Consider the following 72,089-nt stretch of genomic DNA (forward strand, 5'->3'; position numbering starts at 1 on the left):
TATTTCATCAAAATGACATGAGATTTGTCCTGTGGGTAGTCCTTGGTCTATGGAACATGGTTATACTCTTGGATTTGGATTTGGATTTGGACAAGGATTGATGCTTGTAAGAGCCTGTGTGGTGTTTTTGGGCTCCAAAAGTGTATTTGGAAGGTGTTGGGGGTCAAAAATGATTAGAATGGCTTCAAAATTGATATATGAGCTCTTGATGATGAGGTGATTGGATCTAGAATGAACAAACATCCTCTGCAGGCCAAAAAAGTCAAATAGACATCCTACGCATAGGATGTCTACTTCACCAATTTTTGCTTCTGACCACACAGATTGGTTGGTGATGTGTTGGTGAATGTGTTGTGCAAGTTTCATGTGATTTGGACAAGATTTGGTAGGTCTATGGCCCATTATTGCCTCTATGCCCTAACTTTGCGTTTTTTCATGCATATGAGGTCAATTTTGGTCCAAATGTGATGAGACTTGGTGGATAGCATGTAAAGGTCATTCAGAAAATGTGTATGATGGAAAATGTTGGAGTCTGTGCCCAGAAGTTCCCTTGAGACATCCTACACGTAAGATGTCTCATGATGATTTTTTCATGGATTGTGCTCCTAGTGCCTGCCCTTGGTCCCCCTGAGTCCCTTTTAAGCAAAAAAGTCAAATGGATAGAGAATAACTCCCTGTGTGGACTTCAGAGCCTCCGAGCCGTTTTTTGACTTTTGGAGTGCTTTTTGGCAATGAAATTTCTTGATGTTGGTCTCCATAGCTTCCCGATCCCTAGGGGATCCTTGCCGTATGGTTTTTGTCGACTTTGGCTTCACCGGAGCTTCATTTGGCAATTTGTCGCTCTAAAAGCACCCGTGGTTGCGTTTACATACCTTCCATGATTTGTGGTGGTCTGCCACCATAGGACTTGGTTGTTGATGGTCTAGGAAAGCCGCTCGTGAAGTTTGGTGGCAAACGGGCATGCGGTTTGGCCGCAAGAGCAATTTGACGCTTTGTGTGTCTGATGCCGTTTCTGAAGTTTAGTGCCGCCTCGGGTCACTTTTTGGTCATGTGGGTCACATAGACTTGTCGAGCATGTCGAGATGCTCCTACCCATGAATTTTGGTAGCATTTGGTCACCGTTTCGCCGATTTCCCATTTGGTGGCCTCTTGCGGGTTTCTGGGAATTAGGGTTTTCTCCGATGGTTTTCTACTGCCTTTGGACATCCAGGACTGGTCTCCCTAGGGTAAGCTGCCGATGAAGTCTTGTTGCTTTTGGGTTAGCCATTAGGTCGCCATCTCTACTTGTAGGTCTCTACCGCCCGCTTTGTGTGTGAACCCTATGCTAGCTTTCGCGACAAAACGACAAACATGCGCGAAAAGCTCAAGGTGGTGAGCCTACCTCTCATGTCTAGAGCTCGTCGAGCAATCGTGCGCGTCGTAGAAGCTACTGGAAGGTCCGTCCGCTCTAGGTGGCAGAAGATCTCTCCACAAAGTCAATAATGAGAATGAGCTAAAAAATGAGGTGAAAATTTGTTAGAATGGAGGTCCCCGAACCACTTTTCATGAAATTTGACATGTGCTCCTATCTTCTTGCGAGATGTGGTTTAGGCTCAAAAATTTCTTGATTTGGACTCCATTTGCTCTGTTTACCAGAAATTTGGCATTTCGGTCAAAACCTGGCCAAAACACACTTTCCGTTCCAGTCTCATAATTGCACCCCCACTGTACCATAGGTTGTCCTATACTCACTAATCATCCCCATATTTTTTGTTTTTCAGTACGACCGTTTTTCACCTGCTTTTTGTATTTTTGAAGTTTTTCTGCCATAAATTAGCAAAATTAAAAGGAAAATAGCAAATCAAACCCAAAAAATCTCCAAAAATCATAATAAATCACAAACATCACTGCAAAACATTATATACACTCACATGAATTTTTTATCACCGGATTTCTCCGTTTTACCAATATTTTGCTCGAAAAATGGCTATTTCTACTTATATACACACACCTAGGGGCTTGATTTGGCGTTTGGCCCCATATACCTATAGATACATGCTGTATAAGGGCATCTATACTTGGGTTACTCCAGAAAATTTCGCAATCAAACAACAACCCTTAAAATAGTCAAAAATCATGCCCTTTTTTGCTCTTTCTGCTATTGGTTCCGCATTTGAGAATGCCTCCCCCCCTCCTAACCGGAGTCCTCCCGGACGACAAGGTATCGCCTCAGAGTATGTACCATGCATAGGTTGAAAAATTTGTGCTAATGCTTGGCCGATTAATGTGGCCCTATTTTATGCATACTCGGTCAATGCATGGAAAAATTAATGTTGTGCAAGAGAAGGGAATAAGCAAGATGCTTATTGGCATTCACCGTCGAGGTTTCCTGTTTTCTTTGCAAGTAACAGCTGTAACTCTACTGCTCTCTGTTTAATTGTCTTTTGTGCAAAAGGCAATCGCTTTGCCGCTTCTGTTGATATAGCCGTAGCTGTTTCTATGGAGAGGATTGGCTTGGCCGGAATGGCTATGGGTCGTATTGCCTTTGCTTTCCATTGGTATTTTGATTTTGCCGGTTTTTGTAGATGTTTGGCTACTTCCATTGTTGCCACTGTTTTGTTGCTGATTGGCATCCACATAAGTCGGTTGCCTTTTTTCAAATGCAGTTGTTTGCCTTTTGTTGTTGCTTGTACTGAAGGGAGTTCCTTTTGCTTTGGTTTTGGTATCCAAATGCGAGTGACACTTGGGTTATTGCTGAGCATTTTCTTTGGGATCCATATCTGTTTTATGCTCTTGGTTTTTGGTTGAACAGAATTCTTTTGTTGCATTGTTGTTTGTCTGCCATGTCATTTCTATCCTTCCGCATCCATACTTGTTTCCCTTGTTTTGGTAACGTAGATCTTTGCATTGCGGCCGGTGACTTCGTATGTCTGTAATTAGCATGGTTGGCTTTTACCTGTCTGTTGGTCTCGGGTATCATGTTGTTCTTTGGTGGCATTCTTGCTTTTGGCTCTTTTTCCAGTGATTGCATGGCTTGCAGCTGATGATTCCGGTATTGCTGAGCAAAGGCTATCACCTGTTGTTCATGTGCATGCTGAATTTTGACTGCCTTTGCATTCCAATCTATATGCACATTGTACTCTTTTTGCCACGGTTGTCCCAACATCATTGGGTGTTGTGTGCTTTCATCCTCCACCACATAGAATTTGTGTGGGTAAATATATTGATGTATTTGTACATGCAATATAGTCCATCCCAATGTTTTCAACGGGTGTGATGTACTATCTCAGCATATGAGGAGAGTCGGATAAAGTTGAGCTGTTGGTACTGTAAGAGAATCAATTTGCTTGAGTGAGAAGACTCGCAGAATGCCGTGATTCAACTGATGGTACTCACTTTCCTTAATTCTTGGTCCACATGTATTGGCTCCACTGTGTAATTATCCAACTTCGTCAGTCGAATGGCAATGATTCGCAATGGTGCTCCACTTTGTTGTTGTTGTCGCAGAAGTCTTCTTCTTGCTATGCGTTCTTGTGCTTTTGCTTGAGCTTCCTCTCGTACTCACTGTTTTTCCTTCATTCGTTGTTTTCCTTCATGAATTTGTTGGAGCATCTCCTGAGTGAGTGGTAGATGATATTTTTTCAGTCGACATCCACTAATCCAGTTCGGCATTTCTTCACCTGCTAATGTAGCAATCTTGACAGCTCCACTTTGTGATAGATCACTAATCACAAAGGGTCCCATCCCTTGCTTTTTAATTTTCTTGGCATGTTGCTTCAAAGTATAAAAAAGTACATAATCACCTGTTTTGAACTCTTTAGTGCGCACATGTTGGTCAAAAAATTCTTTTTGTCTTCTCTTTTTAGCATAGATTGAAGCTACAGCTCTCAAGCGGAGTTCATCTAGCTTTTCAAGATCATCTATTCTTGAAGAGAGCTCATGCCCTGTCCATTCTAAGCATTTTGCTACTCGTAGAGTTGGAATTAAAAACTCTATGGGTAGTAAAGCATTTAGGCCAAACACCATGTTGCACGGTGTTGTTCCTATTGATGTTTTGTAAGCTACCCTGTATGCCCATAGTGTTGAGTGTAGCTGCTGATCCCAATCTGTTCTTGATTCTGACACTATTTTAGTGAGAACCGTGCATAGTGTTTTATTTGTGGCCTCAGCTTGTCCATTTTCCTGTGGATGGTATGGAGCAGATTTCCTATGTATGACCATGAATTCCTCTAGCAGATATTCAATGACTTCATTGAGAAAATGTGTCCCACGGTCACTGACAATTTCTATTGGTAACCCGTAATGTACAAAAACATTCTCATACAAAAATTGTGCAGTGGTGCGTGCATCTGCTTTTTGTGTTGCCTTTACCATATACCTGCGGTTAAGACTATTTTTGCTGTCTTACCGCCCGAAAAATGGCCTCCACTTATTCCGCTATGTGCATGTTCTAGAATCAGCAGGTATTCACTTTCACTTGCACAGATTCTAAGTTGCTTGTCCTTTCCTCGCTTATAGAGTTGGTTTCCAATTAACTTCCAGCTCTATAGCTTTTTTCCGTGCTCTTGTGATGTTCTCAGGGAACGTCCTGGTGGTTAAGAAATCAATGATAAGCACATGGTTAAGCATTCGAGTGGTTAACCTGGTGGTTAACCTGAAACAATGTCGCGTGATCCATTGGTCGTTTGGCACTACATATAGTACAATTGGTAACATAAGAATGTGTGTCCGCATACATAGTAGGCCAATGAACCCCTAACTGTTTCAGTCTCTGGTATGTTTTCACTGTTGAACAATGAAATGCACAATCCTAGACATGTGCTTCTTCAAGGTAGCACTCGAATTCTTTCGGATTTATACATAATCGTAGGATTTGGTCCGAACCTAATTGATACAGCCATCCTGCTATCAACTGAAAGTTTTTTGTTTGTCGAATTGTTTGTTGTTTGGATCTGTATTCCGTATTATCAAACCCACTTCCAAAGGAAAAATGTAACAATTTCCTGAGACCATTTGTGTATCATTTCAATATTGAAAAGATAAGCATCTGGTATGTCATCATCGACTCCTTCAGGCTTCCCCGTGGTGGGTATCCTTGAAAGATGATCCGCTCGTAGATGGGTTTTACCCTTTTTGACCACCACTGTGAAGTCAAACTCTACAATAAGTAAACCAACGTACAATTCTCTCTGTATTGCATGGTTTATTTACTAATACAACAGAGCTTGTGATCTATGAAGAACACAAATTTTTTGTGAGCAAATAATGCTGAAATATCTTTACAGCATAAATCATCCTAACCCTTCCCGTTCGGTGGTTGTGTAATTCTTTTTCCGCACTGTTTAACTGTCGGCTCGCATATCAAAACTGAAAATCCATTGTTTCGTCTCTAGGTTGAGCCAGAATACTTCTAATTGCCATATGCAGCAAGCATCAATGTGAACCATGGAATATCTTTTCCCAATCTGGTGCCTTCAGTACAGGTGCTGATATAAGTTTTTCCTTCAGCTTTTGAATGAAGTTTCACACTCCTCGTCAATCCAAACTGACTAGAAAATGATACAGAGGTTGTCGATAACCGCATACATGTATATGAATCTTCGATATATTCGCAGTGTCCATGAAGGATTGCACTTGTTTCGCATAGTAGGCCTGGGTAGTCTACAATGACTTTTACTTTGTCTAGGTCAGTGGTTATGCCATTTCTTGAGACAATGTGTCCTAAGATGCGGCTTTGCTTAACCATGAATATACACTTTTCGGGTTAAGACAGATTCGATATGTCCTGCATTTTTCAAAGACCTTTTGCAAATGGTCAATATGTTCCTCTCGTAGAAGAGAATGTACACAAAGATCATCCATGTAAATTTCTAAGAATATTCTTAGGTATTCCTTGAATGCGTGCGTCATTAACCTTTGGAAGGTAGCTAGGGCATTAGTTAAGCCAAAAGGCATAACTCGATACGCATAAATTTCCCATTCTGTGGCAAACGTTGTTTTGTGTTGGTCCTCCCTTGCTATTGCCAGTTGGTTGTATCCTGAAAACCCATCCAGAAATGAATAAGCCCGTTTCCTGGCCACTCGCTCAAGTACATGTTCTGTGATTGGCAAGGGATAATTATCCCTTAAGGTGGCTGCATTTACCTTTTTGAGGTTTACACGCACTCACAGTTTTCCATTCTTTTTGGGAACTACCACAATGGGTGACACCCAATCTGTATGTTCGATTTCATAGATGAATTCAACTTCCATCAGTTTATCAATCTCTTCTTTGATTCGTTTAGCAAATGTGTCATTATATGTATAAGGACGCTGTTTGCTAGGTTTTGCATCTGATTTCAAAGGAATTGTATGTTGGCATATCGATGGATCAACTCCTTTGAGGTCTTTATAGGACCATGCAAACACATCTTTATACTTCTTGAAAGTTGTGTTAGCCGTTCTTCTTCTTCAGGCTCTAAATCGTTTGCTATATAGACCGCTGAGGCTTTTCACCTGGTTCTGCAAGGTCTATATCCTTTTTTGCATTTCTGGCCCATCGTAAGATTCTTGGTTGGTCTTTCCCTGACTGGTGGTGTCATGATGATTTTCTATCCTGGATGGTAAATTTACGATAGTGTGATGAATTATTCATGTTTCCCTATTCTGACTCCCCTTACCATCACTATCTTCTTCAGTAGTCCATATCTCACGTAAAGACCGTTTCAGTTCTTTATTTCTGTTTACACTCCAGTTTGGTCACTCTTGGTCTTTTTGTGTCCTTTTTTTGAATTTTGAGATTTTTGTGATTTTGTTTCTGTTTTAGCTTTTCGTACCTGTTTTATTTCCTCTCACGTTCTTTCCGTTTGATCTTTTGAGAATCTTCCTGATATGTGATCCTTTACACAATCCTCTGCTTTTACAAGCATCAAATAGTGAGTTTTACCTTTTATCTTGGGCATCAGGTTCTCTCTCACTTTGTTTCCTGCTCGTTTTCTCCTATAGCATTCCTGGCGTCTAGGGTGTTGATTAGCAAAATCATAAAACTTGATATTCTCGGCTTCATTTACACGCTCACTTGAGGTGTCTGAACACTCATTATCTGCATCATCATTTTCTTCCAGATGTTCAGAGGAGTTATAAAAATCTTCTTGTTCTGGTGGTTCTATCGTCTCATCTTCTCCTGGTATAATGCTTACCATGTAGTAGGGTAGCACATCATAGCCATCCTTATCGCAAAATTTTGTTGTTGGACTATCCGTAATGGTACAGACATCCAATGTTGTTAGTATGTGTTCCCATTCTAGAGTTTCCAAGGCATCTTCAGGGAAAGGTTCCGGACTATACTCCTTGTCTTCTATTGCTCTTTCTAAGACGAATTCCTCTCTTCTTAAGCTTCCACAATGTGAAGCTCCGCACATCCATAGCTCTTTTTGTTGCCCTAACCACGCTGGGAGTTCCGATCCTGCTATTGTAGCTGAATCAAACTCTCCCAGGGTTTTGGTTCACATCTTTGTAAACTATGGTCTTTCAGTGTATTTTAGTTGTTGTCTCGCCATGTCTGAGGTATATGTGGTCGTAACCCCAATCTTGGACCATCTTTAATTGTCGCATGAATGGTCTTCCCAATATGATCTCATAATTGTTCTTTTTGTCCAAATCGACTATTGCAAATGTATGCTCATACTCGATCCCGCACGAAGTGACAATCACTTTTTCTAAGAGTCCTTGAGGCTTCTCCATGAACCCGTCTGCCAATTGCAATTTCATTCTGGTAGCTCTCAAAGCTGGGTTTTCCCATTTTTTCCAGATTTCCTTGGTGGCGATAACAACTCCCGCTGCTATTAGCCTCGTTGGCCTCACGGATTTGCTTCCACAGATCGTCTAGACCGTTACAGTCCTTACCCATTTCTGCCAATGTTTTAGGTTGGAACCCGTCACTTGCCTCATCTGTGGTATTTGGCACTATGATAGGCTCTCCTCTGGACTCATAGGCATTAGTGAGTCTTTCCTTTGTTTCTACAGGTTTCTCTAAAGTTGGTTGGATAGGGGTTGGAGCTGGTGCCTCATGCCAATTTGCAGGTTTACCCAGAGGGTCTTCCATCAATGATTGAGCTGTTTTGATCATCTTTTTACACATTTCCAACCTCTGTTTTTCTATTTCCGCATATGGATAAGTCATCCACCTTTGCTCCTAGGTTTGGTTATTTTTAAGTCTAGCTTCATAAGCCTTTAGAAGCGCATCCAACTGCTCATTTAAGTTGGTTGGATAGGGGTTGGAGCTGGTGCCTCATGCCAATTTGCAGGTTTACCCAGAGGGTCTTCCATCAATGATTGAGCTGTTTTGATCATCTTTTTACACATTTCCAACCTCTGTTTTTCTATTTCCGCATATGGATAAGTCATCCACCTTTGCTCCTAGGTTTGGTTATTTTTAAGTCTAGCTTCATAAGCCTTTAGAAGCGCATCCAACTGCTCATTTACCTTGTCTTCCAGTACAGATCCTCCTGATCCTGCACTTTTGGGCTCTGCTATTTCCTTGGGTGCTATGGTTGCCGTGGTGTGTGAACTTAAGATAGCTAGATCCTCTAACCGCTCTAATCTATCCTTTGTATGTTTCAACTCCTCGGATAGAGCTGTTTGCTCTCGTTCCTTCCTGGCTTTTATACGCGCCTTTCTAGCTTTCCAAGTGCTTCTCTGATCTTTCGTTTCTGAACATTGGGCATCGGTTTTTGGCTCTTCAAGTATGGGTTTGTTCATCATTCTTTGAGCTTGGGCTCGTGTTACTGCCTGAATAAGTATGATTGTTTCATTTTCTGACCCTCCACTGGAAGGTACTGTTTCTAGCATGTTCAAGGTGGTTTTTGCTCCCTTGCTCGGGTTTTTAGGGCAATCCGGAATCAAATGAGTAATTCCACACTCAGTGCAATATGCGTTGACTCTAATGATTCCATAATGAGGACAGTCTCTTAGCCAATGGTCTCCACCACACTTGTAGCAGGGTCCCTTGGGTTGTTGAGGTGCTCCTTGAGCTCCTCTTTGTTGGTATGCATGTCTCTGTCCACCCATGCCTCCATTGGCTGTGAACAACAATGTTCGTTCATCTAAACTATATCTTCCTTCTCCTGCTGCCTGTGCAGCTGTTGTGGGTCCTGTACTTCCTATCATGCTCCATGGTTCTGGTGTCGAGGGCTCTTTCGGTGGATAATAGACAGAGTTTGTCGCATATCCATTGGGATCTTCATAATATGCATGCATAGGCACCAAAGCCTTATCCTCTGATTTGGTTACGGTTGGTGTATATCTTATACCGAATGGTCGTAATCCTGGTAGGGGTGGTTGTTGCCCCAACACCAGTTGTGGTCTTTCTACACCTACAAGTATTGGTAGGTTGCCTGATTGATATCTAGGAATCGGTGGAACTTGAGGAGAAGCTACCTGAGCTTGGGGAGCATAAGGTCTCTCTCTCTCACATACCCCTTGTTATAATAACATTCCTCTGTCCCATGGTTTGTCCATTTTTGTTCAATAGCACACCACTTGGGTTGTTTAGCTTGGGGTTTGGCGTACAAGTTAATCTTTTTTAGCACTTCATCTACAAGCTGCTCTTGGTTTACAGCTACTTTTGCTTTCGGTGTTGTCTTAGAAGACTTGCTTCCACTTTGTTGTGAAGATGAATCGTCGTCAAGGTCCTTGAACTCCCCCTCTTTGTAGACCGCACAATTGTCCACAAGGTAAAGAGACTCCTTGGTCAACTCATTCAACGTCGTGCTCCTCTTCATAGTTAAGTATTTATGGAGATCCGCATTCCTTAGTCCTTGGATGAATATCAGCATAATTCTGGACTGAGTTGGCAATTCTTCCACCGGACAGAACTTAACATATCTTTTTAGTCTTAGGGCTGCCTTTCGTACAGATTCTCCATCTTTCTGTTTGAATTTATGGATTTGTGAGACGGTATTATGAGCTATCCCCCTTTGTGAGAATTCCTCGATAAACTCGTCAAACACTTTCTCCATAGACTCAAAGTCTCTACGCTCTACAGAGTCAAACCAAGTGGCAACATCATCCTCTAGGGTTAGTCCAAACCCTGCGAATTGGGTAGGAAAGTATAACACCTCTTCTGCTCTAATTACACGCACAAAGGCTGCTACATGATCTCTTGGGTCTCTGCTTCCTGTGTATTTCTTGTTTACCCATTTTTGCACTTGAGAAGGTCTAATTCTCCGATGGTCTATAAACCTCATCATTGGATCTCCACGTCCTAATTGATATACCTCCTTAGGACTTCTGTAATAGGCTAGTTCCTCTCCCAGTGGTGCTCCCAAGCCATAATTTCTAACAGGTCTCGCGAGAGATGGTTCATCTCTTCGAACTCGTTCTATGGGTGGTCCTGCAGGCTCTCTTGACCCTTGAGTCTTTGGCTTACTCTCTCCTTGATACTTTGAATAGAGTGGTGGTTCCTGCAAATCCCTTAGCCCTCGTGCGGCCTGATAACCCTCTCGGCTTCGGTCTTGTTCCAATGTTGCACTCTGTTGAAGCCATGCCTGCAATGATGGCTGGTTTATTGGTTGGTTTTGGTTATTGAATGCTTGCGATCGGGTGGAATGTGAGGTAGCGTCATACTCATCAGAAAAGGGATTTCTACTTTCTTGGGGTGTAGGTGGCTCTTGGCACTTCTTCAGGGGCATATGCTGATGCTCCTGGACCTGTTGCCCTTTCTACCTCCTCTGGGAGAATACGTTGGTATTCTCGCCCGTATCTATCAACAAAAACTATACCCTTCCCCATGGCAGTTCCATAAGAGAATAAGTAAAGAACCTTGTCTTTGCTTAATTCTTTTACGTATGGTTCTTTGCTGCGAAAGTAAGCGACTATACCCTCACTCTCATGCTTGTAGATTCCCACGTTCTCATTATAAGTTCGAACCCTGGTTGTTTTCTTATCATACATAAAATTAGCTCCGGGCCGATCAATGTTTGGTGGAGGTTCTTGAGCTTCTGAAACCATTTTCCCTTTCGCCACATTATCTCCATATCTGTTGTAATCTTCAGCGTTACTAACTATCAGATAGTGGTTCCCCTTTTCGTCTCGGAATCTATCTCCATCATCATAGAACTGCATTATCTCCAATCTCTGTGCTGGCCTCTCTTCAATACAAATGCACTTGCGTCCTCGATAGTCAAATAGACTAGGGCTCCCCTCGAGTTTGTTCCCTCTAAGAAGATCACAATGAGTTTGGATTCATTCAAAGGATTCAGGGAGGTGCTTCCTCCTGGCATTGGTCCGTCGTGTGTGAAACCTCCTGGCTGTTGACTACCCATCATGAAGAAAGATTTGTCTGACGAAGTGTCAGTATCACTACCTTCCTCAATAATTGGTGCTAGCGGATCTAGGTCACCTGCCACCTTCCACTACTGTATTTTATACACTGCTGATGTTCTCGACTAGGTCTGCTAATCTGAAACTGTACTTCCCTTGGATGTTGGTCAAGTTACGCGAAAAAGTCTGAATTCAGTCTTTGCTCCGTCAAATGGACAAACAAGGTCCAAATTCACTTCTGAAAGAAGTTTTGGAACCCTTAAGCCAAATGGAATCTCACTGTCTAAGCCCAGTCAAATTTTCTCTTCAGTAAGCCCCAATAGACATCCTACGTGTAGGATGTCTCCTGCTTTGTTTTGCCTGGATTTTTGCACTATGGTTTCCCCTTGATGTGCTGAGCTCATAGCTGGTTTTACTTTCTGATTTGGACACCTATTAGCTGGTCAATGAGTCAGAAATCTGTTTCGACAGCCTGTTGCTAATCTTGATCAGTCTAATCAACTCCAATTTGGACCAAAATTGACTAGGAGGCCTGCCTTAGGCTATACAACACCTTGCTATGCCCACTGTCAATGTCTGGCTTCAATTTCTTGCTTTAGACATCCTAGGCGTAGGATGTCTTTTTCATCAGAATGGCTTCAAACTCAAAGTACAGGCTCCCCTTGAGTTGCTGATCACTTTGGTATACTCAAAATTTGGTTTGGAGTCCAAAATCACACAGAAGATATCCTACACGTAGGATGTCTTTTTGACCTGTTTGACCGTAGACTTGACCCACAGTTTCCCCTTGATGTCAGTAACCTAGTGGTATGCTTAGATTTTGGTTTGGATTTCAAAAGTCCCCAATTTTAGATGTTCTTGCTTTTTTCAGTCAAAAGTGCTAAATTCTGCTTTGAACCCAATTTTCTCACCCAAATGAGGTGAAACCCCTCTCAGTCACTCAATATATCATGCAAGACATGCTCATGCAGCCATCTTATGGTTTTGGTCTCAAAATAATGTTTTGGCACAATTTGGGTAGGATGTCTGGTAAATTCAGTCTATCTGGCCTTATCTTGTCAAGATATGGTCAAATTTCCACTTTCCAGTTGAAATTAGGGTAAACCCCACCCTCTGAACACACTGGTCAACTCAAAATCCCAAAATTCTCACCAGATTAGCCTGTAGACATCCTACGCGTAGGATGTCTCCTGGCTTGAAATTAATTTTTTTTCTGACAGAAATGCTCCTGATGCTCTGTAGCTCTATCAGAAACACTCACAGTAACTTTTGGATTTCTCTTAGGCTTTCAAACACACTTTTGCATCTTTTTACATCTTTTACAAACTTGTGATGACTTTACCAAGCAAGTATACATACATTAAATGCTCTAGATCCTGAATCATGATATCCTACTTACTCTACTCCTACTCATCATGTGAAATGGTGATAATGGTGTTTTGGTTGCTTTCTGGCCTCTCCGGACTCTCAAACTCTCCTCTCACCGCTTCTACCACTCCAATTCCTACTTAAGAACTCTACTACTACCTAAAACTATCTTGGTCTACCTAATCTACCTGAGTCGAAGGATCTAGGTCAGACACACGCTTCCTAGACTCCCTCTAAGACCTAGAGAGTCCTCCACCCTCTGATCCTATCTAAATGTAAAACAAGACTTTTGGCAAGCCAAAAATCCCTATCCTCAAGGATTAGTTTCGGTCACCTACCTAAGGTTTTCGTCCCCGGCAACGGCGCCAATGTTGGACGGATACGCCGCAACGGACGTCAGCACAGCGAGAACTCACCTAACATATAATGTCAGCTAAGGATGAAGCTCGACCCGCAGGCGCGTGGAAGCAAGCATAAGGTGTCAACCTACACTCGAACGACTCCTAACTAATTCCTAGAGAGGTCTCTACCAATTGTTTAAGTCATAGCCTTCAAGAGTGCATAAGAGGAAACTTCCTACAACGCTTTCTAGAGCCGAACACCCATCAAACAATATCGAAACACCATAGAACTTGAAGGAGACCCTACTAATACCAGTAGGTCGCTCTCCCTAAGGTCTATGAACCAAAACCCCAACCCAAAACACCCGATAACGGCGCCAATGTTGGACGAATACGCCGCGACGAATGTCAGCACAGCGAGAACTCACCTAACATATAATGTCAGCAAAGGACCAAGCTCGACCTGCAAGCGCGTGGAAGCAAGCATAAGGTGTCAACCTACACTCGACCGACTCCTAACTAATTCCTACAGAGGTCTCTACCAATTGTCTAAGTCACAGCCTTCAAGAGTGCATAAGAGGAAACTTCCTACAATGCTTTCTAGAGCCCAACACCCATCAAACAACCTCGAAACACCATAGAACTTGAAGGAGACCCTAATAATACCAATAGGTCGCTCTCCCTAAGGTCTATGAACCAAAACCCCAACCCCAAACACCCAGTGCAAAATCACATAGGATGTCTGGCCAAAATTTGCAGGTCTTCGTTTCCAAAATCTAAAGTGCCTAATGTGTAGTTCTACTCAATGTGAACGCGTGGATATGCTGCAATGCAAAAGCGGACAACGTATGCTCACCCAATCACCGGATGAAGCTCGTAGAAGGAGCTCGCAGAACCGGACCGTACGCGTGCAATGTAAGTATCGGCGCGTAGCTCTCGTCGAGGGCAACACACTCCACTTCTCCGCACTCGATTCCGACCACCGGTGCGCACGTAGCGTCAAGATGAAGCTCACACTCTCTCTCGTACACAGTACGCTCACTCACAAACTTCAAAACTTGTTTAAAAAATGACAAAAGGTTTTTCATTAAGGTCAAAAAGTGGTATATATACCTTACAATTCTCAAACCCTAAAGTTCCAAAATTAACCAACTACTATATCTATCTATCAAAACTGGGATACAATCTGGAAACTTTTGTAAGTCCCAATATTTACAAGGTGAAAAATCAGGTTCTCCTCAATAAATGAATAATTACAAAAAATGATAATCCTCCGAGTAGTTAGTTTCCGTGGGGTGTGTCCAGCTTCTAACAATGCTTTAGGACATTAGGTCTCCGCAATCTCAAAAAAAAAAAAATCTCTCAAAACATTTCAAATGCATAAGTGAAGGGTGAGTATATAAAATGAAAAGCCCCATGTAAATGAAAAGTCACTGGAAATGAAAAGTGAAAAGAAATTTCATCTCCATATAAAAGAGATGGTGGAGTGCACATCATATACATTTGTGTTTTCCTTTTCTTATTTTTTTCCTTTAGTTTTTTCTTAGTGTCATTGCACTGCATACGCGTTTCTTAGTTTCCTTGAACTTCTTATGTAGTGAATATTTTTGTTTTGAAGCCATTAGGTAAACCATTAGGACACTAGGGTATACTCAGATGTATGATTTGACCCAGATCTGGCCTAAAAGTCTTCATACGCTTATTATGTCTTTTTGCTCACATTGCACTTCTGTTTCTACCCAAGGTGCTCCTTGATGAATACAGCAAGAATATGTGCTCTCAAAAAAAAATGGATGCCGAAAATATACAAAATCACTATTTTTTCACTTTTACTTTCTTGGAATTGCAAAAATCTTCTCAAATTCAAAGATATGTGTCCAAATGAGATGAAATTTTGCAAAAAAGCTTAAATTATCATTTCCAAACCTCGTGTGTGGTCAGAAGTGCGATTGGACTTTCAGATTTAGACTTGAGACATCATACGCGTATTATATCTATGTGCTTAGATTTTGGAACTGTCTTTACCTTAGGTCCCCCTTATCATAAGAAACAAGAATATATGATCACAACAAAGCTTAAAGCTCAAAATTGCTCTCAAAACACAAATTTACCTATCACCTTCCATGAAGTGCAAAACCACACTTTTCTCTCAAGATATATACCCAAAATGATTCAAACCTGGTGAGGATGCTCTAAACAATGTGTCAAAGCACCCTATAGTGACAAGTGGTTAGTTTCGTTTAAAAATTGGCCCAGGATTCTTCATGCGTGTATGATGTCTCCTGATAAATTTACAGCTCTGGCCAAGCCCAAGATGGTCTTTATGGTCTCCTTACTAGATTTTAAGCCCTTTCATGAGTTTTTGAATCAAGCTCAAACAATGCCATGTTCTAATTTTTAGTCTTTTGTTTCTCGTCTTTTTTGTTCTAGGCACCAAATTTAGATTAAAATTCTAGTTTCAAGTTGTACTTAAGGTAAAACACCCCTTTTGAACACTTTGGTGTAGTCAAATTTGTCAAATTTGGTTTCCATGTGCCTCTTGAGACCTCATACGTGTATGATGTCCAAGTTTGTAGAATTTCAATTTTTCTTCATAGAACTCTTGCAAATGCCCTCTTATATGCACAACATCAATCAATCATGAAAAAATATCAAAAGAAATTTGTTTATTGCATTTTTATTCTCAAAATCAATTTTTTTCCGTGATTTTAAATGCAATCAAACACTTCAGCAAATAAATTAGTGATGAATAGCTCTAGATGAGAATCACCTACATAAAACTACTCCTACTCATCATATGGGGTTTTGCAATTGTGAATAGAAAAACGCTTCATTGCCACACATGGACTAGAAAACACTTTTATCACCTCACAAATCACTTGTCACCCACCAACAATTACTGTAATCTACAACAACTAATACTAAAGATCCTAACTAAATCTATCTAGTCGCAGACCCTCGACAAGACACACGCTTCCAAGTTGTCCACTTGATCTCAAAATATCCTCTTCCGGATCCAGTTAAGAAGAATGCTCTCTTTAGTCAAGACTAAAGCAAGAACCATCACACGAGTGTTAGTAGGATTACCTAGTTAAGTCCTTGTGTCCCCGACAACAACGCCAATGTTGCAGGAGTGAATCACACCATCTATAAAGTGCATACAATACTACCTAGATCAGCATAATGTCAATCGAGGACACATATGACACGATAATTGCAAGAAAATAATCTCTATAGCTTGTCAGGCTGAGATCATCCCACACATACAACACTCTGGAAGGCCAACTAAACCAAAATCAAGAATCTCACAGCTCTCAACTATACCACCCAACCCACATACACACAGACGGAAGAAAACTCACCAAATCATACCAGAAGCATATGAAATTTCAGGAACACCATCACCTCTCTAGGATACGCCTTCCCCAAAGCCTCTACACTCAAAATTTTTACTCCAAACACATTTGCAAAAAACACATATGAAGACAAAGCAAAATTTTGAAAGTGCCCAAAACTCAAATCTATGAGTACCTATGTATAGCTTATGTCGCCATGATTCTAACGACTACTTGCACGGAAAAAATAGACATTGTTTGATACACTTAAGACCACAAATAGCTCATAGATGCATTAGCACACGTGATCCATTTTGCGTGGAATGCATGGCGTTGTTATGTAGCTCTCTCCAAGCCTATCACAATGGTGCAGTCGGATCTCCAATGCGATGAGCGAGTAGGGAGTTGTGTCAAGATGAAGCTCACACTCTCTCTTTCTCTCTCATACACAGCCGATGGTAGCACAAAACCTTGATTAAGATAAAAGTTTTCCTTACAAAATGACCTAAGTACCTTATATACTAAGGCTACCATAGGTTAAACCAAAAATAGACTTCAATGGGCAAATAACTCTGTATTTACAATCTGGAAGTGCCATCACACCCCGGCTTCTGCAACTAGACCAGCTACTCATTACAAATGATGTTTTTAACCATAATTCACATCATTTCATAACTTTCAATAATAAGGCTTTGGTACAAAAATTGAGTTATGCCGTAGTGTTGACCCATGGGTCAACAATAAGCTTAGAAAATATTAAAAAAATAATGAAATGAATCTTTGTGAAGTCTTTAAATCAAATCTACCTAGATGCCCTAATGTAAAACATAAGAGTCCCTTGTCAGATAGACAAACTAGGACCAAGGGAGAATTTTACCATACTTGCTCCTGCTCAAGCTCCATTTTTGGAGCTTTTTTATGTCCTCAGTGACCCTTAGGTGTTGTACCATGTTGGTTTGCTACAAGATCAGCTTCCACCTCCTTCACCTCTTCATCCTCATTAATTGGAATTTTGTTTAGGAGCTCTTCAATTGCACTGCATACAGTTTGATGTCCACCTTTATCTGCTTGGCCATAGCGTTGGACCCCTCACACCTAAGAAGTGACTCCTTTTTTACCTGGATTGAGGTCCTCATCTCAAAGAGCCTATCCATAGTGTGCTTGCTCTTGGTCGACATCTTCTCCATCAATAATTCCAAATCAGCAACATAGTCACAAACCAGCAAATTATGCCGGCCCAATCTCCCTGCACAAGTTGATGCCAGACTCTGTGATACAAGGATTTTTCTCGTCGTGATGGGCAGCCTCAGAGGCACCATTTTCCGTTCTCCAACCCTCAATCTTCCGCTCCAACCCTCCTCCTCTTGCTCTGCACATTTGAATAGCGTTCTCACCAAACTTGGCCCATGCCACGGTGTGGTCTGCGGGGTCTTTTGTTTGGCCTTTCAAAAGCGTACCCTTGAGAAAAATTCACTGTAATCTCTCCACAAGATGGGGGGTCTTGATACACCTTGTGGAAGAGCAGCCTACAATCATCTACTATGAAGCGAGATTAAGATAAATCTTGGCACGTATGTTGTGCTTAAACTTGAACACTGTCAACCACTGATCCTCTAGGAGCATAACTTCATTTAGATCCTTTGGAAGCACCCCTAGTAGGTGTAGCCCATACTCCTCATGTAGCTCTTCTACTATATGATAGAATTTTGTGAGCATGGGTTGATCTTCCATTTTGTTTTTCCCTACAAAAATCAAGTCAATTAACACATTCCAATAGTTAGAATTCTTTCTTTTACAACATATATAGTATCAAATCTTGTAATGCAAATTGGCATGTGCAATGCAAATCTCAAACATGCAGCTTGCACTAGGACACATGCAATACCTTGTTTTGAAAATCAGCTACCCTAAACCCTAAAAAAATACATCTTTTATATATGTATTGACATACATATCAATAATGTGCATTAATAGCACTACATACAAAAATATTCAATCTGCAATTTTTATCACACCATGCACAAATCACCTCTGCTCTTTAATGTAGACCTATCATTGTCGGCAAGGATAGAAGACCCTCCATGTTTAGATTGCATGGCTAAGAAACTCGGCTTGCTTACGCGAGTATTCGGTGTCCTCACTTCCTCAGATGGCACAGACAGTGTGGTCTTGTGATGTGAGGAGACATGAGCTTGGAGTTTCCCTTGGTAGGCCTAGCTGATCTCTCAAGAGCGGACTTAGTAGCAGCAGCCCTCCATGAGGACCTCATAGCAACCAGCAGAGGGAACACCAAGAAGAGATTGAGATGAGCATATCAAAGAGAACGGTCGCACAACACAACTCAATGCAGAGGAAGCTTGTGATGTGGCAATAGGAAGGCCAAGCGGCCTGTCAATTCCAAACGCAGAGGATAACTCGTCTTGCATGCAGGAGAGAATGATACGAAGTGGTTAACCTTGCAATTATTACACCACACACACATGTTTTCAGTCAAAAGTAGCTCATATTATAAAATTGGGAGTGCCCCCCCCCCCCCCCCCCCCCCCCCCCCAAAAAAAAGAAAAAAGAAAAAAGAATATGACATCTTTTGTTTTATGGCCATAACAAAGCATCACCAAATAGGTGAAATCAAAATTGGTCTTTGTTTTGTACCACCAATACATGCTTTCACCCCACAAGGATGAGTGCCAACAATTGCTTCAAGAGATGGTTGCTAATGGCCTATAATCCGCATTGCAAGAGACATTGGCCCATTCCTCGGTAAACCCAACACCTTGTCAGTATTGGACATTACAATTCTAGTGTCTGTTTGTAGTGCATGCCTCAGACAAGAGCTTGCTAGTGTGTTTGAAGTTCAAACTAAAAATTTGGGCTACAATCGTGGGGTGCACTCACATAAGATAATGTGATATACTGCATGTGATTTTCCTCCTTTCCTTATGTATTTAGCTTGTGTAGGTTGTTGGCACGCTTTGTGTTACTGGAGAAGCATTGTTCAAATTGTATATCCACAAAAGTTTATAGGCCTAGGAAAGAACCTTATTGTGGATCTTGCAATAGCAACACCATAGTAATTACAACACCAAAGTTGAAAGCACGCATTGCAACCAAAGACAAGAAGATTCTTGATGTGTACATCATTGGTGTAGTGGTGGATTTAGTGCTTGCATTGGATAGAAGCTTCAACCAGATTTACATTGACTTTGTTTTTGAGGCAAGAGATACCTTGGTAACAAGCTCATGCTTTGGTCGCTTCAAAATTAATGCAAGCGGGCATGTAGTGGCATATGAACCTAATTATTAGTTGTATTGATGTTCATCTATCATTTTTAGGTCTTTTCACTTTCACATGCTTGTTCTATCTATTCCTTCAAATCAAAGTTACACTTCCATCCTCTCTACTTGTTTGTAACTTGCTTTTGCACACTTTTGGTTGTGCCTTTATGTATTTTTCACTTTGTACCTGCATTGAGGATTCAAAGGATTTCTTTGTCTCTCTTTGTTTATCTTCTCTGTGTCTCTCTCTATCTATCTACAAACAAATACAAATAGTCACCCGTGCGCATACACACACACACACACATACAAAAAAAATTCTTTCCCCCCCCCCCCCCCCCCCCCCCCCCCCCCCCCCCCCCTCTCTCTCTCTCTCTCTCTCTATCTCTCTCTATTTTTCTCACACCTCTCTCTGTCTAATAATAAGTAGAAACAACACACATTCTTTCTCGTTCTTTGTGTGTGTTTGTGTGTGTGTTTTTTAGAACTTGTGACGTCTACTTACTTTCAAAATTTGAGCATTTTCTTTCTCCAAGCACATACAAAACACACACACACACACACACAAAGAGCCAATCCTAATCTCTTTCTTTCGCTCTCTCTCTCTCTCTCTCTCTCTCTCTATATATATATATATATATATATATATATATATATATATATATATGTAAATCTACTTACCTCATTCTAGTTTTGTTGCGTTTAACAAGGAAAAATAGATGCACAAACACACTCACAAACAAAGGAACCTCTCTCTGTCTCTCTCTCTATACCTATCTTTATCCTTTTGTCTTCTCTCTCTTTCTATCGACTGCATGTAATCCAACACACAAGCTCTCTCTCTCTCTCTCTCTCTCTCTCTCTCTCTCTCTCTCTCTCTCTCTCTCTCTCTCTCTCTCTCTCAAGCACTTCTAAAACAATGGACTCTCCCCCTCTCCCTCTCTCTATACCATTTCTTGTTTGATATTGTCGCCTATATTTGCCTTAAAAATTTTGACCAGTTCCTCTCACCCCCCCCCCCCCCCCCCCCTCTCTCTCTCTCTCTCTCACACACACACACACACACACACACACATGGAAAGAAACAAACACACAGACCCTATTTTCCATAGTCATGGAGAACCCTACTAATTTGAATATTCCAGAGACATACACGTTGACATGGTATTTATGGAGGCACATCCTTTTAATTAAGGTTTGCTTCTAGTGCTCCATAACATATTGCAAACAAACTTAAGCTTTGAATCGTTTAGGGTTACCATGCTACAATGCCTACTTGAGGAAACAAATTTTGTTACACATTTTTCCGCTTCATTATTCTTTGCATCGCAATTGGACTCATCACAAGTGAAGGCACTGCACAATTTAATGCTTTATACGAAACTTGCAAGACATCAATGAGTCTCACAATGGAGGTCATTCATATTTTTTCTCACAAATTTGAAAAATCGCTTGTCATGATCCTTCATAATGCTACAATTGGAGAAAGCAAACAACAAGTAGTTGGGGCATCACTTCAACAATTCAGGAAAGCTTCTAATTATAGATGCATCTGCCATCAGCTTAATATATTATGCTTTCACAAGTTTACAATAATTAGATAAGGATGTCCATTGGAAAATCCAAGGATGTGATACGTTATTCCAATTGTGCAGAGAAAACATGAATAAACTAGCTACTCAAATCACAGATCTATTCCTTGAAAAACAACCACTTTGTGTCCATACACGCTTTGCAGTCACAAAAAATTTGAAACGTTTAAGAAATACAAAGTCCACAAAAATTGCTGCATTTGCTCTACATCAGAGATCTAAGGTTGCAGTAGATGGAGCTCGCAAAACCGGACCGTATGCGCACAATGTAGGTATTGGCGCGTAGCTCTCGTCGGGGGCAACACGCTGTAGTTCTCCACATTTGATTCCGACCACCGGTGCACATGTAGCGTCAAGATGAAGCTCACACTCTCTCTGGTACACAGTACGCTCACTCATAGACTTCACACTGTTTAAAAATGACAAAAGTTTTTTCATTAAGGTCAAAAAGTGGTATAAATACCTTACAATTCTCAAACCCTAAAGTTCCAAATCAACCATCTACTCAATCAACTGTCAAAATTGGGATACAATCTGGAAACTTCTGTAAGCCCCAATATTTACAAGGTGAAATGTCGAGTTTTCTCAATAAATGATTAATTACAAAAAATGATAATCTGCCGAGTATTTAGTTTCCGTAGGGTGTGTCCAGCTTCTAACACTCCCCTCCTCCTTGCTCATGTCGTCCCCGACATGGCTATTGAGTTGCTTCTTCATCTTATGGTTTTGTGCATCTTGAGCAGCGACTCGTATCTTGCATGTAAATCCAATAGTGTTGGGCCGAATATATCAGTGTTGATGGTGAAGAAGTCGGTGTAGAACGCTTCTTCAAAGGCCTGGAGGTGATAGGATGGCAGAAACATTATCCTTTGATACAATGCATGTATCACCTCCTTGGAAGGCTGACCAGACAGATCATATGCACATCTGTAAGTATCTTGAAAGAAGAAGATACTGTCTGTCACCTGGCCTGGTTTGAACGTCTCGAAGACTGCCAAAAGGGTTTTGCAGATCTTCCTCATCATTATGCAAGAAAGGTTAGGCGAGCCAGTGAACAATTTGATGGCGCCCGTTAGGGTTTTCACCATGTATTGAACACTTATTCTCTCGCCTGCCTTCAAGCTTGGCAGCTTCGAATAGTTCAGCTAAGTGGGTTGGCTTCTTTGTAGTATCTCCTGGGCCTTCCACGTCCGTATCCTTGGTAGAAGGCAGAAGCTTAGGTTATCTCTGATGATTTTGGGTGCCTCTACCAAATGGATTAGGTACTGTGGATACTTCGTCAGCCATGCCTTTCTGCACCTGGGCTGGGAGTCGACTATCAACTTGGCCCCTTCAGGTTGGAAGATATCTGCTATGTAGAGTGGCACTGTCGGCTCTTCTCTGATCCTCTTGTTGATGGTGGCGGCTTCGTCCTTTAGCAAAGGATATGGGAGAGAGGGTTGTAGCCATTCACGCCGGAGGTTGCTGGCGTCGATCTTCTGAATGGTCATGGATTTAAAAACCCTCTACTCCCATTCCAAGGCTTCCTTGGCCGTTTCTCTGATTTCTGCCTCTATGGCCTTGCGCAGCTTCTCTTCCTTTTCTTGTGTCAGATCTTGTGGCTCTTGAGAGGGTCCTACTAGGATTTCCTCTTGCATGGGTGTGTCCACATGATCTGCCACATTCTCTAGGTCTATGCCTTCCATGGTTACCAGCCTTGTGCCTGCCTGCTCTTCTGCCTGCTGTCCTCTCAGCTCTTCTATCTGCTTTAGGAGTGTCTATTTCTCTGCTTCAGCTTCTTCTCCCATGTTCACGAGGAGGTCATTCAACTCGGCGTTTATCTTCTCCACCTCCTCGAGCTTTCTCTTGATAATTTCTAGCTCATCTTGCATTGCTTTCTGCTCTTCTTCCATGCGTGTTTGCATAACCACCGACCCTTCCGCCATCATCAACCTTTGCTTTTTCTCTAAAGTCAACTCTTTCTAAAGCTCTTTCATCTGTTCTTCATAGATCTGGCTTTCTGTAGTGGTGTGAGTCGAGCTAGTAGCTCTGACTCTGGCAGAAGATGCCCGTAGCCGCTGGATGGTTTGATCTTTAACTTTAAGCTGGTCCTTGAGCTCAAGGACCTCATCTTGGCTAGCCTCCTGGTCTATTTCTGCCTTTCTTTGGCATTTTGCATGGCCTCAACTTCCTTGGACTCCTCAGCAAGTTGTAGGGTTAGGTTATCCCTTTCCCTCTCTGCATCTGTCAATGACTTGCTGAGTTGTCTATACTCCTCTTTGGCTCCTTGCAGTCTTTGAGCTGCTGCATGATTTTCTCTTTCCATTTCCTCGCATCTTTGCAATGACTTTTCCAGAGTGGCTTGCAACTCTGCTTCTCTCTCTATCTGCCTTTGGCTTTGTTTTTGTAAAGTGTCAACTTTCAGCTTTATCTGCACTTCAGTGGCTTTGAGAGTTTCCATTTCACTTTCTGAGGCCATTGACTATGCTCTTAGCCCAGTTAGCTTTGTCATCACCACATCCCAATCATTGGTGGGTGGGTGCAGGTCCACTGTATCAGTGGCCATCTCCTTTAGCTCTACTAACCGTAGGCTTTGCATTTGCTCTTTGGGCCCCGTGCTTGCCAAGTCGAATGTGACTGTGGCAGCCTCTTCTTTTGTATATCCGGCAGCTAGCAGGTCTAGAAATGTGTTGTATGATTCATTTGGCTCTGGCTGCCCACTTTTGGGCTTAGCCTCTTCCTTTGGTTCTTGCTCCTGGCTTTGTTCTTGCTTGGACTCTTCTTTGTCTTCTGGTTTGTCTTGCTCCTCTTTCTCTTCTTGTGGAGGGCTACGAGGAGGTGGTGAGGGCGGTGGGTTGGATTCAGGGCCGGTGGAGTTGTCAACTTTTTCTTGAAATCTTTGTCCGCCTTTGTCTTCCTTTCTCTCTCTTGGCCTTCCTGCTCTTCTGGCAGTTTCTGTCGGACTTGCTCCACTTCCTCTTCTGTAAAGGGTACATGTGGGAGATTCTCTGCTGTGGCATCAAGAATCTCAAAATTCTTAATGTAATCATCGAATATGTCTCTGTGCACCCTTCGGGATGATCCCGACAGTGCTTCTAGAGACAGCTTCCATAGCTCGTCTAAATCTCCTTTGAGGGCTCTTTCTGCCCTGAAGCTTTCCATCAGCCACTCTAGACGTGCCGCTTTCTGTGATTTCGTCTCTTTTACTGGCAGTTGGGCAGATTATTTCTTTCCCTTCTTTAGCTCTGGCTGCTCTTCTTTCACGGTCTCTAACCGGCGTTTCAAACGGGTTGCCACCCTTGGTGCTTTGGGCTGTTCGTCTTCCTTATCTTCCTTGAGCCTCAGCCAGTCGTTTTGTGATGGAGGGTCGAGCCATCTTCCCTTGGCGTGCAATGCCCCATAAATCACCTTCGTGATTAGCTCACCCGGCACGATGTATGTGGGGTTCTTGTTGCCCATCTTCACCAGATTATCATGTACATAAGCTGCATAATTGATGATCTTTGGCTTGCTTTTCTACATTGCCCAGGTGAATGTTGTGGCAATTGCTACAGGCGGCATCCTGTACTTTTGTGGCCGCTTTGTACACATATGGAAATATTGATTGTACATCTGACTCATGATTGCCACTTTGGGGTTGGAAATATCTTCAAAGGTATAGTTGGCTTTCTTTTCAGTGTACACCTTTACTTCGTCTCTTCTTTTGGTTACACTATCCCCCTTGCTGGAGAGGTCTAGTGCAGCTGCCACTACTCTTTCTGTGATTAGAATCTCAGTGCCTGGCTTGCCCTGCAGATCTGTAACTCGGGCCACTCCATCTTCTTTTATTGTTGTCACAAATTCCCATACTCTTTTTATGTCAATACCTGCCGGCATCGCTTCAAAGAAATTGTGGAGATCAATCTTCTCCAAATACTCTGCCATCTTGCTTCTGACGAACTCATTGAGTTCCCGCGGTAGCATTGGTAGCTCTATCATGTTTCCTTTGGTGTCTTTGAACACGCCTTGGTAAATCTTTAGATCATTGGACTCTAGCAGATCTTCTTGGATCCATGTGCTTGTTGGCTTTAGAGTATCTTTTATGGTCATCCTTTTCTTCTTGCCGGTGACTTTGCGGCTGCCATAGATCCTGTTGCACTTAGTAGTCCGAAGTTAGCGTTTTTTTCATATCAGCTGAGAAACTGAGTTTTATCTATCCAAATGACTTGAAAATTGAAATTAAAGCGTAAAAGGAACTTGTGAAACTGTGCATGTGCTCACAGTGCAATTCTGGCCAAAAATTTTCATTTAGACATCCTACGCGTAGGATGTCTTTTTCATCAGATTTGGGTGATACTTGACATGCTGGTGGTCCTTGGCCTGTACAACATGGCTATGTGCTTGGATTTGGATTTGGGCATCAAAAAGTGGCTTTTTGGGCTGATTCAGGCTTTAGGTCACAAATTGGGTAGAAAGTCCACAACAGGTAGCAAGTGATGTCCAAATGGGTTGAAAATTGATATATGGGCTCATTGCACCATGGTATTGGCTCACATGATGTCACTCTTTGCACAGAAGGTCAAAAATATGCTAGAGACATCCTATATGTAGGATGTCTATTTCATCAAAATGACTTGGGATTTGTTCTGTGGGTAGTCCTTGGCATGTGTAACATGGCCATGCTCTTGGATTTTGATTTGGTGAAGAATTGATGTTGGTAAGACCCTGGGTAGTGTTTTTGGGCTCAAAAAGTGTATCTTGAAGGTGTTGGGGGTTAAAAATGATTAAAATGGCTTCAAACTTGGTATATGAGCTCTTGAAGATGATAAGAAAAGATCTGGAATGTAAAAATACCCCTTGTAGGCCAAAAATGTCAAATAGACATCCTACGCGTAGGATGTCTACTTCATCAATTTTTGCAGGTAACCATACAGATTGGTTGGTTATGTGCTTGTGAATGTGTTGTGCAAGTTTCATGTGATTTGGAAAAGTTTTGGTAGGTCTATGGCCCATTATTGCCTCTATGCCCACATTTGCGTTTTTTCATGCATATGACGTCAATGTTGGTCCAAATGGGATGAAACTTGGTGGCTAGCATGTAAAGGCCATTCAGAAAATGTGTGTGATGAAAAATGTTGGGTTCTGTGCCCAGAAATGCCCTTGAGACATCGCGTAGGATGTCTCCTGATGATTTTTTCATGGAATCTGTCACTAGTGCCAGCCCTTAGTCCCGCTGAGTCCCTTTTAAGCCTAATTTCAACAAAAAAGTCAAATTGATAGAAAGTAACTCCCTGTGTGGATTTCAGAGCCTCCGAGCCGTCTTCTGACTTTTGGAGTGCTTTTTGGCGATGAAATTTCTTGATATTGGTCTCCATAGCTTCCCGATCCCTTGGGGATCCTTGCCGTATGGTTTTTGTCGACTTTGGCTTCACCGGAGCTCCATTTGGAAATTTGTCGCTCTAGAAGCACCCGTGGTTGCGTTTACAAGTCTTCGATGATTTGTGGTGGTCTACCACCATAGGACTTGGTTGTTGATGGTCTAGGAAAGACACTCGTGAAGTTTGGTGGCAAACGGACATGCGGTTTGGCGGAGAGAGCTATTCGACGCTTTGTGTATCTGATGTCGTTTTTGAAGTTTAGTGCCGCTTTGGGTCACCTTTTGGTCATGTGGGCTACATAGACTTGTCGAGCGTGTCGAGATGCTCCTACCCATGAATTTTGGTAGCATTTGGGCGCCTTTCCGCCGATTTCCCATTCGGTGGCCTCTTGCGGGATTCTAGGAATTAGGGTTTTTCCTGATGGTTTTCTACTGCCTTTGGACATCCAAGACTGGTCTCCTATGCTAGGGTAAGCTGCCGATGAAGTCTCGTTGCTTTTGGGTTAGCCGTTAGGTGGCTGCTTCTACTTGTAGGTCTCTACTGCCCTCTTTGTGTGTGAACCCTACGCTAGTTTTCGCGACAAAACAACAAACATGTGCGAAAAGCTCAAGGTGGTGAGCCTACCTCTCATGTCTGAAGCCCGTCGGATAGTCGTGCGCGTCGTAGAAGCTGCTGGATGTTCTGCTCGCTCTAGGTGGCAGAAGCTCTCTCTCAAAGGACAATAGTGAAAATGAACTAAAAATGAGGTGAAATTTTCTTATAATGGAGGTCCCCGAACCACTAATCATGACATTTGACATGTGCTCCCAACTTCTTGCGAGACGCGGTTTAGGCTCAAAAATTTATTGATTTGGACTCCATTTGCTCTGTTTACAAGAAATTTGGCATTTCGGTCAAAATCTAGCCAAAACACGCTTTCCGCTCCAGTCTCATAATTGCACCCCCACTGTACCATAGGTTGTCCTATAGTCACTGATCATCCCCATATTTTTTGTTTTTCATTATGACCATTTTTTGCCTGCTTTTTGTATTTTTGAAGTTATTCTGCCGAAAATTAGCAAACTTAAAAGGAAAATAGCAAATCAAACCCAGAAAATCCCCAAAAATCATAATAAATAAAAAACATCATCGCAAAACATTATGCACTCACATGCAATTTTTATGGCCGCATGTCTCCGTTTTACCAATATTTTGCCCGAAAAATGGCTATTTCTACTTATATACACACAACTAGGGGCTTGATTCGGCGTTTGGCCCCATATACCTATAGATACATGTTGTATAAGGGCATATGTACTTGGGTTAGTCCAGAAAATTTTGCAATCAAACAACAACCCTTAAAAATAGTCTAAAATCATGCCCTTTTTTGCTCTTTCTACTATTGGTTCCGCATTTGAGAATGCCTCCCCCCTTCCTAGCCGGAGTCCTCCTGGACGATAAGGTATCACCTTGGAGTATGTGCCGTGCATAGGTTGAAACATTTGTGCTAATGCTTGGCCGATTAATGTGGCCCTATTTTATGCATACTTGATCAATGCATGGAAAAATTAATGTTGTGCAAGAGGAGGGTATAAGCAAGATGCTTATTGGCATTCACCGTCGAGGTTTCCTGTTTTCTTTGCAAGTAACAACTGTAACTTTATTGCTCTTTGTTTAATTGTTTTTCTTGCAAAAGACAGTCGCTTTGCCGCTACTGTTGATATGGCCGTAGTTGTCTCTTTGGAGAGAATTGACTTGGCCGGAATGGCCGTAGCCCATATCTCTTTTGCTTTCCATTAGCAGCTTGTCTTTGCCGGTTTTTGTAGGTTTCTTGTTACTTCCTTGGTTGCCACTGTTTTTTGTTGCTTATTGGCATCCACATAAGTCTGTTTGCCGGTTGCAAATGCAGCTGTCTGCCTGCCGATGTTGCTTGTACTGAAGGGAGTTCCTTTTGCTTTTGTTTCGGTATCCAAATGCGAGTCACATTTGAGTTATTGCTGAGCATTTTCTTTGGGATACAAATTTGTTTTATGCCCTTGGTGTTTGGTTGAACTATTGGCTTATGCTGGCTTCCTCCGTTTTTGTGTTTTCTGTCTGCCATGTCATTTCTATTCTTCCGCACCCATACTTCTTTCTCTGGTTTTGGTAACCTCGATCTTTGCACTCCGGTTGGTGACTTGTCATACTTGTAGTGGACAATGTTGGTTATTACCTGTTTGTTAGCCTTGGGTATTATGTTGTTCTTTGGTGGCACCCTTGCTTTTGGCTCTTTTTCCAGTGATTGCATTGCTGGCAGTTGATTATTGTGGGGTTGCTGAGAAAAGGTTATTACCTGTTGTTCTTGTGCATGCTGAATTTTGACTGTATTCGCATTCCAATCTATCTTCACATTGTAATCTTTTTGCCAAGGTTGTCCCAACAACAAGGGGTGTTGTGTGCTTTCATCCTCAACTACATAAAATTTGTGTGGGTAAATATATTGATGTATTTATACATGCAATATAGTCCAACCCAATGTTTTCAACGAGTGTGATGTACTACTTTCCAGCACTTGAGGAGTAGGATGAAGTTGACCTGTGGACTTGAGCTGTTGGTATAATCTGTAAGAGATCAAATTTTCTTGAGCTCCAGAATCAAGCAATGCCATCAATTCAACTTGATTGCTACCCACTTTGACTGCAATTATTGGCTCCACTCTGTCTTCATCCAACTTCGTTAGTCGAATGGCATTGATTCGCAATGGTGCTCCACTTTGTTGTTCTTGTCGTAGAAGTCTTCGTTTTGCAATGTGTTCTTTTGCTTCTGCTTGAGCTTCTTCTCATACTCTATGTTTCTCCTTCATTCGTTGTTTTTCTTGATGGATTTGTTGAAGCATATCCTGTGTTAGTGGTAAATGATATTTCTTCAATCGACACCCACTAATCCAATTGGGCATTTCTTCACCTGCTAATGTAGCAAGCTTGACAGCTCCGCTTTGTGATAGATCACTAATCACAAAGGGTCCCATCCCTCGCTTTTTAAGTTTCTTGGCATGTTGCTTCAAAGTATAAACAAGTACATAATCACCTGTTTTGAACTCTTTCGTGCGCACATGCTTGTCAAAAAACTCTTTTTGTCTTCTCTTTTTAGCATAGATCGAAGCTACAGCTCTCAAGCGGAGTTCATCTAGCTTTTCAAGATCATCTATTCTTGAAGAGAGCTCATGCCCTGTCTATTCTAGGCATTTCGCTACTCGTAGAGTTGGAATTAAAAACTCTATGGGTAATATAGCATTTAGGCCAAACAACATGTTGTACGGTGCTGTTCCAATCGATGTTTTGTAAACTACCCTATGTGCCCATAGTGGTGAGTGTAGCTGATGATCCCAATCTGTTCTTGACTCTAACACAATTTTAGTGAGAACCGTGCATAGTGTTTTATTTGTGGCCTCAGCTTGTCCATTTGCCTGTGGATGGTATGGAGTAGATTTCCTATGTATGACCATGAATTCCTCTAGCAGATATTCAATGACTTCATTAAGAAAATGTGTTCCGCGATCACTGACAATTTCTATTGGTAAACCGTATCGTACAAAAACATTCTCATACAAAAATTGTGCAGTGGTGTGTACATCTGCTTTTTACGTTGCCTTGGCTTCCGTCCATTTTGTGAGATAGTCCGTAGCCACAATGATATATTGGGTATGGGTGCGATATGCAGGGGGTGAAATAGGTCCCACAAAATCAATGCCCCATTTTGCAAATCCCTTGCTCCCATCATTGGCCGTAGTGGCATCTCATCTCTCTTTATCGGCACCTTGGTGCGCTGACATGCGTCACAACGCTTTACAAACTCTTCAGCATGCATATGCAATGTAGGCCACCATATTCATGTGGTTAAGACAATTTTTGTTGTCTTATCGCCCGAAAAATTGCCTCCACTTATTCCGTTATGTGCATGTTCTAGAATCAATAAGTATTCACTTTCACTTGCACAAATTCTAAGTTGATTGTCCTTTCCTCGCTTATAGAGTTGGTTCCCAAGTAACTGAAAGTCGTGAGCCTCCAACTCTATAGCCCTTTTCCATGCTCTTGTTATGTTTTTAGAAAACGTCCTGGTGGTTAAGAAATCAATGATATATTGAATCCATGCAGGTGCAATGTTTACCTGAAACAATGTCGCGTGATCCACTAATCATTTGGCACTACATATAGTACAATTGGTAACATAAGAATGTGTGTCCGCATACATAGTTGGCCAATGAACCCCTAATTGTTTCACTCTCTGGTGTGTTTTCACTGTTGAACAATGAAATGCACAATCCTGGACATGTGCTTCTTCAAGGTAACACTCGAATTCTTCCGGATTTATACATAATCATAGAATTTGGTCCGATCCTAGATGATACAGCCGTCCTGCAATCAACTGGAAGTTTTTTGTTTGTCAAATTGTTTGTTGTTTGGATCTGTATTCCGTATTATCAAACCTATCTCCAAAGGAAAGAATGCTAACAATTTCCTGAGACCATTTGGGTATCATTTCAATATTGAAAAGATAAGCATCTGGTATGTCATCATCTACTCCTTCAAGAGCTTCCCCGTTGTGTATCCTTGAAAGATGATCCGCTCGTAGATGAGTTTTACCCTTTTTGACCACCACTGTGAAATAAAACTCTAGCAATATAATAAACCAGCGTACAATTCTTCCTGTATTGCATGGTTTATTTACCAGATACAAAAGAGCTTGATGATCTGTGAAGAACACAAATTTGTTTGCGAGCAAATAATGCCGAAATTTCTTTACAGCATAAATCATTCCTAACCCCTCTCTTTCTGTGGTTGTGTAGTTCTTTTTTGCACTGTTTAACTGTCGGCTTGCATAACAAACTAGAAAATCCATTGTTCCGTCCCCAGGTTGAGCTAGAATACTCCCTATAGCATATGTAGAAGCATCAATGTGAACATGGAATATCTTTTCCCAATCTGGTGCTTTAAGTACAGGTGCTGATACAAGGTTTTCCTTCAGCTTTTGGAATGAAGTTTCACACTCCTCAGTCCAATCAAAATTGACAAGCAAACGATACAGAGGTTGTGCAATGACTGCATACATATATATGAATCTTCCATAATATTCGCAGTGTCCCATGAAGGATTGCACTTGTTTCGCATTAGTAGGCCTGGGTAGGTCTACTATGACTTGACTTTGTCTAGGTCAGTGATTATGCCATTTCTTGAGACAATGTGTCCTAAGATGCGGCCTTGCCTAACCATAAAAATACACTTTTCTGGGTTAAGACAGATTCGATATTACCCGCATTTTTCAAATACCTTTTGCAAATGGTCAATATGTTCCTTTCGTAGAAGAGAGTGTACACAAAGATCATCCATGTATATTTCTAAGAATATTCTCAGGTATTCTTTGAACACGTGCGTCATTAATCTTTGAAAGGTAGCTGGGGCATTAGTTAAGCCAAACAACATAACTCGATACGCATATATTCCCCATTCTGTGGCAAACACTATTTTCTGTTGATCCTCCATTGCAATTTCCAGTTGGTTGTATCCTGAAAACCCTTCTAGAAAGGAATACGCCCGTTTTCCGGCCACCCTCTCAAGTACATGTTCTGTGATTGGCAAGGGATAATTATCCCTTATGGTGGCTGCATTTACCTTTTTGAGGTTTACACACACTCGCAGTTTTTTTGTTCTTTTTGGGGACTACCACAATGGGTGACACCCAATCTGTATATTCGATTTCATAGATGAATTCAGCTTCCATCAGCTTGTCAATCTCCTCTTTGATTCATTTAGCAAATGTGTCATTATATGTATAAGGACGCTGTTTGCTAGGTTTTGCATCTGATTTCAAAGGAATTGTATGTTGGCATATCGTTGGATCAACTCCTTTGAGGTCTTTGTAGGACCATGCAAACACATCTTTATACTCCTTGAGAAGTTGTGTTAGCCGTTCTTCTTCTTCAGGCTCTAAATTGGTTGCTATATAGACTGGCTGAGGCTTCTCACCTGGTTCTGCGAGGTCTATCCTTTTTGCATTTTCTCGTCCATCGTAAGATTCCTGGTTTGTTCTTTCCCTGGCTGGTGGTGTCATTATGATTTTTTTGTCCTGGATGGTAAATTTCCGATAGTGTGATGGTACATTCATGTTTCCCTTCTCTGACTCCCCTTTACCATCACTATCTTCTTCAGTAGTCCATATCTCTCGTAAAGACCGTTTCAGTTCTTGGTATTTCTGTTTACGGTCCAGTTTGGTCCACTCTTGGTCTTTTGTTGTTCCTTTTTTTTCTTTTTGAGATTTTGTTTCTGTTTTAGCTTTTCGTACTTGTTTTATTTTCTCTCGCGTTCTTTCCCTTTGAACTTTTGAGAATCTTCCTGATATTTGATCTTTTACACAATCCTCTGCTTTTACAAGCATCAAATAGTGAGTTTTACCTTTTATCCTGGGCATCAGGTTCTCTCTCGCTTTGTTTTCTGCTCGTTTTCTCCTATAGCGTTCTTGGCGTCTAGGGTGCTGATTAGCAAAATCATAAAACTTGATATTCTTTGTTTTCCCCCCATGCTCACTTGAGTTGTCTGAACACTCATTATCTGCATCATTATTTATTTCCAGATGTTCAGAGGAGTTATAAAACTCTTCTTGTTCTGGTGGCTCTATCGTCTCATCTCCTCCTGGTATAATGCTTACCATGTAGTAGGGTAGCACATCATAGCCATCCTTATCACAAAATTTTGTTGTTGGACTATCCGTAATGGTACAGACATCCAATGTTGCTAGTATGTGTTCCCATTCTAGAGTTTCCAAGGCATCTTCAGGGAAAGGTTTCGGAATATACTCCTTGTCTTCTATTGCTCTTTCTAAGACGCATTCCTCTCTTCTTAAGCTTCCACAATGTGAAGCTCCGCACATCCATACCTCTTTTTGTTGCCCTAACCACACTGGGAGTTCCGATCCTGCTATTGTAGCTGAATCAAACTCTTCCACAGGTGTTTGGTTCACATCTTTGTAACTATGGTATTTCAGGTGTATTTTAGTTGTTGTCTCGCCATGTCTGAAGTATATGTGGTCGTAACCCCAATCTTGGACCATCTTTAATTGTCGCATGAATGGTCTTCCCAATATGATCTCATAATTGTTCTTTTTGTCCAAATCGACTATTGCAAATGTATGCTCATACTTGATCCCGCACGATGTGACAATCACTTTTTCTAAGAGTCCTAGAGGCTTCTCCATGAACCCGTCTGCCAATTGCAATTTCATTCTGGTAGCTCTCAAAGCTGGTTTTTCCCATTTTTTCCAGATTTCCTTGGTGGCGATAGCAACTCCCCCTCCACTGTTAAGAATAGCTTTGGACACTACTCCTTGGAATTCTACTGGTAGTGTGGTGTTTCCATCTTCTCCCTCGCAATACTCTCCAACCTTGTTTAATGGTACTGGCGTAGTGTTTAATTGAGGTCTGTCCAACTCTTTGATCCCTTCCTGTAGCCTCATGGTGGGGTATCTTACTCCAAATTTTTCTAGGCATTTACCTACTGTGGTCCACATGTTTGGTTGTAACCTTAGGAGTTCGGCTGATCCTTGTGAATCCATCACTTTGTTAGAAGAAAGTCTTTGAGATGGGATTGCTCTCACTTTAGATTTGGCTTCATACTCTCATAGGTAAGAGGGTAGAGTTTTCAGTGAGTCTGGTTGGCTGTGCCCCGAACTAATTGATCCCTGGTCTCCCCCTTGTGAATGTATATCAAAGTTCATTTGCGACCTTGCCTCAAATTCTTCAATAGGAGTTAAGATCTCATTCTTCTCTTTTATCGTGCTATTCATGTGGTTACTCACCCTGTTAGCCTCGTTGGCCTCACGGATTTTCTTCCACAGATCATCTAGACCGTTACAATCCTTACCCATTTCTGTCAATGTTTTAGGCTGCAACCCGTCACTTGCCTCATCTATTGTATTTGGCACTATGATAGGCTCTCCTCTGGACTCATAGGCATTCATGAGTCTTTCCTTTGTTTCTACTTGTTCCTCTAAAGTTGGTTGGATAGGGGTTGGAGCTGGTACTTCATGCCAATTTGCAGGTTTACCAAGCGGGTCTTCCATCAATGATTGAGCTGTTTCAATCATCTTTCTACACATTTCCAACCTTTGTTTTTCTATTTCAGCATATGGATAAGTCATCCGTCTTTGCTCCTGGATTTGGTTCTTTTTGAGTCTGGCTTCATAAGCTTTTAGAAGTGCATCCAACTGCTCATTTACCTTGTCTACCAGTACTGATCCTCCTGATCCTGCACTTTTGGGCTTTGCTATTTCCTTGGGTGCTATGGTTGCCGTGGTGTGTGAGCTTAAGCTAGCTAGATCCTCTAACCGCTCTAATCTATCCATTGTATGTTTTAACTCCTCGGATAGAGCTGTTTTCTCTCGTTCTTTCCTGGCTTTCATACGCGCCTTTCTAGCTTTCCAAGTGCTTCTCTGATTTTTCGTTTCTGAACTTGGGGCATCGGTTTTTGGCTCTTCAATTCTGGGTTCGTTCCTCATTCTTTGAGCTTGGGCTTGTGTCACCGCCTGAATAGGTATGATTGTTTCATTTTCTGACCCTCCACTGGAAGGTACTGTTTCTAGCATGTTCAAGGTAGTTTTTGCTCCTTTGCTTGGGTTTTTAGGGCAATCAGGAATCAAATGAGTAACTCGACACTCGGTGCAATATGCGTTGACTCTAATGATTTCATCATGAGGACAGCCTCTTAGCCAATGGTCTCCACCACACTTGTAGCAGGGTCCCTTGGGTTGTTGAGGTGCTCCTTGAGCTCCTCTTTGTTGGTATGCATGTCTCTGTCCGCCCATGCCTCCGTTGGCTATGAACAACAATGTTCGTTCATCTAAGCTATATCTTCCTTCTCATGCTGCCTGTGCAGCTGTTGGTGGTCCTGTACTTCCTATCATGCTCCATGGTTCTGGTGTCGAGGGTGCTTCCGATGGATAATAGACAGAGTTTGTGGCATATCCATTGGGATCTTCATAATATGCATGCATAGGCACCAAAGCCTTATCCTCTGATTTAGTTTAGGTTGGTGTATATCTTATATCGACTGGTCATAATCCTGGTAGGGGTGGTTGTTGCCCCAACACTGGTTGTGGTCTTTCTACACCTACAGGTCCTGGTAGGTTGCCTGCTTGATACCTAGGCATTGGTGGAACTTGAGGAGAAGCTACCTGAGCTTGGGGAGCGTAAGGTCTCTCTCTCACATATCCCTTGTTATAATAACATTCCTCTGTCCCATGGTTTGTCCATTTTTGTTCAATAGTACACCACTTGGGCTGTTTAGCTTGGGGTTTGGCGTACAAGTTAATCTTTTTTAGCACTTCCTCTATAAGATGCTCTTGGTTTACAGCTACTTTTCCTTTCGGTGTTGTCTTAGAAGACTTGCTTCCACTTTGTTGTGAAGATGAATCGTCGTCAAGGTCCTTGAACTCCCCCTCTTTATAGACTGCACAATTGTCCACAAGGTAAAGAGCCTCCTTGGTCAACTCATTCAACGTCATGCTCCCCTTCATATGTAAGTCCTTCTGGAGATCTGAATTCCTTAGTCCTTGGATGAATATAAACATAAGTTTGGACTGAGTTGGCAGTTCTTCCACAGGACAAAACTTAACATATCTTTTTAGTCTTAGGGCTGCCTTTTGTACAGATTCCCCATCTTTATGTTTGAATTTATGGATTTGTGAGATGGTATTATGAGCTATCTCCCTTTGTGAGAATTCCTCGATAAACTCATCAAACACTTCCTCCATAGACTCAAAGTCTCTACGCTCTACAGAGTCAAACCAAGTAGCAGCGTCATCCTCTAGGGTTACTCCAAACCCTGCAAATTGGGTAGGGAAGTCTAACAGCTCTTCAGCTCTAATTACGCGCACAAAGGCTGCTACATGATTTCTTGGATCTCTGTTTCCTGTGTATTTCTTGTTTACCCATTTTTGCACTTGAGAAGGTCTAATTCTACGATGGTCTACAAACCTCATCATTGGATCTCCACGTCCTAATCGATATACCTCCTCTGGTCTTTTGTAGTAGACTGGTTCCTCTCCGAGTGGTGCTCCTAAACCATAATTTCTAACAGTTCTTGCCAGAGATGATTCATCTCTTCGAAGTCGTTCTATGGGTGGTCTTCCAGGCTCTGTTGACCCTTGAGTATTTGGCTTACTCTCTCCTTGATACCTTGAATAGAGTGGGGGTTCTTACAAATCCCTTAGCCCTCATGCGGCTTGATAACCATCTCGGTGTCGGTCTTGTTCCAATGTGGCACTCTGTCAAAGCCATGCCTACAATGATGGCTGAGTTGTTGGTTGGTTTTGATTGTTGAATCCCTGCGATCGGGTAGAATGTGAGGTAGCGTCATACTCCTCTGAAAAGGGATTTGTCGACTTGCTAGGGGTGTAGGTGGCTCTTGGCACTTCATCTGGGACATATGTTGATGCTCCTGGAACTGTTGCCTTTTCTACCTCCTCTGGGAGAATACGTTGGTATTCTCGCCCGTACCTATCAACAAAAACTATATCCTTCCCCATAGCAGTTTCATAAGAGAATAAGTAAAGAACCTTGTCTTTGCTTAATTCGGTTAAGTATGGTTCTTTGCAGCGAAAGTAAGCGACTATTCCCTCACTCTCATGCTTGTAGATTCCCACGTTCTCATTATAAGTTGAAACCCTGGTTGTTTTCTTATCATACATAAAAATTGCTCCCGGTCGATCAATGTTTGGTGGCGGTTCTTGAGCTTCTGAAACCATTTTCCCTTTCGCCACGTTATCTCCATATCTGTTGTAATCTTCAGGGTTACTAACTATTAGATAGTGGTTCCCCTTTTCGTCTCAAAATCTATCTCCATCATCATAGACTCGAATTATCTCCAATCTCTGAGCCTGTCTTTCTTCAATACAAATGCACTTGCGTCCTCGATAATCAGAATAGACTAGGTCTCCCCTCGTATTTGTTCCTTCTAAGAAGATCACAGTGAGCTTGGAATCATTCAAAGGATTTAGGGAGGTGCTTCCTCCTGGCATTGGTCCATCATAGGTGAAACCTCCTGGCTCTTGACTACCCATCGTGAAGAAAGATTTGTCTGACGAAGTGTAAGTATCACTACCTTCCTCAAGTAGTGATACTGACGAAGTGTCAGTATCACTACTTTCCTCAAGAATCGGTGCTAGTGGATCTAGCCTTGCCTGAGTTACACTCTCCTCGGTGGACACTAAGCTACCTTGCTCACCTGCCACCTTCTGGTCTCTAAAAATGTATCTTCCTGATCTTAAATTCATCAAACTTATCAATGCAATTTATCACAAATCCAACCACTCACTTGGCAAAGGATCAATCTCCGCACAACTTCTTGCTTTGCTGTTGAATATACCTGTACACAAGCGTTTAATTTCGGCAATCAAATCAAAGCATTTAACTGCTAGAGGTTATCTTAGTAATGATTGGTATAAATGGAGAGTTAATCTCAACCACTACTGTATTTTATACACTGCTGATGTTCTGGATTAGGTTTGCTAATCTGGAACTGTACTTCCCTCGGATGTTGGTCAATTTACGTGAAAAAATTTGAATTCAGTCTTTGCTCCGTCAAAATGGACAAACAAGGTCCAAATTCACTTCTGAAAGAAGTTCTGGAATCCTTAAGTCAAATAGAACCTCACTGTCTAAGCCCGATCAAATTTTCTCTTCAGTAGGCCCCAGTAGACATGCTACGCGTAGGATGTCTCCTGCTCTATTTTGCCTGGATTTTTGCACTATGGATTCCCCTTGATGTGCTGAGTCCACAGCTGTTTTGACTTTTTGATTTGGACACCTATAAGCTCGTCAATGGATCAGAAATCTGTTCTGACAGCCTGTTGCTGGTCTTGATCAGTCTAATCAACTCCAATTTGGACCAAAATTGACTAGGAGGCTTGCCCCATGCTATACAACACCTTGCTATGCCCACAGTCAGTATCTGGCTTCAATTTCTTGCTTTAGACATCCTACGTGTAGGATGTCTTTTTGCCCAGAATGGCTTTAATTCAAAGCACAGGCTCCCCTTGAGTTGCTGATCACTTTGGTATGCTCAAAATTAGGTTTGGAGTGCAAAATCACACAGATGACATCCTACGCATAGGATGTCTTTTTGGCCTGTTTGACCCCAGACTTGACCCAAGACTTCCCCTTGATGTCAGAACCTAGTGGTATGCTTAAATTTTGGTTTGGATTTCAAAAGTCCCCAATTTTAGCTGTTCTTGCCTTTTTCAGTCAAAAGTGCTAAAGTATGCTTTGAACCCAATTTTCTCACCCAAATGAGATGAAACCCCTCTCAGTCACTCAATATATCATGCAGATCATGCCCATGTAGCCATCCTATGGTTTTGGTCTTAAAATAATGCTTTGGCACAATTTGGGTAGGATGTCTGGCAATTTCAGTCTATCTAGCCTTATCCTTTCAAGATATGGTCAAATTTCCACTTTCTAGGTGAAAATAGGGTAAACCCCACCTTCAAAACACACTGGTCAACTCAAAATTCCAAAATTACCACCAAATTATCATGTAGACATCCTACGCGTAGGATGTCTCTTGGCTTAAAATTAAAAATTTTCCTGACAGAAATGCTCCTGATGCTCTGCAGCTCTATCAAAAACACTCACAGTAACTTTTGGACTTCACTTCAGCTTTCAAACACACTTTTGCGTCTTTTTGCGTCTTTTACAACCTTGTGATGAATTTACCAAGCAAGTATACATGCATGAAGTACTCTAGATCCTGAATCATGATGTCCTACTTACTCCATCTCCTACTCTAGAACTCAACTATTATCTAAAACTATCTCAGTCTACCTAAACCTACCTAAGTCGAAGGATCTAGGCCAGACACACGCTTCCTAGAATCCCTCTAAGACCTAGAGAGTCCTCCACCCTCTGATCCTATTTAAATGTAAAACGAGACTCTTGGCAAGCCAAAATCCCTATCCTCAAGGACTAGTCTCGGTCACCTACCTAAGGTTTTCGTCCCCGGCAACGGCGCCAATGTTGGACGGATATGCCGCGACGGACGTCAGCACAGCGAGAACTCACCTAACAAGATTTGTCAGCTAAGGACGAAGCTCGACCCGCAGGTGCTTGGAAGCAAGCATAGGGTGTCAACCTACACTCGACCGACTCCTTACTAATTTCTACAGAGGTCTCTACCCAATGTCTAAGTCACAGTCTTCAAGAGTGCATAAGAGGAAACTTCCTACAATGCTTTCTAGAGCCGAACACCCATCAAACAATCTCGAAACACCACAGAACTTGAAGGAGACCCTACTAACACCTATAAGTCGCTCTCCCTAAGGTCTATGAACCAAAACCCCAACCCAAAACACCCGGTGCAAAATCACGTAGGATGTCTGGCCGAAATTTGCAGGTCTTCGTTTCCGAAATCTAAAGTGCCTAATGTGTAGCTCTACTCAATGTGAACGCGTGGATATGCTGCAATGCAAAATCGGACAACGTATGCTCACCGAATCACCAGATGAAGCTCGTAGATGGAGCTCACAAAACCGGACCGTATGCGTGCAATGTAGGTATCGGCGTGTAGCTCTCGACGGGGGCAACATGCTGCACTTCCTCACATTCGATTTCGACCACCGGTGCACACGTAGCGTCAAGATGAAGCTCACACTCTCTCTCGTACACAATACACACAATCACAGACTTCAAACTTTTTAAAAATGACAAAAGGTTTTTCATTAAGGTCAAAAAGTGGTATAAATACCTTACAATTCTCAAACCCTAAAGTTTCAAATCAACCATCTACTCAATCTAACTGTCAAAACTGGGATACAATCTGGAAAATTCTGTAAGCCCCAATATTTACAAGGTGAAATGTCGAGTTTTCTCAATTAATGAATAATTACAAAAAATGATAATCTGTCGAGTAAGTTTCCGTAGGGTGTGTCCAGCTTCTAACAATGCATATAAAGTGATGGAATTGATGGTATATGAGTATGCAATTATGTAATTGATCTGTATGCTAGGCTAATTCAATCATTGGATAAGCATAAATGCCAAAAAATTGGGCAAAGATTGAGTGTGTGTGCCCATCCAAGGCCACTTGATTTTCAATGATTGATGGTCAATTGGGGCACCAAAATGATTTTTGATTGTGAAATGTTCATAAAAAGTGTGTGCAATCATTAGGTGTAAGCCTAAATGCATTGCCAAATGAGCCAAATTTGATCTTTTGTGCTTAATTTTTGAGTGTGTGCATTGCTTGATTTGGTAAAAATAGTGCTAATTTTTTTGAAATTAAGCATGCATGCATTCATTTATGCTTGATTGAGTTTGCGATTTGTGCATTTCAATGTGGAATTGATGTAATTTTTGCATATAATTTCAGCCTAAATTTGGGTGTGTGTGCCTACTTAATGGCATGTGCAATCCGGTGCTTGACTGAATAATTGGTATTCTTTACCAAATATGATGATTAATTTGGCCAAATAATTGTTGTGTGTGCCACAAAATGCCTTTGAGGATTGAAATATATCACTCAATTGACACTGAATTGTGAAAATGTTTAGTGAATTGCCATGCTAATGATTGATCAAGATGAACATGGTAATGTTGCATTCATTTATGCATAATTGTGACTAAAATTCACTCATGTCTAGCAATGCAAATCTCAAATGATAATCCTAATTGGGTTTGAGTGATTGTGGATATCCAGTATGAGCAACCGAATTGCAATGATCGAAAATTGGAGCCACAGTGTAAAGATTGGTCCAAAGTCACCATTGAATTAATTTTTAGCTTGCATCATTGGTGGAATCATGTATAATTGGCAACATAATTAAGGTTCGTAAATGATTTGTTTGGGAATTGTGCATTGGAATGAAATTTATTTTGCATAATTAATTGAGGGACTGGGCGATAAGTTTGGAATTTTGAGGACAATTGATGTAAGATAATGCATTGGGCCTTAATTGATTGAAAAAAGTTGAGAGGCATGGATTTTTCACCCGAATTGATTGTCGAGTGACATTGGGAGTTAAAACTCGAGAGTAAGGAGGACAAGCATGTGAGCATAGGGACTATGTGGTGAGAGGGATTGCGAGAATTATCATTTAAGGGAGCCATGAATCATGCGCTCAAAGGAATGGTGGGAATGCCCCCTAAGTACTCTTTGCCTTTCCTGGCTCCATGCAGAGAAAAAAATGCTGCTTTATTTACTACTAAATGATGCATGACCCCAACAGTTTGCAGCCTTCGAATCAAAGACCCACACACATATTCCCTTCTTTGTCGTTACCTGTGGTTGATCTCACCCTTGCCATTAAGTTGCCAATTATGGCCCATTTGGCTCGGCGCTCACAGTAGACACACACACACATGCGCTCCAAAAATTTGAAGATGCCCATTTGCTAGCCCGTTCTCACAGACTTGTAGATACCTTACCTATGGGCTCCCTAATAATGGCCCAATTTTGTGCTGACTACATCACTGCTAATTCCTTAATCGAGTCCATACACTCATGGTTTCACAGGCTCCCACTTGCTCTGCCTCTGCCAGCCAAATCTGGACAACATTGCCGATGGTGCCCACAATCTCACCCCACTTTCCCTATGCACACCTCGTTTATAAGTGACACGGGGTGTCACTCGAGGGATCGACGGCGGGGAGCACGATCGGCAGGGCGGGGGGCTTTAGGCCGTTGGATTGACGTGCCTAGAGGGGGCAGGTTTTTATATAGTTGTTAGTGCCTGATTTATCAGGGCTTTCAGGGCAGTCAGGCTATTACTTTTTGAACTATAACTAAAGACCTTTAACTTTTGAACATTAGGGATATGTGGACATTAGTACTTATAATTTTGGGTAGTTGTGAATGTGCCTTATGGTATCTCAGGATGAGGGGCAGTTATGGGCATTCCTGTCGATGCAGTTCTCTCTCTCCTGATCTCGTACTACTGTTTACTCTCTGTAATTGGGTGATGATGATGAAGATAATCTGATGGCAGTCTCTTTTCCTCTTCCTTATGGTGTTCTTTACTTATTTACTTTGCAGTATTGTGTATGAATACTCAGTGTATTGTTCCTGTTTCCTGAATAACTGCATGTTACTTGCATTGAATACCTGTTAGGGCTGTGTGCCCCTAACATTTGGCGATCCTGCTATTGGTTCAAATTTTGCCTAAAACCATATGGGTGCTAAGGAATGAATCACAACTGCGACCTGTTCCCTGATAGTGACCATTTGCGAGATTTTGCGAACTGGAGAACACCGGGGGAAGAGTCTGAGGAGTATGCAACAGAATTCTTGAAAGAATTCTACCCACAACTGCCCAGCGAAGTCAGAATTCTCATTCTCGAAAAGGTAGTTACAAAACTGTTACCCTTTGGAGCCTGTAATTTACCTTCAAACTACAATGTGCATAATCAAAGAATGCTAGTACAGTATTCTAGACAAGGGAGAAGCAGCAATGCATGAGTGAATCAGGGCAGGGGTCCAATGTTCCACAACATTCATATGGAACAAGTTTTAGACTTAGAAGGGAGTTCTCTGCAAGAGGAAGACAAGGAGATGAGTTAGATGGTGATGATCAACAAGAACCAGTAGGAGAACTTGCTGCAGGGGCAGAAATTGTTGGGGAGGGGACTGAACTGCATGAACCTAAAAACAGGCTGCAGGAAACCCTACCTGCAAACCAAGAAGGCCAACAAACAACTCATCCCACATCAGACCCACTTTTGGGATCATTGGTCAATGTATTGTTAGCCCAAACAGTTTTGAAGTCTCTGTGCAGTTTCTGTGCAAATTATGTGCAGTTTGTTGCAGAATGCAGTTTCAATTTTTCAGTTTGCAGAATGCACTTTCAGTCTTTCAGTTTACAGACTACAGTTTTAGGTATTTCAGTTTGCAATGCAGTTTAAGCAGTTTCAGGGTTTAAAGAGGTACAAATGCTCTCTATTCTTTTGATGGGTGATTAATGGCAAAGAAGAAGAAGAAAAAGTGTGCTCTTTGTCAAAAAGATGGGCACTGTGCAAAGCAATGTCCTTACGTGTGCAAGCCATGTCAAAAGGAAGATGTATGTGTCAAATACTGTATGCATAAACTGTGCAAGAAGTTGTATCGAATTGTCAGATCTTTTCGAGATGCATCAGATCATGAGGAACTATGTGATGCACAAGAGGATTTGGATGATTTTTCTAATCTTCTTGACAAGGCAGAAGACTGGCATGAAGGTCTTGAAGGAAAAAGAAGAAAGTCGTGCTCTAGTATGCGTAGGATACAGGTGTTACAAGAAGCAATTGAAGGCTTGACAGAGAAGTATGAAGATCAGTTTCAGGAGGAAGACGAAAGTGATGATGACTGGGGAGTTACAACACCAATGTTCCCCTTGGTTGGGAACAATCAGGTACAATCATGTTTAACTTCTCCAAATGCACTTGTTGCAAGTCTCAAATCAATGAAAGAAGCTCAAGCACAAATCCAACCTGAAGAAGTCAAGAAGGTGATGTTGGAAAGGGCAGAAGAAAAGGAGCATCCTGAGAGCCAAAGAAGCCAAAAGGAGCACTTAGTATCCCAAAACCACACTCCAAATAAACTCAAGGGTTTGCACAATGTTGATGTACCAACAGTTTTTCAGGGACCTGCAGTTTCAAAAACTGAAGTTTCAAAGCCTGAATTTGAATTTTCAGCAACTGAAGTTTTTCAACCTGATTTTGATGTTTCTGAATATGGGATGAAAGCTATAGATACTCAGAGTTCTGAAGAGAAGAAGTTGATTCAGGAAGGAGAGTTTGTTCAATGCAAGGGAGATGAAGTCCAAAAGATGATGAAGGAAGAAGGAGGAAGCCAGGAGCAACTCATGAGCCAAAGGAGCCAAGAGGATTGCCAGCTATCCCCAAACCTCACATCGAAGAGACTCACCTCTTTGCAGGAAGAGAAAGAAAGTTTCCCAAAAGAAGAATTATTGGTTGAGAAGAAGGGAATACAAGTGGGAGTGAGCGAGAGAAGCCACCAATATCCCATACAAACCCATATACCAACATTTGACATCAATTTTGAAGATGTTGAAATTCAGGGAGACATCAGATTTCAGTGTAATGTAGTGGAAGATTCGAAGATACATAAAGACATAATGTGTGCTACTGATAAGGATGATGTGATGAATCAGTTTTTGATGAATCTTGATGAGGAGTATTCAACAGCTGACAATTTGAAAGGTGTTTGTGTTGATGGAGAAGAGTTTTTTGGATTTTTGAAGAGTGAAAGCCAATTTCCGAGAGTGGATATGAATTATTCAGGTTGTGAAGACAAGGATCTTCAATTTCAGATCCTTGAATTACCAGTTTTGATACCAAAGGTTCTTGATTTGCAAAGTTTCAGAATTCAGGTCCATGATCCACAAATTCTTGATTTGGAAAGAAGTTATGTACTTGAACTTGCTGAATTTCAAAGTCTTTTTCTTTCTCAAGTGAAGATGATCAATAATCTCTCATTAGAGCTAGAGAATGAGAGGCATTCAAGTATGGTTGCGGCAAATGAAGTGATGTCCAAAATCAGTCAACTTCAAGAAGAAAAGACATCATTGATGATGGAGATTTCTCAGGTTCAAACTGAAGCCGACTTGCATATTTCTTACTGTTATGAAGTTCATGATGCTCTTAAGCAAGTTGTTTTGAACAAGGATAATCAAATTGAGGACTTGAAGCTTCAACTTACTCAAATCAAGAATGTGGAGTTTTCTTCAAATCTTGATGTTACAGAAGGTTTCTTGAATGATGATGTTGTTATCAATGATCTGTATGATGTTGGTTCTTTTACAAATTCAGTCATGGATATTGGAAGTCCGTCTTTTTCCAGTGAAGTTCAGTTTACTGATGATATTCTTGATGATTTATACCAAGTTTCTGATGTCAATGGTTTTGTTGATGCTGAGGAGATGGTTTTGATTGATGATTATGCAAGTATTTTGGAAGTTCTTGATGATGGTGAAGTGGATTTTCTTGGAGATTGTTCTACATTTCTATGTGATGTTGTTGATGAAGGAGATGATGTTGATATTCTTATATCTCATTGGTTTTATATCTTCATGCTTGATGACATAAGGGAAGTTTTTCAAGGAGCAGAAGTCAAAAGTTTTGAGTTTCAGGGAGATATCACTGATTGGATAGTTTTGCAGCTACAAAGTGGATTTCTTTCTATTTTCAAGGAGAAATGTGAGCAAGCCATCTTGGTGGTGTTTTCTATGTGTAAAGAAGACTTCACTTTGTTATTTTCAAGCCTTAAATCAGATCAGTTTGATGAAGAAGCATATCAATTTTGGTTTTTCTTGAATCAAGATTTTCAAGGAAATCAATTGATTTGGCATGCGGAGTCTAAATCAGGTCTTCGAGTGTTGCATCTACATACAGAGATATTGGATGTGTTCAAGAGACAGTGTCTAATGGTTGCAAATTTTACATCCTACCTTGAATCTTTCTTCATTCTTCTTGAAGGGAAAACTGAACCTGAACGTGAACCTGACCCTGAACCTAAACCTGAACTTGTTACTGAATTTGGATATTCACTTGAATATGAAAATGGGCCTAAAGACCTGAAATCACTTGAAGAAGAGGAGATTTTGCTACTTTGTAGAAGGTATCTCAATTCAACAGTTGTGGAGAAAATGAAGACTGAAGTGATCGACTACATGAAGGAAGTTTGGGAGAAAATGAAAGTCATGGTGTATGATGTGGTGAGTAAACCATATCAGATGTTTGCAGAGGAGGAGATGAAGGAGGAAAATTTGTTTATGGAGAAGCAGAATGTTGAACTGAAGCAGCAATATACTGACCTAAAAGAGCAGTTTGAGGACCTGAAGATGCAGCTGCAGCGACAAGAAGGCCAACAATTTGAGCAGGTGTTTGTTAAAAAAATAAAATTCTGAAGTGTTTGCAGGAACTGATGTGCTAGCAGGAATTCAGGAGCATATGACTGAAGCAGCAGGGACAAGTGCAGTTGCAGGACAGGCTAAAGATGTTGCAGAGGAGGACACAAAAGCTGCAGGAGGAATTCACAACTTAGATGATCTAGTGCAAATGATTGTGGATGAGAAACTCTGTCAGGAGACTGAAAATACTAATGAGGTAGTTACAGTTCAGGTGGATGCAGAGGTTGAAGAATGTGACAAGGAAACTCCAACTACAGCAGCAGTCTCACAACAGACTGAATTCAAGGATCAACTAGTGGATGAATTTTGATCAAGGGATATTGTGGGTTCTCACAATGTTTGAGAAACATTGCCTACCAGGTGTGCAAGGTGTTAGTGCCTGATTTATCAGGGCTTTCAGGGCAGTCAGGCTATTACTTTTTGAACTATAACTAAAGACCTTTAACTTTTGAACATTAGGGATATGTGGACATTAGTACTTATAATTTTGGGTAGTTGTGAATGTGCCTTATGGTATCTCAGGACGAGGGGCAGTTATGGGCATTCCTGTTGATGCAGTTCTCTCTCTCCTGATCTCGTACTACTGTTTACTCTCTGTAATTGGGTGATGATGATGAAGATAATCTGATGGCAGTCTCTTTTCCTCTTCCTTATGGTGTTCTTTACTAATTTACTTTGCAGTATTGTGTATGAATACTCAGTGTACTGTTCCTGTTTCCTGAATAACTGCATGTTACTTGCATTGAATACCTGTTAGGGCTGTGTGCCCCTAACAATAGTGAAAGGCGCATTGCTTGCATGGAGGTGCGTTAGGCGAGATGGTTGAGGTTTGCGACGAGTGGGTGGGAAGGGGTCGCAAGCTCGAGGCGGGAGTGGGACAGGCGGCACGATTTTTTTTTCCCAACCAGCTGAGATCCAACGGTGGGATGCACTCGGGCCGTTGATCCCTCGAGTGCACCCCGTGTGCTTTATCAACGAGGCTATGCGCACCCTATTGTTGGCTGATGGCAAAATGGAGATGCCCAATGGATCCACACACTCCGCTGGTTGTTATTGAGAGCCTCGTGACCCGGTGACCTGGTCCCCGTCTCACCACGACCATGCAATTTGCCTGCAGCCATGTAATAATGGTAGGCTTCTCTCAAGCTCTATTGTCATTGATTTGGCATGCGCTTTTGATTGGCCCACTTCTGGCAACCAGGTGCACACCACTACTAGATTCTCTCCTTGGCTCTGTCGAAGAATCCCTACAATCTCTCTTCATCTCTTGGATTTCTCTCGGATCCCCGGATCCCTCTCCCTTATTAATAACCCTCATGTCTTGCCAAGAAAAGTTGTCGACTATCAACGTCTCACAGGTAGATTTGTGCCGGCTCATCATACAGCTACACTTACTCTGCAGCGTTATAGGCCACTAAACTCCAAGACATAGACTCCAATGGCCCACTACCTACAGCCTCGACCGGCTGTGCCCGACTCTGGATTCTCTCACACACACTCACTGTCTCTCACTTTCCAATCGCAGAGTCGCAGACTGGTTCCAACCATCAACACATGCACACACACACACACTTGAATCAATATGGATTTTCTCATGCCCCCCACGGCCCCTGCATGCTTCCCTGTATCCCCCTCAGGACTAAGTGGCACTGGCATGGGAGGGTGGGATCTACGGCCGGGGGATTGTGGGCCGTAGATCTGGAATGCGGGTACCCTAGATTAATTTTGTAAAAAGTAAACTAAGGTACCCGAGTTTTGAAAGTAAACTAGGGTACCCACGTGGGTTTTGAACCCGTGACCTCACCCATGAGAGGCGCACACCCTAACCACTACGCCATGCGCGCGTTGTGAAACGTGGGGACCCTAATTTACTTATAACATGTATGCACAAGGGCGACAGTCGAAAGTAAACTAGGGTACACTAGATTACTTTCGGCGCCGCCACTGGGATCTACGGCCCACAATGCCCCCACTGTAGATCCCACCCTCCCATGCCCGTGCCACTTAGTCCTGAGGCTGTATCCCGCCTGATCATGCGTCCCAATGCCCAAAACCCCACTTATAGACTCGTACAATCGGGCCTCATCCTCTCGACCCTGAGCCCACCAACCTCCACGTTTAGTTGTAGCCTAGAATTCTCGTTAAAAAAAATGAAAAAAACAACAAATTCCAAGAGGAGGTTCAGACCCTCATTCGTGCGAAAGACATGTGCTTTGAGTCAATTTAAACTCACAACAAACCCTTGTGAGGAGAGTGAATTAATGATTTGATGCATTAATGGATGAGCTTGATTTTAAAGGGCGGTTAGTCTATGACACAATATCATATTTTATTGGCCATCAAAAGGGGGCAAGCCATAATGCATTTTTATACTTGGCTATCACAGAGCCGTTATACATGTTTGCTTTTGATTGTACATTGCCTTGTATGAAGAAATTGGTTACATGAGGGCAAGAAGAGCATATGCATTTGGTGCATCCCATTGAAACGATTGAACAATTTTTCAAGGATTTTCCCAAAAATGTCATGGTTGGTGAGGGTCATGATACTGGAAACTTCCTGCATTACGCTAACACTTTAAACTCCTTGCAAATGATGTTTCCCAATGGTGCACTTTAGTGCTATCAAAAACCCATTTAATTGGTTGTGATTGACTTGGGAGAGCTAAAAATCTACGTCATTATATGCTTTCTCCCCCATCTACCATATGTGCTATAATGAGAAAAAGCATGAGCATCAAGTGTGTGCTTTGATTGTGTGAGCACTTTTATGCATGAATGAAATTTCATTGCACCATTTTTTGCCTTATGCATTGGATTAGTGCCACCTTTGATGATAAACTTGGATGCGCAAAAAAGAAATACTTCTTGATGATAGCCTGAGAGCTTACCTTGTTGAAAGTACCATTGACATTGCATTCGTGCTTGATCAAGAAGTCTTGTACATTAAAACTTGAGTTTGGTATTGAGTGTGAATTTTAGTGCTGGACTTGAATGTCAACATGTTTGATTTTTTGAATGATCATGGGTGAGAAGTATCATTTTGAGCTTGTGATTGATCGTGCATTTTTAGTGCTTGTGCTGAATTTCAACTTCTTAAGAGCACTAATGATTTGAGTTGTTTTGAAGGGGTGTGGCAGGAGTGTGCATTCAAATGATCCAAGAAGGGGTCATCATTGCAATATATTGCAAAATTTGGCTACTTAGAGCCATTCCAATTGATGGATTAAAAGTTGTATATATGCTAGCTCATAGCCTTGTCAAAAGTTAAATTTTTTTCATGTGAGCTAGTGATTACCCAACTTCTTTTGAGAGATTTCAAGTATAAAATTTGACTAGTAAGAGCCATTCACTTTCATTTCATCAAGTTGCAGTCATCTCTAGCTCATAGTATGCTCTAAAATTGTTGAATTTCATGAGCTAATTGTTAGCCAACTTTTTGAAAAGCTTTAAATTGTAAAATTCAGCTTTCAAGAGCCACATCATTTCATCAAGTTGCATTATTTTCAGCTCTTAGCTTGTTTTAAAATTCCATACTTCAAGTGAGCTAGAAACTAATCTACTTTGAATCATGCATGAGAGATGGTAAAAATTGTAAAATTTTCTTATGTAGAAGCATTTTACCTCCCTCATTGTTGTTATGTATGCATGAATTTGCTACAAAGAGCATCATGTGCATAACCAAAGGCACTTTTTTTCTTGGGTTTTTTCCCTTTGGCAAATTCGGGTATGCAAGACCCTAGCTTTAGGTTTTCATTAATGTTTTTTGTGTGCTTTTGGATTTCAAATAAATGGATTTTGTAGCTTGTGTTTACACTTAGCTTCAAAAAGGCTTCTTTTGCAAATAAAAAGATCAAGAGGCTTCTCTACACAAAGGGGATGATTGCTCAAGGATGTTCAAAAGAGCATGAATAGGTGTAATCCTTCCATGATTTTGCTCTTTTTTCATCTCTCCATTCTCTATGCTTGCCTTAAGTGAAATTTTGCTTCTAAGCTATGGTTCTTTGATGTTCAAAAGCTAGGAATACTAAAGTTTCAATACTTTGCTTTATGAAATTAACTCATTAAAAAAATAGGTTTTTATGTGTGCTAATCATAGGTAATTGGCCTTGACCTTAGGTTAATGTGGGTTCATTTCTCATTAGTCCTAGACTCTTAGTGATAGTTTTAATACTCCATTCATTTTTAACATGACTTGGGCTATGATTAGGTTTTAGTCCTTTAGTCCAATTGCCATAAACATCTCATAAAGGAAGCAATAAAAAGTGCTAAAAAATGAATCAATGAAGCAAAAAAGTGTCAAGAAAAAGTAGCAAGATGCTACTAGGCACATGGAAAGAAATTTATATGTTATATTGTGTCTATGTGAGGCCTAGCGCCTTATTGGCACTTGGCAGGCGAGGGGAATCACCTTGGCTCGCTTGGTCAAGGCCCTAAACTGATGCCCTGGGTTGATAAGGGTTAGCCGTCACCTTGGTAGGCTTGTAGGCTTTTGAAACGCCTTCTTGAGGGTTCAAGGAGCCGAGAGTCGCACCTAGACTTGCCTTGGGGTGGTAGCCTTGTATTGTGCTTAACTTTTTTCAATGAATGACAAAAACAAAACTTCCACGAGCTTCAAAAAGCTGTGACAATGTATTAATAGATTAGGAGCTTTTTTATAGCTCGTAGACATGATAGATTTGAATGATTTATTAAGATTGGTCACATAGTTTTTAGGCTAATAGGTATATGGACTTGCATTATCCTAGGGTCTTAATTGATTTCTTGTGTTTCATGTATAAAACTGAAATTTTAAGTGGTTTAATCTTCATGATAGTTTGAGCATTTTTTTTGCTTTATGTTGTCTAGTTTTTTACTATGATTCACCCATCTTTTAAAAGAAAAAAATTCACTTTGCATTATTTTTCATTGTACTTCTTGTTTTGTATCCTTGTTGGCCTTTGATGCTCATTACTTGTTCTTATGTTTTGCAGCTCAACATTTCTTCCATGGACTTGCTTTCTACCATGTCACCATGTCTTGCTTCACCGGCACATGAGGACGTGCACCAAATTAGGAAGGGGGGAATGTTAGCAGAGGCTAACACAGGCTACACCAAATATGCATCAAGTGGAAGATATCTATGGATGTCACAATATTTCCCACTCATTTTGTATAAGTCTTGGGCTCACGTGGAGTTCCAAAGTTGTATATGGTAGTTTGAGTGATCAAGCTTAAACCCATAGTAGAAGGGATTGTGATGAAAGCCCTTAAAAGGAAGTCTTTAGGCAAGGAGGCTTCATTCTTGAGTATCCACTCTTGAGGATCCACTTTTGAGAGCTCCCTCTCTCTAGAGTGTTCACTCTTTGGCCTAGCCTTGAGCTTAATGTCTATGCTTGAGAGGCTAGTGCTAACCATTTTAATTAGTGTAAGCTCTTCTTGATTAATCTAATTCTTATTTTCTCATTAGTCTACTTCTTCTCTACATTTCATCTTGTCATGGAGTAGTCTTACACTTTCATTATTCTAGATTTGAGAGATGTATGTACTTCTTGCTAGTAACCACTCTTATCTCTCTACGACCAATTGATTTGCGATATTTAGCATCACAAAATTAGGTTGATTAAGTTAGGTCTTAATCTTGTAATTTTTGTGTGTGCCCTATTCTTTGCTTGTGTGTGTAGACAGGTTTTATGAAGCTCTAGCACCATTCACCTCATGTGTGTAAGCTATTGATGAAGTGTTGTAATTGACATGTGGTAATTAGTGTGTACTTATCATTAGTGTGGTTGGGATTTCTAGTCTATGGCAAGTCGGACTTGGGTGGGCTTGATGTGTGTAGGAGATTAATTGATTAGTGATTAGAGTAGGTTTAGAGTTAGTCTTGCCATGGCTAATCTCTACTTGCATTGGAGAGGTGATCTCTTGAATCCTCTATCCTATTCATACGATGCTCGTGCTTCCATGCCCTAGCCGGGTTGCCGGATCCACGGATTGGATAATTTGTGTGGGTTGCGATTAGGTCGTGCTACAACGCCTCCCTAAAAGATCCAATAATAACAGCTCGCTTCTACGTTAACTACTTCACATCCATAAAAAGAGTTCTCCTTAACGATAGCACAATATGTGAAAAAATTCTTGATTATTTCTTTGTCACAAAGTTCCAAAGCCGTGGTAGTCAACAAGACCATGGTCTTTTGAGAGTCGAAGATGCTCCTTTATTTGATCATAATACAGATGACACCATTATTGCATTTGTGGACAAGTACATAAGTATAGACAACTCCAAGATCCCATCAAACCTTCACAAAATACAGAGACATCATCACAAAAAGAATTTCCTTAAGAAAGGAAAATCCTGTTGCTTTGGTTTTCTATGGTTTCCCATGCCATTTACAATCATTTTAAGACCCACTCACAAGGACTACCAAAATCAAATTAGAAGTAAGAAAAGTTTTAAATGTATTAACAGCCTTGATACAGTTGGCACTAAAAATGACATGTCTTTTGAAGAATGGATGCAAAGCTTGTAGTTGACTTTTGAAGATTATGCTTTGACGATAAGCGACACACTATCCACTACAACACTCTTCTTGAAACAACATGTAAAGGACATTTACACAAATAATTTTAATCCCACGATTGCAACATTATGGGATGCAAACACTGATATTCAATTTGTCTTACATGCACATGGTATAGTAAGTTATTGCACATCAGACATGACAAAGATGGACAACACATGGATTGACGCAATAAAATCTCAATTTGATATTTGTGCTGCCAACAATGTAACAAAACTTGAGTGACTATGCAAGGTAGGAAACACTATTCTCAACACACACTTTCCAAACAAAAAACCGAGAAGACAAAAGTGGTATAGAAGAAAAAGAGACACGAAAACATTAAAAGCTAGACCTATGCCATCAGTCTCCAATAAGACATAGTTTCTGATGGAGATAGATGCACATGATTGTGTCAAGGACAAAATCACTAGTAGATATCATTTAAACAAAAAGCAGGAAATATCAAAAACGTTGAGAAAAACAAGAAAGGAAACTCAAGAAAAACCTAAATACCAAGACAAGAATTCAACCATGACACAAGTTGAACGAAGAAAGAAATATCAAGGGTTGAAAAAAGCTCTAAAGTAGATATATACAACTGAGATGGAAACCACTGAGGAGGATGGTAAGGATGTAATGAGTGTTCCATCCCATTACAAGAATTATACTCTCCAAGACCGAAAAATCATAGTCAAATGCAAAAAGGATAGATTTGGCCGAACCAAGAGAAGAGCCTAGATCTGCCTACATTGCAAATGACCTAACGAAAGAAGAAGAAGAGCCTTTTTTAAGCTTACTGAAAGAATACCAAGATATCTTTGCTTGGTCTTATAAGGATCTCAAAGGTGTTGATCCAGAAATCTGTCCACATACCATACCTATGAGAGATGCTGCGAAACCAAGTAGACAAAGGCCATACACATATAATGAAACATTTGCCAAAAAGATCAAAGAAGAGATTGAAAAGCTAAAGAAAGTTGAATTCATTTATGAAATTGAACACACAAATTGGGTGTCTCCAATTGTCGTAGTACCCAAGAAAAATGGAAAATTAAGAGAGTGTGTCAATCTCAAGAAAGTGAATGCAGCTACCATTAGAGACAACTTTCCTCTTCCAATCACTGAGCATGTTTTAGAACAAGTTGAAGGAAAATAAGCTTACAGCTTTTTAGATGGCTTTTTGAGATACAATCAAATTTTAAATGACCCCAAAGATCAGCATAAAAAAGCTTTTACAACTGAATTGGGTATTTTTGCCTATCGGGTTAACTAATGCTCCTGCCACTTTCCAAAGATTGATGAGTCATGCTTTCAAATAATATCTTTGGAATTTCTTGGAAGTATATATGGATTATTTATGTGTACATTCATCAATCCGGGCTGGTCATTTTGAATACTTCAAAAAGGTATTTGAGAAATATAGGCTTTATGGGATTTTCTTAAATCCTGAAAAGTACACATTTATGGGAAGACAAGGAAAAATTCTTGGACATATAGTGTCTAAAAATGACATAGCTACTGATATGGATAAAATTCATGTTATTGCTGATTTGCCTAGACCAACAATAGTCAAAGGGGTTCCAGCCTTCATGGGACATTGTGGATATTACAGACGATTTATTTATATGTATGCTATAGTTGCAAAACCCATGTATAGCTTGATTACACACTTTAAATGGACCGATGAGTGTGAAGAATCCTTCATGAAGCTTAAGCAAACTCTCACTTCAGCTTCAATATTGAAAGCACTAGATTGGAATAAGATATTCCACATACATGTAGATGCTTCCAATTTTTCCATTGGGTGTATACTAGCTCAACAAGAGACGGAAAAATTGATTTTCCTATTTCTTATGCTAGCAGAGAGCTGAATATGGCAGATAAAAACTACACAACCACCAAAAGAGAAGGATTAGGAATGATCTATTCAGTGAAAAAGTATAGAGATTACCTATTAGCTAACAAATTTGTGCTCTTTGTGGACCACCAAGCCTTATTGTACTTGGTCAACAAACCATGCAACATAGGAAGAATAGTGAGATGGTTCATCATTCTTTTGGAATTTGATTTCACTGTAGTTGTGAAAAAGGGCACCACTCATCAAAGAGCAGATCATTTGTCAAGGATTATATCAGGAGAACTACCTAAGGGAGTAGACAATGATCTACCAGATGCATATTTGTTCTCCATTGAAATGATACCTCAATGGTCGGAAAACATGGTATCCTTGATTACCATAGCTCAAGTGGATTTGCAAATACCACTTCCTATTACAATCCGAATAATTGAGCGATCGGCTATGTATCAATTACTAGATGGAAGGTTTCACAAAAGAAATCGAGATGGAATATTGATTTTATGCATTAATCCTGAGGAGAAAACCCAATACCTAAGTCAAGCACATATTATCGTAGTAGGACTTCACTTTGTGGAGGACCAAACTATGCAATGGATCTTGAGACTTGGAGTATATTGGCCAACTATGAAGTCTGATGCTCACTCATTTGTGCAAAAATTATCCTCAATGCTAGAAACAACCACCCATACCTCATGTAACATTGTTCCAAATATCACTTGTTCCTAAGTGGAGTAACTATCTAGTTGCTTACGTATCAACTCGAACATTTCCTGAGGATATGAGTAAACGCCACCAAAGAGCAATTGAAACTGAAGCAAGAGATTATGCTCTTATTGGAAACCAATTGTATCGGAGAGGTAAAGGTCAACATCTACGTCTTTGTGCAAATGAAGATGACTATATTTCCATTATAGAGCAAGCACATGCTTGATTAGCTGGAGGTCACTTTTCTAGTGAGACCACCGCAAGAGAAATGTTAATGGTAGCCATATGGTGGCCAATGCTTTTTCCAGATGCCAAGGAATGTGTTCAAAGGTGTGATGCATGCCAACAAGCAAAAATGCCAACCTGTGTAGATAGCATGCCCTTAAGACCACTGATGGGGTATAGACTTTGTTGGGCCAATACCCCCATCAATCTATACCCTCTAACTTTGTTTATGGTCTTGATGCCATACTGCCAATAGAAGCTCTATTGTCGATGCTAAGGGTAGCTAAGGATCTTGAGTGGACTGGACATGAATTATCAGAGAGACTTGAAGATTTAGAAAAGCTTGATGAGCAAAGGTTAACTGCTGTAGCTCACATCTATGCACAAAAGCAAAAACAAAAACAGTTTTTTGATTCCCATCTAATTACAAAAATCTTCAAAAAAGGGGACTTAGTTTTAGTCTATTCCCTTAAGCAACGCATTCCCAAGTTTAAGAAAAAGAAAAACTCACCGTTTATAATTGAAGATGTATCTCAAAGTGGAGAAGTTAAGTTGTCCACCCTAGATGGTGAACCAATGGCTAGTTGGATTAGTGGATGCTAATTAAAGAAGTACAACTTGCCACTAACCAACGAATTACTAGAAAGGATGCATGCAACTAAGCAAGAAAGTTAAACGACAACAGGTTATTGATGAAGCCCAAGAGAAAGCTCGCCTTCTAGTATTCAAAAGGAAAGCTGCTCTCAAAAATCAACAAATACCTATTCCCATCAACACTCTGGAACTAGACGAATGACTATGGGAATTATAGAAGGATGCAGTGTCAACAGATGATGAATGGTTAGATGGAATGGACCTTTGCATCAAAGTACAACTGAACAATCATAGCACAAATGCATTGGTCAATACAGGAGCTCGAGTAAATGCAGTTAGTTATTCCACATACAAGAAAGCAACAAGTCAATCTTTGACAGTAGGAGTATCGACTATTAAAGGATGCAACAAGAATCCAACACCGACATTGGGAGTAGTCAACTTAAATGTGATAGTACATGGATTTTCATGCCCTCATCAGTTTGTATGCTTACCAGAGAAACACACGAATGAGAAAATGATTCTTGGAATCTCATAGATGCGGATGTACAAGGCTATACCAGAGTGGAATACCAATCAGCTCAAGCTATCACCTAAAGGCGGACAACTTATTGTTCCAATTGCACCAAGCAAAGAGGAATGAAAAGGAGGTTACTAGCAGAGCAAACCATGAAGCAATCAATATTCTCCATCCTATCGGCAAGAAAATGCTACAATTAGCATGCAAGGAGTCAGGAAAATTTGGGTACGAAAAGCACAGCTTAAGGACAAGCCGATTAAAATTTGTGTGCCCAAAGCATCATCTATAGTACCAAAGACGGTTCCAAAGTTCAAAACACAAAGAGGAGCATCTTCGAGCAGAGAACCTAAAACAAAATGGACTTGGAAGAAAAAGGGGCACTTATCTTCTCCGTAAATTGTAAAACCGATCCAACAATGGAGAGTTAAGTCTCAAAAGACTCAACCACCACATTTTGATCGAGACAAACCAAGATACCAATGGCGGATAAAATCTCGACAACCATCATTATTGGTACCCACAACTCATGAAATTAGCATGCCAAAGCATCCTGATGGTACAATAAAGCAAAGAGCACACAAGCTACAAGACTTGCTCTTTAGAAGACAGCAAAAGAAAACCTCTACATCAGAAACCCTTGAGTTAATTACTCAAGACCCAACTCTTGTACAACATAATGGTTTTAACTGGATTGATCTTCAAAGCATGGTAGAGTCAACCAAGGCTATGCATAGACATGATTGTAAAACCCATGCACACAGTCGTCTCGGAGTACACCATCTAGGAGGGTGGAAGGGAACTAAGTAACTAAGGGCAATGTTTGAAGAGGAAGAAAAAAGTTTGATGTTAATTGTGATTTTTTTGCAAAATTACCTAATAATGCCCTTAACAAGTCATCAATAGGGGAAATTTAACTGATAACATCTCCCTGGTGAGTGTAAATAGTGTATATACTATGAGAAAATCATCAAAAATTGGTCTTTTTTTGTTATTTTTCTTGATATTGGGACTTAAAAATAGAGAAATCCAATAAAAAACAATAAAGCTGTGTTTTTTAATGAATTTTTTTAATTATTTTATTTTCACTTTGCTTTTTTAGCACATTTTGTTATTTTCTTTGATTTTTTTAATAAACAGGTCAAAAATTAATAATAAATAGCAAATGAGCTTAGATGGAGAAACTGAAGATACGCTGATGATCAAAAGGAAAGGTGGACAGACACAAAAAATTTCAATCAAATCGACAGATAGAAGCGGGAAGCCTAAATTGGGCTGCCAAGGCCTGCTTTCGCAAAATTCTTACAGAATGAGCTACCGGAATCCGATTGAGGAATTTTTGAGTCTAATATAGATTTCACGGCCTAGTAGAACTAACAGGGGTTTTTGGGAAAAAATAGTTTGGGAAGTCCGAGTATAGATATCCAGGGTAGTCTAAAATCACCTCATTTCCACTAGTTGCCCTTGGAGAAGAGAGCTTTCAACCTTCTTCGCGCGTGATTTTCTGAGTCCACAGTCGCCCATTTACAGCGCCGTCTCACACGAGACATGAGGGGTAAGTTTTATACTTATCAATGATCACTTATATATGGCCGGTAGCAAGTCTAAGCTCAAGGAAAAAACCCTAGAAATCGAGCAGTGCACGAAGTTCTACGACCAAAAATTGAACATAGCGGCCTGACGGCTCAACCAAACTGGACGAGACTTGAACTGTAGCATGACCCTATATAATAGAACACTTATATATCACCAGTTCACCATTCGGCAGGGGTCGATGGGGGTCCCAAGTAGAAAAGCTAGGTTTTTGCCAGATGCCAAAACTGGATTCTGACTCCACGGACAGCTTATAGACTAGGTCTATACACAATGTACATGGATGGTTTCATGAAAATAGTTAAGACAAGTTCTCGAACAGCAAAAAATAGCTCAAAGGCTACAAATCATCAAATTTGACAAATGAAGTCAAACTGACTCCAAATGGGCCAAAACTGGATGGGGTAGCATCAGGACTATGTAGCAGACAAGTCCATAGCTTCAAAAGTGACTTACCAACTCCACATACCATCTAGTCACAAAAATTAGTGATTTTAGAGTTGACAAAGCACGAAGTGATGCCGACAAGACAAAACTTCACCAAATTCAATTTAGGACTTGTTTTAGGTGTATTGAATATGTTTAGGTCAAAAAAATAAGTTTAGTAAAAAAAATGGACTGCTGTAAATAATCATGATTATTTACTTTTGTACTTTTTTGGCTTGAAAATGGTACCTTCACTTCACCTATCACTTGTCCACATCTATTACATGCCACATTTCAAGTATGATCTAAAATGATCAAGAAAGACTTGAAAATTGTTGAAAAAGGGAAAGGAGTCCTTCCAATCCAAATTTTGAGTTATCTGTAACATTTTTTGATCCAAACCCATATCTCATACACAGAGTCTACATCATGCCTAGAACCAAGTTGCACCAAAAAATGTCCATTTTGATGAAAAAATGAATAATCGTGATTATTTAGTTTCTTGCCAAAATGGGGGGAAATTGCAACTGTGACCTTATGGGACCAAAGCACATGATGCCCTAAGCCCATTGACCAATTTAAAGCAAATTTGGATCTCAAAATCTCAAAATCACTTGATATCTACTGTTTCAGAAACTGAAACAATAGATATACAGGAAACCTAAATGTGACACCATTCCCACCCAGTGCACTCAAATGAGCCCACACTTCACTCAGAGCACCTAAATGGTATATACTTCAAGCCTATCATGTCAGAAATGCAAGAGTTGGAAAAAATCTTCAGCTGTAAATAATCGCGATTATTTACTTTTGTTGCAAATTTTTGCTTGAACTTTGTGATTTTGATCTTTACATGTTTTTATGCATCTATGCATGTTCCAAAATTGATTTGAAGCAAGTTGGACTCAATTTTCCAGCAATTCAGACTCAAGGGAATTTCAGAGCGGAAATTACAAAATGTTCTAACTTTGGCACTGTATTCACTTAACAGGAGAAATGCAAGCTGTCTGAGAAGGCCAAGAAAAGGGTGTCCCAAAAAGAGAAGCTGCAAGAGTTTCCACCCTACCAACTGGAACCAAGTTTAGTAAAGACGGCCAAGGCAACATACTTGTCAAGAGAATAGCTTGACAAAAACAACACCATAGTTTTCACAAGCAGGTTCAAGAGTGAAGAAGGACACCAAGTAGAGTTGCAGCTGCTACCGAAAGAGATCTATCATGTTGAGGAAAAACCAGACACAAAGGAAGCTAACAGAAGGCTGGGCCTTAGGGATTTCTACGACCAAGAACCATGTCACGTAGATTTCCAGAAAGCTTATGAGCTATTGTCTACAATTAAAGAGGATGGATCAACCCAAATTACTGACCAACAAGGGCAGAAAGTTGAAGTGGTAATCACAAAGGAAATTGTGGCGGAGGCACTAAAGTTGCTGACTGAAGGGATGACAATACGGGCCAGAGACAGAAAGACAATAGGCACATTCACCAAGGAGACTGTTGTTGCAACTTTTGCCGACCTCATCCAAAGGCAAGTGGAAGAATCAACACCTTTGTATCATCAGCACTTCCACTTTCTAGCAAAGAGACCGCCACGGTACACCACCCCAAATCATGCAGTTGCGACTACCTTCACCCAAGTGTTGAAGTCGAAAACCAATCAACCAATTGATCATGCAAAGTATGTGCTGACAACGCTGAAGGGCATCAAGAAAGAAGGTAAAATCACCTATCTGGGCATGCTTGAAGTACTGACGAGAATAACATATCATGCTATTGGCATGGCCAACAATTTGTCACCCGCCCCAGATCAAAACACATGGATTGTGTCTGCACAGCCTTCTCCAAGAACTATGAGTTCATCAAAGAGAGTTTATAAGTCTAATGAAGTATCTACCAAAAGCTCCCACAAAGCTCATAGCAGTGAAACCTCGGACAATGAGGAGAGAAGGGCTAGAATTGAAGAGATGAAGAAGAAAGTTGTAGCCACGCGCATCAAGAAGAACCTTAGCAATAGAAGGCAAGGTTTGAAAGGGAAAAACATACTTATGAAAGAAGCCGCCAAGCTGTAGGTGAGGACACGACAAAATGGGTTCCAAGAGAGATAAGGGGACCTTGAACCAAAAATCCTGCAAGAAAAGAAGCAGAGGATCTTGTGGAGTACCTTGAATGAATGTATGCAGAGTCCGGAGAGAGGCAGAAGCCCTCAAGTTAAAAGAAGCTCAAGAAGCTGAGAGGAAAGAAAGAGAAGATGCGGTAGAGCAACAAAGACAAGCGTAGGCCACGGAGCAAAGCGAGACACAACAGTTGCACGAGGAAATGTCTCCAAAGCCCAACTCACCTGCTATGGAGCAGACAGACCACCCAATGCCAAGCCCTCCCTCTTCACCAACAGTTAGACCCAATGAGGGAAAGGAAGCCAAAGAAAAGGATCCTAAACAGGCAGCAACCAGTTTTGAGCAGTTCAAAGCAACAGAACAAATAGAGGCCACACCATCCACGAAGCCTCAAGAAGAAAAAGCAACCAAGGCAACCGCAACGCCTCAAGGAGAGGTAGAACCCCCACCGCAACCACATTTGGTGCCACAAGCAATCATCATAGAACCACCCAAGGACCCACAAAACCAAAACGGTTGAAACATCTAGATAGCCTACAGAGTCTGAAGAATGGCAAACAAATGATGAAGTCATCCTACAAGTAAATGAATATGCAAGGCAGATGAACAGATGACAGAAAAAATGCAAACAGCAGCACTTAGCCGTAGTGCTAAGGCTAGAGAGCTGGAAATGGTCATCGATGCTCTACAAGGAGAGTTAGATGATGACAGGATGAATGTCATGTAAGATCTACAAAGACAAGTCAAAAAATTGAAAGATGAAGCAGAAAAACACCAGCTGGCCAAAGAGAAGCAGCAAAAAGAAATGGAGGAGCTGGGAGAACTTCTCACCCAGTTATCCGATGTCTGCAAGACCAAAGATCAACAACATACAAAGGTAACAAATGAGCTCCTAACCACAACTCTGTCAGTACAAAAGATCCAAGTGCAACTCAATGTAGCGAATGCTTCTTTGCAATACTTAGAGCAAAGAATTAAATGATCAGGTAGCTTTTTTGAGACAGATTAGAGAAAATCATGTTGTCGCCTCAATCAAAGGCACGGATGAAGTCTATAAGGCTTTGTAAAAGAAGAATAAGGAACTCGAGCTAGAGCTAAAGCTAGATCAATCACAGAGAAGAGACCTTGTACTAATGCAAGTATAACAAGAAGAACAACTGCTCAAGGAGATAACCATGAAAAAGAGTCAATCAGCTGTTGTGAGAGGGACAACAAGAGACACAAGAAGAAGCCGGTACCTCTGAGCAACCAAATGTTGAAATTCCCTCAGTCTCTTTTGCTGAAATGGAAACACAGCCGACAGAAGGGATACAAGAAGAATATTCTCAAGTACCACTAATTGATGCTGAGCAAGTGCCCATGGTCCAACTTTCTAAAGCTAAGGAAGATGTACTCAAGGAGAAGTTGCTCAAGACACAGATGCTGAATGGAAAGCAGCAAAGGATTGGGAGTTAAGACTTCTCCACTCAGTCAATGTCACTCAACTCACTCCCAACCATATCAATGCACAATGGCATCAAAAATCATTGCCATATCCTTTGATCAAGGTAGAGCTATTACAGGTCAAGGAAAGATTATACATGATATGCAGGTAGAAGGCACAGAGGATGTCCATCCCAAGTGGAGAAAGAGCTGGTTGAACAAGAATCCAAGATATCTATTTTGTTCACACGAGCACCTGCCGCACTTCAAAATGACCCAACCTTTTGTCATGTACCACGGGTAAGGACATGGCAAGCACATGAAGCACTAAATAAGAAGCGGTCTACATGGCTAAACTACCGACGATTGCCAGCTCCAGAGCAGAGAACACTAACATCGGAATACATGGTGAAAACCCTATCGGGCGCCATGACTTTCTTCAAAAGTCTTCCTGACCTCTCATGTGCCATGCTATATAAGATTTTCCGAATGCTGCTCACATGTATTGAATCTTTTCACGAGCCGAAGCAAGCAAGAGCACCATGGATGTTGTTCCTTGAAGGCAATAAGGGTCTCTGCTACGACCTAAGCGGCCAGCCTTCCAAAGAAGTCCTTTATGGATTCTACGCCCGATGCATGTTTTTTCCATCTAGCAATATGTTGGTTTTGAGGAAGCATTTTATACAGGGTTCTTTACTTGGCAAACAAAGATATTTGGGCTAGTGATAAGCAACCTAGCATCCAAATTTTTTTGACTATTCAGCCATTGAGCTTAAAAACAGAGTCACCATGCAGTTCTTGCAGGTTCCTGTCAAAGAGAGAAGACTCAGATATGAGAAAGCCCTCCACAAGCTTTAAGACCGTCTCGCTAGCCGTGCCGTCAACCCGAAGACTACTTCAATCCATGAAGCTGTGTCAAGGGACGACACAGTCAAGGAGGGGGGAATGTTAGCAGCAAGCTAACTCAGATATCATTTTTCGGAGCTTTCATTGTAAAAACACTTATTATTTTGTTGAATTGAGAATATTGTAACTCCTACTTTCTAGATGAACATTGTAATTGATGAGCTAGGGCTACAAGCTTCCATATTGTATCAACCTGTCTTTAGTTAGAGCTCCTAGATTATTAGTTTTAACCACCAAAAACTTGGCTAAGGTATAAAGCCAATTTTTGTAATTTTTTAAAAAGTTTTTTGGATAATGAAGCATGTCGCTCGCTTCTCTCCTTCTCGCGCTTCCCACTCCCTCCCCGGTTGTCACACTGCAGTCGCATCTATTGCATTGCAACCGCAGATAAGAGATCTACGCATTGACGTAAACATTTCATAGTAATCCATAGCTTTTGGCGTCGTCGACTGTGGCCTAATCTCATCATAAGTAGGAATTTAAGCTTAAAAATAAAAAAATAAGTATAGACCCCCTATTGGGGCATCATTGCTAAGCATTTAGATGCATTCTTGGTCGAAAACGACTAGGTCAAAAACTCACTGCTGTTAATAATCGTGATTTTTGCACTTGATCTAAAGTGAGATTTGAGACCATAAGCATGTGTGCTTAGGTCTTATAAACATGTCTTAGAAGTTTCATAATGTTTGGATGTCGTTTGATGCTGTAACGGATGTGATTTTTTTGCCGATGAGCAATTAGCTTTTGGTGATTTTTGTCATTTGAGTGTAGCCTGAGTTAGATGTGAGTTGTTTGTTGTTTTCCAAGAGATTGACAACATCTTGTAGCCTCTATGCCGTAGTCAAGTCAGCTTTGTCCCATGGACTGCCAATTATATTTGTGGTTCTCTCTACATCTGCAATAAGATAGAAGTGAGGCTAGACACCCGTCCCACAAAAACCAATACTCCAAACATGAAAAATGTGAATACGAAGAGCACATCAAGTTGTCATTTGACAACTTGTCAAATGAAGAGCACATCAAGTTGTCATTTGACAAGTCAGCCATTTCTTGGCAGTTAATAAATTCATAGTATTTAACAAAATGATGTGTTATCACATAGATTCCATATACATGCCTTCGATCTTCTATAGCTGGTGCCTTTACATACAAAACAAACTACATGTTATTCCTATTGAGATATTTGAAAGGTCTCATATGAGTGCATTGAGTCTATTTAGCTGGAGTTTTAGGGATACAACTTTACTTTGCAGCAATGATACATGCTGCTCTAGATTAGCTATTTGGAAATTGGGTTCATAATTAGTGGGTGGAGGATTCATTTGTCTTAGTTGTTCTATAATATGTGCCATGATCGATGGCTCATCACCACCTCCACATAATTCTTTGAGAACTTCTACAATTGTCCCTTCAATCCTTTGAAGGTGAGGGTCATCAAGAGTGTCCACCAACTTGTGTGGTTATATTCGACTGCTTGTCATGCTCCATTGTGAACCTGCAATAACAGAAACCACATGTTATTTTGATTCTAAGCATGATACAATAAGAGGAATAACTGAAAGAAGATGAAAGTAAAACCATCAACAAAGGCATTGACACCTACATCACTTTATTTTTCAATGACCTGAAAACTTAACGTTCTATTTGCCGCCGCTACGAGAAGAAACAGTCATACCTTGGTTGAGAATTTGCATAGATATTGTCACTCACAAATATACTAGGAACATCTTGGTATGTTTCATCATTGGAAATGCCACCCATTTCCAAAGTGCCTTGATTTTACTCAGGTGCACTCCACGTCCATGATATGGTGTTATCCATGCAGACGAAGGGTAATACTTCCTACTTTTGATCATTTTGTGCAAAGTTGAAAGAAATTCATTCCCAAACGGATGCGTTAGTTTAAAATTCCAAACATTATTGCTTTATCAAAGATATTACTCGACGTCAAACAAACTCTACTTTTCAACTCATCGATTCCATACAATGCATATAACTCAAGGCCCTTGCTAACATCATTGAATGAGATGTTATGTTCGACTTTCTCAAAGTGTGGTTGGACTTGCTCTTTCAAACAGTACCCAGCCATGCCTTAAAAAGTGTGCAAGCTGTGTTGTTTCAATGCACGATAGAGAAATGTTTTGCCTACAGGAACTATCGGGTCCTACCCTAAGTACCCTTTTATTTTCCTATTGATCACTATCAATGATGTCACCATAGACAAGAAACCATTTAGAACTGTAAATGGAATGAAGTTCCATCCCTCTCAATCGAGCAAATTTCTCCCAGGCTCTCTTGCTCTAGGGATGGATGCATGCATTGTAGAAGGTTTGTATCAATAACCTGCCCACCACGCGAGATTGTAATACTCACCTCCATCACCTTCATTATGTCAGCAACCACCTTTTTATTTCCTGCCTTCCTTTATTTTGAATGTGTCCATCATTTGCATTGCCATTGAGTTGTACTTCTGCTTTCAACCGTGCCATATCTTCAACTCTATCATGTGACCACACTCAACTTGCTACAACTATATGGTGCTTAACACTTCAACAACTCAATAGACTGCACAATGGTTATGTCAAGATCTTCATCACATAGTCAAATGCAGAATATTGTTTGTAATCCCAAACATGAATTGTTGGTTGCAAGTTGACTCTGTCCCTGCCCACCTGTGAGTGATGCAGAGACACACACAGAGACAAGACACACACACACACACACACACACACACACACACACACACACACACACACACACACACACACACACACACACACACACACACACACACACACACACACACACACACACACACACACACACACACACACACACATAGAGAGAGAGAGAGACCTCTCACCAGGTTACCTCAATGCGCACAGACCAACAGTTGACTTCCTCTGCGGACATGGACAATAGCACACAAAAAGAAGTTTTGCAACATTCATAAATGCCAAGGGCAGGAAATAATATTTGGCCATGATTCACGTTCCATCTCCGCCACCTATCCTCCTCCCCTGCCTTCTAGAGTTGTTGCCTAGATGTACCTCGTTTACTCTTTCCAAACTGCACATAATCTTGTTTGATTCCCTCTAATCGAGTTGCTTCTCAAAATGGTGCCCACATAATGGTATTTCTTTAGCAACATTTGTATTTGATTGAATGGAATTATCCACATAGAATTTTCATTAGGAAGTGCCATCGTACAATAGAGGTAATCAAACATTGTTCATACAATCATAAGGTCTTCATTGAATTTTCTAGGTCATGATAAATTTTGTTATAGGATCCCCTTGCTCCCAATGTTGGCAACTCTCCATATAGTTGCTAATATGGGGTAGGTGTAGGTTTTAGGGAGGCTATCTCCATGGAGTGAACATCTAATTTGTCTTCAAAAGAGGCCACTATCTCCCTTAGGGTAGAGAAGGTGGCTCCTAGGCTTCCCATCTCCACAATTTATTCATGCTTCTTCAACAAGAACATATATGGACTTTTTGGGGCAGCTTGAGCCCTTTGACCATAAATTAGTTTCATGTGAGGTCATAAGGCCTTTCTTAACATCATGGAATGCTAACCCATAGGGTGATAGTAGGTAACACTTCAATCTCAACCCCTCAAGGTTGTATGATAGGACATGATGTTAGTGGTAATAATAAAACTAAGCAATTGGTCCCAAGCATGGGAAATACAATTGCCTACAAGGTTATGATATTGTTGATGTTATAAATCTGATAGTAGTATGTGGGCACCATTTTGGGAAGCAGCTCATCAAAGGGAATCAAACAAGATGTTGTGATGTCTGGAAAGGGAAAATGGGGTACATATAGGCGACGACTTTGGGAGGTAGGGAAGGAGGACAGGTGGCAGATGTGAGGTCCCCAAATCCAAGAAGATTGGGGCGACTTGATAGATGGCCTTCCTTTATTCTCCTTTTTCGTTGATGACACCCTACTCCGTTTTCACAGAGTAGAGATACGAGAAACAGAAGAGAGGAAGTCCTCTATCCATCATGTTTGTGGTTATAAGGGTCATACACCACAGGCCAGATCGATAAATCAAGGATTATAATGAGAGCTATTTCCTATAACATAGAGATGAAATCCCATTGACATATTTAGAATCCATAAACAACGCCTTTTTCCCCACGTTTAAGAGGCATAGCCGATATTCATAACCCTGAATATGATATGAGACAAGTCTAAACTAACTAGTAACTTTGTAAAAAGTACCTGACTAATCGGGTCAATAGCTTTTAGGGGAACATATATTTGGGATTGTTCAACTCTTGGCACAATGAGTCTCTAATTTCGCTTCTCTTAATAAGAGGGAGTGGAGAGTTTCTCGACAATCAAGACCACCCATCCTTGGTTGGCAACCTGAGCCAACCCCCACTTTCCACCCCACACTGACACTTTTTAGCTTGTTTTCTAATTACTACCACACTGTTTTACATATACAAACAGTGTTCTTTAATTCATTCCAGACACTATTCTTTTATACATCCCTTCAAAAAATACCAAAACAATTCAAACAAGGCCTAATGAAGACAGTCCCATATTTCAACAAAAATAACTTTTCCAATTTCTTATGAGTTGCCGCTACCCGCAAACTTTCTCTGTCTAACCAATAGAGCCTTTGCAAAGCATTAGGAAGAGAATGTTGGAATTAGGGTTGCAGAGAAACACACACAGCTTGGAGAAGATGAAGGAAGCTCAAGGCACACAATAGAGAGTGTATTACTTAGTGTGCAATGGAAAGATAGGTAGCCCTAGAGTGATGGGCGTATATACAATGCACGGGGAAAAAAACCTCCTAAAGAGGGGAAAAAATGCCCCGGAGGTCCTAGTGTGTTCACACACATCACTACCACATGTATATGGTAACAAATCCCCCCTAGAGTGATGCAGTGAACGAGAGCTGGCACATGAGTAAAGGGAAGTGCCATGCCCTGAGGACAGGATCAGTCCACAAAGGGGAGTAAGCCCAAAGCTTTGCGGAAAGCTTCAAGCTTCTCACGAGACAATGCCTTTGTGAAAAGATCTGCAAGGTTGTCCTGTGTTGGCACATAAGCCAAGCTGATCTCTCCTGCTGAGAGCCTCTCCCTGACATAGTGGTAATGCACCTCAATGTTCTTTGTGCGAGCATGAAAAACTGGGTTCCTCACAACTGCCAATGCACTCTTATTGTCAGTGTAGATAGTGTTGGCAGTGTCCTGTCCAACACCCAAATCAGCCATAAGGCATCTGAGCCATACACACTCAACCGTAGCTGTGAAGACTGCCCTGTACTCAGCCTCACAACTCGAAGTGGCCACAGTAGGTTGCTTCTTGCTCAACCATGATATACATGAACTGCCAAGCATGAAACAAAAACCACTTGTGGACACTGGCGTGTCAAAACAACCAGCCCAATCTGAGTCCAAAAAAGCATGTAAGTCTGGCGGCAATGATCCCCCCTTGGGATAAAACAAGCCAAGATGTAAAGTGCCACTAAGGTAGCAAAAAATCCTCTTGATAGCCTGCCAATGCTTAGACCCTGGGCTATGCATAAATCTGCTGACCTGTGAGACTGCAAACTGAATATCCGGCCTCGTGTTGCATACATAAATGAGGCAGTCAACAACAGTTTGGTAAAGAGTAACATCAGCAGGATCGCCAGCATCATGTAGACTCAACTTCAAACCTGTTTCCATGGGAGTGGCAATAGGTTTGCAATCCTCAAGTCCAAACTTACATAGCAATGTCTCTATGTAACTTTTCTAACACAAGGAAATACCACCATCAGACTGCTTAAACTGTATACCCAAGTAATGATGCAGGATCGCCAGCATCATGTAGACTCAACTTCAAACCTGTTTCCATGGGAGTGGCAATAGGTTTGCAATCCTCAAGTCCAAACTTACATAGCAATGTCTCTATGTAACTTTTCTAACACAAGGAAATACCACCATCAGACTGCTTAAACTTAAAGAGTAACATCAGCAGGATCGCCAGCATCATGTAGACTCAACTTCAAACCTGTTTCCATGGGAGTGGCAATAGGTTTGCAATCCTCAAGTCCAAACTTACATAGCAATGTCTCTATGTAACTTTTCTAACACAAGGAAATACCACCATCAGACTGCTTAAACTGTATACCCAAGTAATGATGCAATAGCCCCAAATCTTTCATCTTGAAAGTAGCATTCAAATCAGCCTTAAATACAGCAATATGTCTCTCATTTGGTCCAGTGATCAGCAAATCATCAACATAAAGAACCACAATGAGAAGTACATCACCCTCACGTTTTCCATACAATGTGCTTTCTATTGGACTGTTACGAAAGCCTCGTTTAACCAAATGAGTGTCAGCTTTCTCATACCAAGCACGAGGAGATTGCTTCAACCCATACAAATCCTTCTTACATCTGCACACTTTGTCCTCTTGTCCTTTTATGACAAAACCGCGAGGCTGCGTACATAAACTTCCTCAAATATGTCACCATTCAAGAAAACAGTAACAATGTCTGATTGATGTACATCCCAACCAAAATGAGCTGCCAATGCACATAGAAAACGTACAGTAGTCATACAACAAGTGGGAGCAAAAGTCTCTTCATAATCTATGCCTTTTTGCTGTGCATAACCTTTTGCAACAAGTCGAGCCTGTGTTTCAACTCGTAAACCCACTTCGTACCAATGTCCTTTTTTCCAGGAGGCAAATCATATAAATTCCATGTGGCATTTTCTATAAGTGCATCATATTCTGATTGCATAACACCCATCCAATTTTTTGAATCCTGTGCTTCATCAAAAGACAGAGGCTCCTCAACATCATGTAAGCTAGACACAGCCAAAGCATAACAATTTGATGCATAAGATGCATGGCGAGAGCCTGAAGGAGTACGACTAGACAAAGGCGCATCCAATTTACTGTCACGCAAAGTGTGCACCAGCCATTTTGGCATACCTCTAGCCTGCTCATTTTCAGCCCTTTCCTCATCAAGTACATCATGTACATCTGCATCAGTAATAGGCTGATCTAAAACATTTTCAGAAACCCCCATAGACTGTACATTTGCCTCATTCGAACTTACATTCGTATTTCCACCACTGAAAAGAGGCAACAAAGTGTAATAAATGTTCTGTGAGCTTACATTACTGTCTCTAGTACATGACAGCAAGGGCTGAACATAATCTTCCACAAACACTACATCCCGAGAAAGCAGAATACGTTTTGTTTGCGGATGATACAACTTGTAACCTTTGCTTTCAGCACTATAACCAACAAAAATACATTTGACAGCCTTATCATCCAATTTTCTTTGTTGCACTTGTGGCACCAAAGCATATGCCAAACTGCCAAAAACACGCATGTGCTCAATAGAAGGCTTTCTATCATGCCATGCTTCATATGGAGGAATAGACTGCAAAGCTTTCGTAGGACACATGTTAAGTACATAATTGGCACACATGATGGCCTCAAGCCAAAAAGAATGCGGCAAAGCTTGACTTTTGACCATACATCGTGCCATTTCCGTCAGTGACCTGTTTTCCCTCTCAGCAACACCATTTTGCTGAGGTGTATAAGGCACTGTACATTGGTGTTTTATCCCACAACTAGCAAGAAATGCATTAAATTCATGAGACATATACTCCCCCCCTCGATCGGAACGGAGGGTGCCCATAGTACATTTTGAGACATTTTCAGCCAAAGCCAGAAATTGTTTGAAGCACATAAAAACTTCGGACTTCGCTTTAAGCGGAAATACCCATGCATGCCTGGAGTAATCATCAATGAAAGTCACAAAGTACAGGTAATTGCCCAAGGAAGGAGTTTACATGGGCCCACAAACATCACTATGCACAAGCTGCAACCTGCATGTGGCCCGAACTGAACCATCCTTTGGAAATTTAGAACGTTGCATCTTACCCAAAATACAGCCTTCACAAACATGTTTGACAGGTGCTTCAAGAGGCAACAAAGAGGCAACCATATCAAATTTCTGCAAACGTAGCAAACTGGCAAAATTCAGATGACCAAAACGTGCATGGCAAAGTTTCGCATCTGAAATAGCCCTTGAATCTGCAACAGCATTTGCAAAATTTTGTCCACACTTGTCATACAAAGTGAGCTTATACAGCCCACGGCAAAAAGCCCAGATGCAACAATTTCATCCCAAAATTGAGATCATGAACTGTACATTTGTCATCCACAAATTTGACTACAAGTCTGCAAATACAGACAAGAGATTCTTCTTGATCCCAGGTACATAAAGTGCATCAACAAGTGTGAAGGAACTGCCATTAGTGAGCACAATCTTTCCAACTCCCTGAATTGGATAAGAGGCGTTGTTGGCACAAGTGAGTGAACCATGAGGGACAGACTCAAGAGAGGTAAACAATTCACGATGTGAGGTAATGTGTTTTGTAACACCACTGTCGAAATACCACACATGTGAATCTACACCTACTGACAAGCATGCATCATGGATAGCAGGATTGTAAGTGCACTCTGCGCTAAAAGCCCATTCTGCATCAACATCAGCAACACAGTCTCCTTTCACAGAAGACTCAACAATGGCTGCATTTGTAGTGGAACCATCATTTGCAGTGGAACCACCCTCTTTCTTCTTAGCCTCTTTGGCCTTCAGCTTAAGACACGACTTGATCAAGTGATCATTAGCTTTACAATAATGGCAACGCATCTTCTTTTTGCCCTTATCACCAGAATTTCCATACGAATTGCTGCCAATAGAAGCATTAGGAACA

General features: G+C 41.0%; 1 pseudogene; it reads right to left on the reverse strand.

Moving 5' to 3' along the window:
• Positions 1–18,561: 18,561 nt before the first annotated feature.
• LOC147432024 (uncharacterized) lies at positions 18,562–37,280 on the reverse strand (annotated as a pseudogene).
• Positions 37,281–72,089: the final 34,809 nt, after the last annotated feature.

Source organism: Adiantum capillus-veneris, chromosome 20 (genome assembly GCF_014529385.1).
Source record: "Adiantum capillus-veneris isolate H3 chromosome 20, ASM1452938v2, whole genome shotgun sequence".
NCBI classification, from domain to species: Eukaryota; Viridiplantae; Streptophyta; class Polypodiopsida; order Polypodiales; family Pteridaceae; genus Adiantum; species Adiantum capillus-veneris.